General features: G+C 49.0%; 4 protein-coding genes across 4 annotated transcripts; 3 read left to right on the top strand and 1 right to left on the bottom strand.

Annotated features, from left to right (window-relative positions):
- The first annotated feature begins 16,767 nt into the window (after positions 1-16,767).
- Positions 16,768-28,295, top strand: LOC131215264 (uncharacterized). The gene is made up of 10 exons (XM_058209653.1): positions 16,768-17,554; positions 19,867-20,256; positions 20,341-20,777; positions 20,933-21,157; positions 24,005-24,379; positions 24,458-24,611; positions 25,761-26,293; positions 26,362-26,895; positions 26,960-27,178; positions 28,032-28,295. The coding sequence occupies exons 1-10, from the start codon at positions 16,768-16,770 to the stop codon at positions 28,293-28,295; spliced, it is 3,918 nt and encodes a 1,305-aa protein (XP_058065636.1).
- A 63-nt stretch (positions 28,296-28,358) lies between these two features.
- On the top strand, positions 28,359-29,189 carry LOC131215263 (uncharacterized). The gene has a single exon (XM_058209652.1). It carries the CDS (start codon positions 28,359-28,361, stop codon positions 29,187-29,189), a length of 831 nt encoding a protein of 276 aa, XP_058065635.1.
- A 2,101-nt stretch (positions 29,190-31,290) lies between these two features.
- Positions 31,291-32,422, top strand: LOC131215262 (testis-specific serine/threonine-protein kinase 3-like). Its single transcript, XM_058209651.1, has 2 exons — positions 31,291-31,383; positions 31,445-32,422. The coding sequence occupies exons 1-2, from the start codon at positions 31,291-31,293 to the stop codon at positions 32,420-32,422; spliced, it is 1,071 nt and encodes a 356-aa protein (XP_058065634.1).
- A 7,847-nt stretch (positions 32,423-40,269) lies between these two features.
- LOC131216773 (ikaros family zinc finger protein-like) lies at positions 40,270-43,808 on the bottom strand. Its single transcript, XM_058211348.1, has 3 exons — positions 42,171-43,808; positions 40,854-40,997; positions 40,270-40,788 (listed from the first exon to the last, which is right to left on the bottom strand). Exons 1-3 carry the CDS (start codon positions 43,806-43,808, stop codon positions 40,270-40,272), a joined length of 2,301 nt encoding a protein of 766 aa, XP_058067331.1.
- Positions 43,809-68,414: the final 24,606 nt, after the last annotated feature.

The raw sequence follows: 68,414 nt of genomic DNA, 5'->3' as shown, positions 1-68,414 counted from the left end.
GGAGCACTCAGCCGAACGAATGTGCGTGCGCGAGTCGTTTAAACGGAGTCACGGCGGCCTGATCTTCGTGGGTCGTATCTTCGCACATATGTGTGGCATTGGAATGCGTGTTTTATGAGACACCACCGTCTAGTAGCACGCGGATCAGGTTTTCTTCTCCCGAACGAACGAACAGCCGGGCGGTCGCTGGCCGGCTCGCAGACGTGTTAGTCTTCCGGCTGCTGCCAGCTAGAGTGGAGCTTCCTGCGAGCTCGCGTCCGTAACGCACGTGGTACGATGTGTTAGTGTCGGTGGTGCACGCCCCCTCGCGATGGACGTAGTGATGGTCCGCGGCCAGTGTTTAGCGTCCAGTTTGGCGCCTCGACCACCTTCTGAAAAGCCCTGATTGTGAAAACCCTCCCCAGCGTATCTCTGAGCGTATCAACGTACTGCGCCGATTAAGCAAAGACACTTCATCGTCTGGCTGGCGTGATTCGTTTCTGATAAGACGCAAACTGCAGAGATATTGTTGTGATAACGTTTGAGGAATGTAAGGCCGATTGATCGAATTCGGACGCAGTGCGTATTATCGATTGAATTGATTCGAGGAGTTGCAACTTGGTCGGTGACTTCTTCATTAAAGTTAGAAGTTAGAAAAGTTGAACCGTTGTGCCGCTAGCACAAATTCCAGAACCCGTGAACTGAACGAAAGAAACAACTAAAACTTATGCTCACGATAAACACAATTAAATCTGAGGGACGATGCTGGAACGGTTCCTGACTTCTGCCCGTGATTCTTTCGTAACGCCATCCCCCGTACAGCCAGATCGATTGTTGTGAGTGAAGTACATTCTGTGGCAGCTAGAGCTCTGCTTCCAACTTAAGCCTTCCCTGTGGTCGAAGATTTAATACGTAGCGTAACAGACGTTTTTGACAGGTTTGCTTTTGGTCGGTTGGTCGGGGGAGTAAAAAGGGTCAGTCATAAATATATTTTGCGCGGAACAGAGAGGATAAAAGTGATACAGGCCAAGTGATGTGTAATCGGGAACGTGTGAGTGCGCTCTACCGGGCCAAACACGGCCTGTGGGAATGTGTCATCATCGAGTGTTATCACTAGAATCGGTGGAAGGTGTAAAGCGCCTACCTGGGGTTAGGTGTGGTCAGGAGCGACGGCGCCGGAAAGCTTCCGGAAGAATGTGTGATGTCTTGCTGTAGTCGGATCGAAAGCCCATAAGACAGGACAGGTGGTGTGCACTGTCCTGACACCTGACTTCGGTTACATCCAGATTCTTCGCGTATTGATTTGGAAGCGGGTGGTGGTGTGTAATAAAAAGTGTTCATGCCACCGGCACCGGTTTTCCAATCGCTTTCCACCAGCGCCCTGTATCTCAGGTATCAGGTTCGTCGTAGCGCCGAAAAACGGATTGTGAATCTGTTGGCTCACGGTTGGTCTTTTTTGACCCGGTTATAGCCGGTACGAGATTGCAGAATATTGCCCCCGTCCGCTAGAACAAGATCACTATTTTCTCAGCCCTTCTGGCGGGCAGTAAAAGCGATTACCACCCATGCTGTAGGTGCAAACTCCTTTGGGTGTGTAGGTTTTGGGTTTCATGCAGACCGAGAGTCAGCCAAAGGCAGGAGACACGATGATGCCGTTTTTCCAACGGTTCAACGGAGCTTCAGCTTATGATGCTATCGTGGGAATTTGGACAGAGAGCCCTTTGGCTTCGTGGCTACATTTTCGCCTTTTTCTAACGCTCAACAATATAATTTATTTTTACAAAAACTTTATAAGAACTTCATTTCGCGATGAGGACTTTCGACAACATTTGTTTGGAAATTTATGACTTCCTTTCAGACGATAGTTTTAACGTATGCTCAGCAAATATATCATCGTAATGCTGTTCCATAGCCGATGAGTCTGACCTTCAGATAGTGTGGCTTATCTTATCTCAATGACGCACTGCGAAAACACATCCCAGGTGAATCTAGTGGAACAGGATAATGATATGAATGTTTAACGCGGTCATGTGCTAGCATTTTAAATTTAATTTGTAAATTTATTATTGCCGCCTGTTCTCAGTTGCCTAAGGGAACGCACGGTATCATTATCTTCCAGGCCCCCACATCGTCCGGGAACCGATTCCCTAAAACTCTTACCTCGATCTTTCGTACTTTATACTGACCGTCGCTTCGCTATTCATAGGGCCAATTATTTTTTACATGCGACCCTCGCGCGCGGCTCGTTAATCTAATAGGTCCGCAGGGAAATGCTCTCTCTTACGGGGAAGAATTGTATGGCTTTCGAGCGAAACATTACTTCCTTTCTGCGGGCGCGCTCTGTTCGCTTCGTGTCCGTGTGTTTCGATCGATGGTTTCGCTTCATTTCCATCACAAACAACAACCTGCTCTCAGCATACGACACTCAGGCGGGGCAGCTTCACGAATCGAGAATCTTGAGTGAAACCATGAATTTTTAATTAGGGCATCCGGTTCAACCGAAGCCCGCAGTCCGAAGAATGGCGGCTCTCTGAAAAGGTGCCGACACCGCGAGCCCAACCATCACATTATCCCAATCAGGTGGATTTCGGTCGGTCAAGCCAGGAGTGGGCCATGTTGCAGCTTTCTTGTTTTATCTTTTTCGTTTTTATATCTTTTTTCGTTTGTAAATTTATTCTTTACTTGCAATACTCGTTTTCAGCCATCTCCTGCTCTGGCACAGGTTTAGTTAGGGATTTTTTTTTTAAATTTCAATGTTGGTTTCCGATTTAATGAATTTATTTTTATGTTCAATTTGGCAACCTACAATACGTTAGATGTTATGGTTTATTTGGTAGCAGTAGAAACATGATTCAGGAGTGCAACTACCCCACACAATTGAATCCCATATTTATGGCCAAATGTAAATATGTGCACAGTACGTTGCGCGATGCTGGTGTAACTTCAACAACGAGAGTGTACAGTAGGTTCCAACGGAATTAGTCACCACAGAAAACGTTGACGTCCAGCGCGCGAAGTTTTCTTCGCAAGTCTCCGACACTCAACTCTGCTCACGTTTTACTGGTGGGCGGGTGTGAATGTTTTCTTACATTATCGTTGTGCGCCGTTGCGCCATGTGGTGTAGGTGGCTGGCCTGGTGGGTTCATGTTCCTCCCCGGTTGATCTGCAATCAGGTTTTCGCCGACGCCGCTCCAAAGAACGGTGTCTATAATCGTTCAAGGTTAAAAAAGCGGAACGAAATGGATAGTTCCGATTTGGGGCCGTCGACTCGCGCCCGTCAAAATGGCTGGTCAAAAAGCGGTTCCGTTCGAGACGTCGTCAGGGCGGCTTGAGAAGAGTGTTCGGAAGTCAAGCATGTGTTAAAACACATTATTTTTCCATTTGGTGCACCGATACCGAAGATGGAAAACCAATCCGTTCGACACCGATTATGTTGTCCGATGAAACCCGAAGCGTCGTTCTGCTTGGAATTTACGCGCACGCTTTCTTCAGTGGTTCTAACGTACAGAAAGTTGCTTCGACATTTCTCGCGGCAAAATCAGTCGGTCAGTAAATAAAGATAAAAGTACTAACGTACATACAAACATGTACGGCAGAATCCACGCTTTTCGAACCGTAGCCAAATCGAAGAGCAAACTATGCGGCCACCGTGGCGAAACCGGAATGACGGTCTCAGACCTTGGGTATTGGTTTCGGTTTTGCGGTGAAACACTCGAAGCCACAGCGAACACAGATTCGGGCAAATGGCACTCGACTCTTGAGAGAGTAAATATTCTCAATTAAACACAGAAACAAACGCACAACGTACGTTTCGGTGTACTGTGTCTGAAATGGTGGTGCCATAGGCATACTGAAACTTTCCAATTTTCTTCGGTGCTAGCTTTGAGTAGAGAAGCTTCTGTTGACTTAACTTGTCCACCTTTCGTTGGACCGTTCTCTGTAGGTTGCTTACGGTAGTCAATAGTTGGACCTGTCGTACTTGTCCCGAAACTCCCTAAGCTGGCAGGCGGGCATATGAAATCATGCAGAAATTTTATTCAAGCTTGACCAGAACGCTCAAATTTTAAACATGTTTTTGTAGATTATTGGAAGTTGTTAAGAGTATTATTTTATTTACCTTAGAAACCGTATTGCTATCCTGTACTTTGACCGAGGGCAGCAGCAGGTTTTTAATGTATTTTATATGAGAAAAAAATAGCCAACCAACTTCTACTAGCACATGTCAGATCGAACTCTAAGCGATGAAAATGAATTATAATCGGAATCATTTGTTGTCACAAGTGATCTGAATGAATGGTTTCACCAGGTTGTAGAAGCTTGTGATACACCACACGTTTCTGCCCCCACCAGAAAGTTCTGTTTGGAGACCTACGACGCACCTTGCTTGTTAAGTCGAAATAGCCTTTTCTAATTTTTTTAAACCGCTTAAAGCTCTGCGATCTTCTGTAAAAAAAAGAGTCGACAAGCATTTTATGCGATTCTGATGCGATTTTCTTCAGCAAGTAGCAGAATAGCAATGATTTCCGCAAAACATAATCTTCATGCACAAAAGTGGACATGGTCTAACCTCTTCAAAGATAAGTTGAAAACTAAAATTTATTTCTTTCCGACCTGAAATCATCATGTGCCTGCCACAAGCTAATGTTGCCAAAAAAGCATAATTGAAGCATAATAGAAGACCAAATTCACAACTAGAGCCATCTGGTTTAAAGTCTCCTTTCATAGAGTTAGACCTTATAAGGCAAACCGTTATGCTTATCCAAAGCATTAATGCTATTAGCTTGAAGCAACTATTATTAGCATCTGTAACCTGTTGTGAATATTTAAAAGACATTCAAATGGCCCTAGGGATGCTGCAACTCCGCTTCGACAGCACAAGAGAAGCATCAAAAGGAATAGTTATTACCGGCGCATATTATTGTTAGTGTTTAGCAGCCGAGACCGCTCGCCATATCAGAGCCTGCCGGACTGTCTGAAGTGTGCGGTTGGTGATTGTTCCGAATGTAACTGCAAATTGTCGGCGGCCAGACGTGGGCTCCATTCCCGCCGACCGATGGAACACGTGCTTCGAATGTTTTATGTATCGTTTATTATCGCAGCGCGCACAACGGCGCCGCTGATCGGCCAGTGTCGGCGGCCATCGTCGAAGGAATGCAGTGTGTGTGTTGTGAAGTGAGCGAGCTCAATACGTGAGGTCTTAATTATGCGAGACCTACCGAAAACCACCTCGCACGTGGTGGTGAAAAAGTCGTCCGAGATATTCCGCCCGAGTGACCACCGATCACAACAGCCCCGCCTCGATGCTGAAGAAAGGGCGGCCGAAGAGCCTCCGGAAGATGCTGCCGGACCTTCTCGGCCGCCGACGACGCTGTTCGTGTCGTCTGGTGCCATACCGCAAACCCGTGGCCGTGATGGTGGTGTGAAGCTGCCGAAAACATTCAAAGCAGCGACCGCCGGAGTGAGTTCCGGGAAAAATGTCCCGCACTGGCACGACGAGCCCACCGGAGGCCCGCCGGACGAGTCACGTTCGACCAAAAGTCTCGCCGTCTCGACCGTCGGATCACCGTCGCTGCACAGCACCGAGGCCTCGGAGGATGACGAAATTCTCGAGTTCATCTCGCACGAGATCAACGTCAGCGATGAACTGACGGCCAGTTCCGGCTCGTCCTCTTCCTCCGATTCCTCGGAGTCGGAGTCGCTTTCGTCGGTCGAAGAGGCCGGGAGCGCTACGCAACCGTGCACGGTGGTACCCGACGAAGAGGAAGAGCTAGTGGGAGGCGATGCGCGAAGGTTCGCTGCTATCAATCAGGGCAAAATCGTTTTCACCAGAACACCTGTGCCGACGGGTGCAGCTCCGGCGTCGAGGCGGGTGGCAAGGACCAGCCATTCCCTCGACTTGGCGGAGCTTGCCGGGGCGCGGCGGTCACCGGAGGTGGATAGAAGCCGTATACCACGGCTGAGACGGGCGCCCGCCAGTGTAGGTAAGCAAACAACGCGGTGGGCGTGGGACTAGCGGCCCAAGACATGTCTGCAGGGTGGTGAAGCTGCGCAAGAGGCCGCCCTGATTCGAACGACCTGTCGGCTCTGTCGAACAGAACTAAGCAGAGTTACGCAAGGTGCAGGAAATGAGATGAAAATTATTATCAACACAGCGCCAGACGGGAACGACGCAGACTCTTTCTGTCGATCCTGGCCTGCCCTGGCCGGCCGTGCATTATTATGCTCTAGGTCACACCGTCTAGGGCGCGCCATGAGCTGGCGGCGACCATCTGACGCAAGCAACGGCTTGTCATTTCGGTGGGGAGCTTATACTGTGACCGGATCAGCGCAAGTGCTCCACGGGGAAAATAAAGAAACAACGCCGTCTCTATAAACTATTTTCCATCTGGTGCGGGGGCTTAGAAGACGCCTTCGCTCGCCCCGGAGTAGCTGAAACTTTCGGACGCGTTGCAGGTGGTACCATAATTACCGACTCCCAGGAGTGTGGGCTTAGTTGAGCCAATAAGTGGATGTCGTAAATTTGGGTGGCAGCTCCCGGTGGCAGCGCCTAGGGGCTTACAGTAACACGCATTCAAATGAGGTCTTTCCACTGTTGTGTCCGCTGGAGAATACTTGTTCGGCAAAGTTCAATAATTTTTTGGAGCACTCCTTAGGGCAATATTGTGTTATGTTTGCGGCAGAAACCATTACCCAAGCCTAGACCGAGACTTCTGTACGATCAATTACAATGGTAAAAAAGGGAGTTAACTGATTTTCGTTGTCGGCCGTGTGGCAAGTACAAGAGATGTCGAACTTTCTGTGGACGACCAGTTGACCGACAAGGGACGAAAAATTCACGGTTCCGTATTGAGCTACAAATTGCTTCGATCGAATGCTCTATCGCTCTGTTCTTCGGATTTAGCCCCGTTTTAGCCACGTTTTCATGTAAATTTTGAGAATGTTGGAGTAACGTGGGATGCAGTGTTATGAGCTCGAGCGAGACTCCTGGTTGTCCAATAAGTTTCAATCCTCGATAAGAAAAATTCATGTTTTTGGTTTAAAATACACTTTTTTATTCAGTGCGCTCTCCCTGAACACTTGTTCCAACGAGATTGCAATTAATGAATTATATCGCTGAATTGAGAAACTGGAAGGGTTGCAAAATACGATTGCATAGCTGTTATGACGTCATCATAACCAAATCTGGTGACAGGGTGCATTGTACTGAAGAAAAGGAAGTTTTTCTTCTGCAAACCGGGACTTTTTTCACGAATTTTTCCTTCAGCTGGACTAAAAGGTGACAATAATAATCGGAATTTATTGTTTACCAGTTGGGAAAGTAATCCACAAAGAAAATTTCTTTTCGCATCCCAAAAAAGCTGATACTAACTCAATTCAAATTTAATCAGTCCACGATACTGGATTTTTGCCATTGTAAAAACGTGCTGTGACACGTCGCTAATAAATGGCTTGTAAATAAAGAATGAAGTGACTGATTGAAATGTCCATAACAAAAAAGATGTACGCTAGTAGCAGCACCCTCTGTTATTGAAGCTCAAAACTTATTGAACAGCCCTCGTACCAGGCCCATTAGCCCTGGTACTGTTTATTCTAGTAGCTTATTAGCTTCTTAATTTATTTTCGATTTGGTTCTTTCATTTCGATGTCGGTACTATTGCTTGTTTGAGTCTCGGTTATACATGTCACTTGAAACCGTGAGCCTCGGCGCAGCGTAATTTATGCAACGGCCCATCAATTTGTCAATAGCCGCCAATTTGCTGCTGCTTCGCTTTCACCCAACTCCCTATTCCACCGTTAATCATCACGAATCACGGAAAACTTAGTCCTAGCCGGGTGACCGGCTGGTGGTGCGCTGTAATGCTTGTAACGTAGCGCTTACACAGATTTTGCCGGCGAAAGGCGACCCTCTTTTCGTTTCGACCCGGCTCTTTTCGTCCGGACATTCGTTTCGTTTCGTCTAGTTTAGTATTCATTTGTCAACACGCGGAGCGAGGGAGGATTCGAAGTATGCAAATATGAATAGCAACACGACTCACGCTGTGGTTGTGCATGATAATTGGATTGTTTGACTATACTGCTTTTTTGCTTGTTTCGCTGCCAACTTCCCGGTCCTTCAAGTTCCTGCGAACTTCTTGTTTTGGATGTTCGCGGTTAACAACGAAGGAGCCCCTCTGGTCGTCGTTATGTGGCGTTGCTTTAAAGTAAGCAGATGGGTCTCGTAATGTGTGGCGCGGCCCTATTGACACTGTAATAATCCGCTTATTCTCTGCTTAACGAAGAGTTATAGTCACCGCTCGAACACTCCATAAGCACCGGCCGGCTCCCGGTCCGGGACCTTCCCCATAGCCAGCCAGTCCCAGTGCGGCCGGGTTTCGGTATGTTGTCGGAACAAGATTAACCGGGCCAGCATTTATCTTGCACCACGCGTTGCTTACTATTTATCTTAGCCCGACCCTAGGTTTCGTGAGGACGTCAGCCAGGCCAGACCAGATGAAAGCCGAATTAAACCCATGCGCGCGCCTCGCAAAGCGATTAGTCATCAGCTTCAGAAAAATGAGCGCCCTCTTCATGTGGATTGATTCGCTTAGGATCGGGGCCTGTCTGCGGTGGTTCGACCTCCGCTGGTATGTGGAAAAGATTTTTCTCGCAGTACATTTTTCCCCTGGCCAGTTTTCCCTCGCACGCTCTGGCTCGGTAATGGTGGTCGTTAATTTTTCACGGTTCACCGTAACACACACCGCATTAATATTTCCGCCAACGCCTGACGATGCTTCTTAAGTGGTACGTAGAAAGAAAGGGCTTTGTGGCTGCATATGGTTGGGGACTCCCGGAATTTTATCCCCACCGTCCATTAAAAATATGACGGAATTTGCGCGGAACAATAATCTTAATTTTAATACTTTTATTCTCATTTCTGGGCATCGTCCTCATACCATCTTTAACATGCTGGCACACAGTGGCGCTCTGGCGCAGATTCCACCCCAGGCTTTGTGTTCCGCGAAGGAAGAAACATTCGCTCTTCTGAGTGGTTCGTAATCGGTATCGCTGCCGGGCGCCCCTCGAAGAGCACTAGGAAGTCCTTTTTGTCTTCGTTCACCGATTTGCATAGCATTAGCGAGGAAGCGTTGCACGGCAACGATGGCGGAATTCGTTAACTAATGCTAATTCCAATCCTTAGCACACACACAGCAAGGTTACATGCGCTTACTTACAGCTTATTGATGGGGGCCATTTTGGTGTCCCGACGGGCACAGCTGATTAGTGCGATAAAAATTAAATCAACACAAATCATCATCCGCGGGTTGAAGGTACCGCGCCGGTTGTAGATCTCTTGCTGAGCTTGTTTCGAGGATGTACGGCTTGGTCGAAGATTAGCATCAGTTTTTCGGCAAATATAGGGTGTTCCCATCCATCCATCTAGTGTTTGTATTCCGAAGATGGTGCGCAAATTATCGATTATCGCTGTTGAAAGGAAATATTGTCCAATTTTTTCTGTTTCGCCGAAAAATCAATCAGCCATCATTGCACGATAGCGTTACGCCAATGACGGTTACGGCTCGTTCTTCATTGTCGAAGACAAAAAAATGGGCCGATGATGTCGCCAGACCAAAATCCGCGCCAAACAGCCACTTGTTGTGGGTGCATTGGCTTCTCTTGCACGACGTGTAGGTTTTTCACCCTCCAAATACGATCATTCTGTTTATTAACATAACCACCGAGGTGGAAATGAGCTGAAGTAAAATGTGCTTTTAAAATTTCGATCAGTTTGAGTTGAAGACTCAAAATTGTATAAGTTTCTGATATTTCCCAATTATCTGCTAGCGTAAAACGTCCTATTTCATAAATGTAAAAACTTTTGCTAAATCTTTACCATTTCCAGAATGAAGTTTGACGTTTTAAAAGTCAAGTAATCTGAGGTTAAAAATTCCAACACTTGATGGAACACCCTATAAAAACCCGCATTTTAACTTTTCCAGTGACACTTACCCTGGACACAAAAAGACTGCCTGAATCCGGCCGCCGTGCTTCGAGAGTGTGCTATGTTTCGAGAAGCGCTTTCCTACTTTATTAATCCGACAACAACAATGTTGTTGTCGCCTGCGGGTCGCTGTCAGCTGTAGTCCTCCGTTACCATTGCCATTTTGTTGCCCCGGATTTGCTGGGGACTCCGGAACAGCGGCGTTCCGGCACTGCGCTGTGTCGGACATTGCCTGAGGACTAACGACAAACCCGAGAAGAAGTGTGCCATTTGCTTGGTGCAGCTCAGCTGCGAATCGAAGAACCGTCTGCAACTGGACAGCGAATGAAGTTCGCTTTCTCCTGAAGTGCATTCGCTATGCTGTTCACCAGTCGGTCGTGACTCTTTTTTGGGGCCGAAACTTACTAATAATTCAACCGGACACTGCCGGGGACCGGCACAATGCAATTAGTTCGGGAAGTGAGATGGAATGTCCGTTGGTGTCGCCGGTCGCATCCTTTGCTTTGCGAAGATTTTCTCTATTGTTTGCCAGACCTATACGTACTACTGCGGTAAAAAAATCACGGGAACCAGTTGTCTTCTATTATCGTGTTTGGTGCAATATGAGTTCTTTCCAAATTTGTTTTTTTTTTTTTTGGTTTGTGGAGAGACAATTCTTGGTTCAACTTCTTCGTGATATTTCACGTGATCATTTCGCCACAAACTGGAACCATATCACTTCAAAACTCGAACTATTCGTTAAACCTCCGTGAACACCTTTCACGGTCAATAGGAATCGTAAAGAAGAATGTGTTGAAGGCCATTGCTAAAAAGATCTTTTCTGACCGTTTTGAAAATTGGAACAAATGTAGACAGAATGGAGATTATTTTAAAGGCTTATAACGTAGATTTAGAAGAAAAAAGGAAGATTTTTCGATTTGTTAACAAATTCCCGACCTTTTTTGACCACAGTAGTAGGTCATCCTAGGGCTAGGTTTGTAACTTGTGCCCGGCGCAGCGGTTGTGTTTTACCTTCTCGGACGCTGCTACGCTGGGTCGCTACTGGTTTTGGATCCCCAATTTCCAGATCCGGTATTCTTAAAATTATAATTTGATCACTGCTTCAGGTCGGCGGACAATGCTGTGACACATACCCGCAGTAGTACCCCCTGTTTGTTCTCGCCCGTTGAACAGAGGCGAACAGGCTTGTCCAAAGGTTAAGACATGCTGCCATATGGCGGATCAAGCGGATCGGATGATGGCTGCGAAGAGATAAATCAGTCACGAAAGTAAAATGTTCTGTCAAACACACTGACATCGATTGGCTCCGGCGCGCCGCCCGTCCTGACAACGGGAGCCAGGCCGGGGTGGGCCGTCTTGGCATCGATAACACACTCGCCGCCGCAGCATAGACACGTATGTCAGAGTTTTCTCTCTCGTTCGTCCATTTTTTTTTTCTTTCGACTGTTTGACGTCTTAAACTGGGACGCATCCCGAATCCCGCCGTATGCCGTACAGGTTAACGATGTCTGTTGCGCGATTCGAAACGTGGAGCACAGGCGCCCAATAATCCTGTCTTTTTGTAGACATATTTAACGTGAGATAAACTTAATGTAAATGTTTTGATTCGTAACCTACGATCGGGTTCAAAGCAACAATGTTTAAACAGTGCCACATTATCAGGTCAGGACCCAGATAACCTTCTGTTGCCGGCAGAGCCTAAACAGCCGCCCGCCTATTTGTTGCGAACGTTAGGAAATCCTTTCGAACGAGGAACGGGTGCGCTTTCAACAGGATTACCGAACCGCTGTCAGATTGGCGTCTTCGACAGACAAAACCCAGCGCTACTTGCTACGCGTTTGGCTTGCGTCCACAAGGCCGGTGGCCATTTAGTGAGATGTAATGTGTCTCTTACATAAATTGTCCATGCGTCTTTCCACGTGACAGCGGCAAAGTGCTGCCCGTTGATTTGGCCACTTTTGGAGAAGCGTGACGCGGAAAGAACACGGGACGCCGCGATCCGCATTTCTGCCCTGGTGTCCCGGCGACGGATCAACCTCGCTGCTCCTCAGTGTGTCACGGGAATATCGGAATTTTGTTCGTCGAAAACGCGCCGTGCTCGGTCACATGTTTGTGTATAGCTCTCTTCAGCATATTCGTTCCGCGTCGAGGATTTTCGAAACGGCCGGTGGGGCTTAACGCCAGTGACAGGAGTCGGCGGTAATGAATCCTACGGAAAGTTGACACCTTTTCCGCTGATTCGCCGCCAGCGACGGGACGACGGATGGCGGTTGAATAGTCTCTTGAGTGTAAACGGATTATACGATGCTCACGGACCCGGAGTTTATGATGGAAAAAGCGTTCAGACAAGAAAACGTCGAACATGATCGTTTCGGTTCTCGGATTTCGATCACCAAAAAAAAGTGGTTTGTGTTCAAAGCTCATTATTGGAGCAGTTAAGAATGGCTAAAGAATGCTTTAAGTCTTTAAGAATGCTAGACCTAATAACGATTATAAGGGGGGAGTAACTGACATGAACTCAGTCAATTGTTGACAAACGTGCTCCATCAGAGTCCTGTGTCTAGTTCTCCTGTGAGGACCATTTTAATGGCGCCCCATGAGCACGCTTTTATGACTCACTTCGCGCATTTTATGGTACACGGAATGACGCAACCTTTAGGTCCTTCGACAAACGTCCTTTCCGTGGTGGACATTACTCTAAACCTGCGCGCATCCTACCAGCATTCGAAGAAACGGAGACAGAGCACACATCGATTTGCCACTGCTGCTGGTTTCGAAATGATAAAATTTATCTCCACTACTACTGGTCGGTTCTGCTCTGGCTCCGGCTCTCTCTCTGTCTCTTTCCCGCGCTGTGAATCTCTAATGCTACATTCTGTAATGAAGTTGAAAGTTTTATGCTCGTAGCTCATAATTCTATTTTCGTCCGCGTGTCCCGTGGCGGCTGAAACTCTCTGCTTCACCGCGCGGTGCTTGCTGGTCGTGCCACGAACACGACATTTACATTTACGAACGGCTGGTTCGAATTGAATTGAAAACAAAGAGCCCTACTACCTACCCCCACTGCGCCATGCCTGGTGCTAAACGGTGCCCTTCTATGAGGGCCTCCTTCGAGCAGTGAGTGGTGAGGTGGATTTTGTGTCCATTGTTGGGGGCATCGGGCACCAACAACTCCGTCGTGCCGCTTTAAAATAGTGTTTTCGGAGCGCGTTTGTTGTGTGCTCTGCCGATCGAGGCAACATAAGTTCTCGGCTGCTAGTAGATACATCTTTCTGGCCCTTTCGGCATTCGCCATTTTATTCGCGGGCAAACCATCATTTTGCAGTGTTGTGCGGCGGGCGATCTCGTGGGTTCACTCGGAACAATGAGAACGATTAAATGTTTATTAAAATGTGTCATTGTTCCCAATTTTAACAAAAATAATAATAAATAATTGTTTTGTTGTATTATAGAGATTTTGAGCTAAACATTCATCTCTTTTTACATGCTATAATATTTCTATCTTAATTTAATTTTAATTCTAATTTTAACTTAATTTCAATTCTTATTTTGATTTAATTCTCTCTTTCGTATTGCCTGTTGTCTTTCGGGAACCCGGAACGTTGATGCTCTAATCCCCGCGAAGATTTCCACTGGCAAGCAAAACTAAAGTAAAAGAGCACGAACTCAAATCATCTTTTATAATCGATCCATTGATAGAAACTTGTCGTTTTAATTAATCGATGTACCCGCAGTTTCTTCAATTTCTTCTTTAATCTTTTTGAATTGATCTGCTTGCTGGATCATTTTCAATTGATCATTGAAAATGTAATGTATTCTTGTAAATTTAACAGACTACCGCTTGACTTCCTAGAAGTTTGTTTCAATATTTGTGTTTTCACTGAACTTCTGAAATCCTGGTCGTTATTGTATGCTAAAGCCGCCCTAGAGCTATAAACAATAGGGAACCCCTCCCTTTCAATGGCTTTCACTGGCTTCAACAACAAAATATCTTTCACATTCTTTCGCACAAAGATGAGTAATGGGCCGGACGGCCGGGACGGACTGCGAATAGTTGGTTGGTTGCAAAAGCCAATATTTCCTCGCGGAATGTTCCATACGGTGGTGGGGTTCGGGTTTAAACTGAATTCCGCTCGCAGCACACTTTGCCTCGACTTCCCAATAGTTGCGAAGGCAGATTGTTGTTTATGGCAGTCATAGCGTTCCATCGCGTCTAGTGCCGAGCAAGAGCACTATCAACTGAACGGCTCGCGAGATGATTCGTTGTTTATACTGATCTTATCAGCAGCATTAGTTGACATTCTGTACACTAATAACAGGGGGCCTGATGATTAATCTTTCGATTCGATTATCAAAATCGGGCGTATTGAGTCCTCGGCTGCGGCTGGAAATGGGAACGATTCAAAAACCAGATGCCCGGGACGTGTTGTAAAACATACAGCGAACCGCTGTTTATCCCTTCTGACGCAAGCATATTAACCGAAACGCCGATGACGGAGTCGCACGAAATAAAACCAACGGCGCATCCATATGTTTTCGGTTCACAGTTTCCACTTCATCGCCACATCGCCTTCGGTTTTGACCACTCGAGATAACTGTTCTGTTGTGAGGCGCTGCGTGTGATTTAACGCCCGGCGGGCCCCCAACAAGATTAGTGCGCGCGACTCATTCGGCAAGCAACTTCGGTGTCACGTTATGCTGGGACATCGAATCACTTGAGTCGCGCTTTAGTGCTGACGTGCTAAGGGTTTGTCCGAACGAGGCACGTTGTTGATCCTACAAATTGTAGTTTGCCTTTTTCCACCTGATCATTCATCAGTCAAAACGCCAATGATCGTCGGCCCGCGAAATGGTGTCGAAAATTTGGTTCCATTTGCTGCTGAACGCGTCACAGACATAATTTCCTGTTGCGCTTTCCGTTTTCTTTCCTGTTTCCAACGCGTACCATCGACCGTCGGCCCCTTGGGAAAGGAAGGGCGGGAAGCGCAATCGAAAACGCTTCCCATTACGTGCAAAACGCTCGATCGCAGTGAAACGCTTCGAGCGTTCGTTTCGCGATACGCGCGTTTGGTTCACTTAGGCTGTTAGAGACGGTGGTCTTGGATGTCAGAAAACACTGTTGCCCTCTTAGAACGAACGGAGCGATTCTGCTCCTGGAGTTATTTGGTAAAAAAAAATAAAAAAAATGTAAATAACAGCCTTCACCATCAAAACACAACTGGGTAGCGATCAAATCATATATTACTGGGGGCGAAAAATAACGGGAATTTACTTATAAATCAAATACGAATAGCCACAGGTCACTAAGTCTGGCGGTGGTTGCGGAACGATCTAGGAACGCGTTTGTGACGTTTGTTTGTTTGTGACGTTTATGACGAAATGATCACGAATCACGAGTGCAGTGCATTATCGCGATGCAAAAACCAAGAATCGAAAGGAATTGAAGGATGTACCACATCACGCGATAATCAAAGAAAACTTGTTGAAACAAAAAAAACTTGATTTTTGACTTGTTTTGACATGGTTCTATCGCTCTCGGCTCACCTTTAGCACGGTATTTACCCCGATGATCGGTCGTTTTCTGGTCACTTAAGCGTAGAGCCGTGTTTCATCTTCAGTTATGAAGCGTTTTACTTTGTTAGTCGAAAAACATTGTTTTACACATCTCAACTCGGCGCTGATTTTTTACGAAAGTGAGCGTTTTTAACACCAATCAACATTTCACTTTCTTTTGAGAACCAAATGTTCACTTAAAATGGTTTCAGCTGATCCTTTTGATATTTTCCACTGATCCTTTTGATCTTTTACCACTTATAAACTCTTGTTTTTAATAGAGTTTGCTTACCGAAGGCCTTTTGCAACATTTTCAACCTTTTTGGCAGCAGAAATTTCATTTCAAATTTCAAGTTTCTATCGTTATGAAAAATGAAGAATTCACTTTTAACTGTTTACACTAGGATCCGTATCGCAAACATTAATAAACATTTCGACCTATAATTTGACATAGATGTTAAACAAGTTAAAATCAAACTTCCCATTACTTTTTGACCACAGTGTCATATCAAATCTATATCAAAAATGAAGCATCGCCAAACGACCGACCGACTGAGTAGTGAGGTTGTGGTTGTGCTGTTTATGTTTTTGTTTCACTGGTTACTGGCCAGAATCGGTGCGTCTTCTCGAACGATCGCGCAGAACCCCCATCCCAGATCGGCGGGTCCTACGTCATGTCGCAGCTCACGAGCGTCAAATCGGTGGCCAACCGCCAACGTTGCAACGCAGGGTTCTCTCTCTGTCATCGTTGCGCTAATGCGCGACAGACGACCAGTTCGCTCGTGATGCTCGCCGCGGCAAGATCGATTCCGCCGTCGCGATTCGCGCGACCGGCGCCAAAAAGAAGCAGATAATGGTGTGGGACGTGTGTGCTTGTGTGTGCCTTGTGTTTCCCGTCGCGATCATTGTGCGTGAGCTAGAGAGAGAGAAGGGCGCACCGTTCTTATGAGTCACAATTATTTCAAAAAACCTCTATCCCTGACCTAAAGAGGCGATCGACGTATGATTGGCCACCGTGTAATTGGCCGTGGCGCGAGTAAGAATATCGATAAACACGGTGTGCGTTGCACTCTGTATCCGCGCATTATCTTTGAAGTGTGTGTTTGTGTGATCAAGAACTCAAGTTGGCCTAACGTGCCGGGCCCAAGTTTTCCACCGCACGCGTATAAATAAATCGGAATTCAAGTGCGCCAGGGCTCCGGTTGGTACTGAGCGGCCGCAGAGTAGGCCAATCAACTGCAGCCGAGACATAGTTCATGGAACAGCGTGTCGATCACCGGCCGCAGCCGCCCGTCAGACCGTCTGCTGCATCTGCCCGAGACGATCTGGAGACGTCTGGGCCGCCGTCGTCACGGTCACGGTGTCACCATCCGGTCCTGGGCGACGCCGTGATGCGGCTCGAGACGATCCGCGAGCGCAACAGCGCCTACAGTGAGGACGGCAGTGAGTTCATCGACCTACCGCTGCCGCCCGTTCCAGCGGGGGGTCGGCCACCGAAACCGGAGGTACCGCCGCGCCCCAAATTCTTACCGGAAGCGGTGGCGTCGGCGGCGGCCGGCCGGCAGAATGTGCTGTCGGTGGCGGCGAGCGAGTACCTCTGCTCCCGGCTCCGTGACTTCGAGGAGGAAGACGAGGAGGAAGGCGGCGGGGAGGAGGCTGACGGCGTGGAGGAGATCATCCTGGAACCGACCGTTCCCGACGACCTCCGATCGATCGAGAGCAGCGCCTCGAACACGCTGCGCAAGAGCTCCTGGAGTGTGACCTCGTCCACCGGCGGTGACCAGTCGGGCGGGGCGCGACTCTCGGCCAGCGCCAGCGATGGCGACGACAGCGACGTGGACGACGATGGCGAACGTTCGTCCGGATACCGGGACAAGTCGCCCTTCCTGCGCTCGGTGTCACTGTCGCCGGTCGGGCGTCGTTACCGCAGGCAGCAGACGTCTTCCGGACTGCGACGCCGGAAGACACCGTCGAGAACTTCCGCCGTTGGTGGCCCGTCGTCGGCCGCTCCGTGGAGGCGCCACCACGAGCACCACGAAGCAGGTGATTGACGAGAGAGAGAGAGAGAGTCACGGGGGATGATGGGGACACCCCGAGTTGACGTAGGACCCAAGTGCCCGATTCCTCTTTCGCAGATCGTCCCCCCGCAGAACTCGCGCGGATTGTTTGGGGTTGTTTTGGGGGAGCGATTTGCTGAAGTGTTTCGCGGCGGCCCACGTCTGGCGAGAAATTCTATGTCTGGCTGCTGCGGCCCCGGGAGGGGGTTCTAAAAATATGTCTCTCCTCGGTCGCGCCTGGTAGTTTGCGGTGATCTTCGATCTTTCTGCGACTGGCTGGCTGGTAGTTCTGTAAATTAGACGCGCGCGCACACGCGTGCTGGTGTGCGTGCGTCAGGATACGGAAAAGTGTGCGAGATCCCCACGTGATCGTCCGAGAACCGATCGGTGCTTCAACTTTCTGAACCACTTCTGGGCGAGCCACTTGGCATTTGCGCCATGTTTGCGCCCAACTTATGGGGCAGATAATTTGCTATCAACGCGCGCTTGTGGGACGTAGGTCTGGGGGCCATGCTGGTAGTTGGTAGAGGTGTGTCTATTAGGGTACGTTAATCACACAGCCCCCTGGTAGCTGGTAGAGAGGTGCGCGCGTGCAGCGCAAAGGCCGCTCGTGTGCATCCCCGTACCAGATGCGAGATGACCAGGATTACTGGCTCGAGGTGGTGGGGCACTAATTGATAACAATTAACAGTCACCACCCAGCGCAGCGCAATCAAGCACGGATCTCGTGACGGAGATTTGTTGATCGGTTGCCTGATAGGGGCTGGTGGCCCTAGCGAAGACTGGGAAGATGTGCCGGTGCCAACACTTCCACATCTCGATTTCGCTTCGATTTCGGAAATGCACCCCCCCGCGAAACGTTCGAATGAAGATTGACAGTTACAATTGACAGCCAGACTCACCGTAGATTAATCACTATCAGTAGCGTGGCCAGAAAAGGTCAGCTTGCTGGAGGCTCGAGAGCAGCCAACCGAGCGGCTTGTGCCGTGAGTGGTGATTAACGGACAGTGTCGAAAATATGCTCGCCAGAAGTCGGAGGGATTCCGGAGCAACAGAATCGCTTCAACATTTTTATGGATTAATTCCGGTCCATCGAAGGCCCCGGGAACCTGTAGTCGGCTGGGCTCTCGATAAACGTTTGCTGTCTCGGTGAAGCTTGTGAAGCTCGTAGTAATTAAATATTCTGCATCCTGTCAATGCGATAGACCCAATACAGTGCTGGAATGTGTGTTCTGGAATGGTTTTCTTTGGGGAATGTTTCACTTTGTTCAAGCATGGAATTCAATATCTGAGTGTTTACTTGATTGTTCAATAAGTTTCAAGCTTCGATGACAGAGGGCCCTGCTACTACCCTAAATTAATTGACCTATGTTCACTCTTCTTATGAACGTATGTGAAGTTGCATTTCAATCTCTCAAATCATTCTTTTTGTACAAGCCATTTATTAGCGGCGTCTCAGTGTATTTTTTACCATGGAAAAAATCAAGTATTGCGCAGTGATTCAATTTTTATGGAAGGTTTGGAAGATTTAAAACCTAAGGAAATTTATGGTAAAAAGTAAATTAGTTAAACGAAGGGTTGCTGTATCTCGTACACGCATTGAAGACGATCCACGTCCAAGGACGTCCCAAAAGCAGTAGCAACACCTGGGATACTATTGGAAAATCGTCAAGTGACTGAAAGAGATTTAGTAGAAGCCCTAGCCTCTCTTTGGGCAGTGTAAGCAATATTTTGACTGAAGTACTGGGTTTCAGAGCGCTGTGTTTGCTATTGCAATATTTATGTTTCAACGATTTTAATTGACCCAAAAATCATAATCGTTGTGTCAATCTTTAATTTCTGTAACCGTTGACACAGCTGCGCATCTTCTCTTAGCGATATTTTTGCATTGCATCGTTGTGGAAGTCGGATCCCACGAGCTGGGATTCTGTAGCGCAGCACAGGGCTCACAGCGGTTGATTGTTTCCGTATTCCGTGGCTGCAGAAGCGCGTGGTCCTACGAAACGTATGCCAAACCCCTTAATAAACGCTAATTGGGAAAAGTTAGCTTAGGACGTCTGGCTCTGGGCAGTAACATCCGCCAGCAGCGAGACTGCATCGGCGTGCGACGGCGCAATTGCGTCAGCGTTTCCTGTCGTTGCGATTTGCGAGGTTCTGGTTCGGAATCGGAGCCTTCGGTCTCATCTTCGCCCTCCACATCGATCGGCTGGTTACGTGTCAGCCGGTGTGTGGGTATCAGATTTGGTAATTCGAGCATTTAATTTTTCCGATCCACCGCCCACACGGGGATCGTCGCAGATGAGTCAACCTGTTGCGACGATGACTTTACCTGGGTGCGCACCCAAGCTAGACTGGAAGCTCCGAAGGCTTCGGTCGAGTCCGACGTTCGACGGTCGATGTCGCGCACCGCACCCGGTACGCGAACACCTTCGCGCGCCGACCGCGGCGAGGCAGCATCCGTGGCGGCGCGAGCTGACGCGAGCGGGGCCAGCACTCCGGGCCCGAGCGGTAAACCACCGAGACCGTTGCGGGAAACGGGCAGCCTCGATCGGCGGCGGCACCTCGGCTCAAGCCGCCACGAGCGGGACAGCAAGAGCCGCAGCACCCACTCGCTGAAGGAGAAATCCTCGTCGTCCGAGTTCCCCAAGCACGACTCGATGTCGAGCAACCTTAGTCTCAACTCCAAAGGTGAGCTGTGGCGACAGCACCTCCTCCTCCTGTGAGTGTGTTTGCTAATCCGGGACGCTCGGCTCGCATTTCCACCTTCCCAAGATCACCATCACGATTCCGGCAGCTACAATAACTACAACAGCAGTGGTAGCGGCAGCCAACAGCAGCAGCAGCAGCACCATCATCATCACCACCGTCAGCGGCAGAGTCCGAGTCCGGGTATCTGGGAACCGCCGCCACCGCCACCACTGTCCCACTGGGATCCGCACTACTACTGGGGGGCTTATCCGCACCATCCTCATCACCACCAACAGCAGGGCAGCCGGGAAGAGCTACGGTTAATCGACTACCACCGGCGCCAGCAGCAGGAACTCTACCGCTACGGGAGCAGCAGTGCACTGGGCAGCAGTCAGGATCTGTCATCCTGTGCGAGCGGGTGTTGCAGTCGCAGTTTTTATCCTCCTCCGCCACCGCTACCGCCACCGGGCGCTGGATGCTGCTCCTGCGATCATCGATCGCCCTGGAGCAAGGATTGTCAGGTTTGCGATAGCCCCCTATACCTATAAATTAAATACGCCACGCTGTTGACCATGTGAAACACCCCCATTGCTTCGTAGATCGAGTAGTCTATTAAGTGTTGTTCAAGAGTGGTTCAACTAACGATCGATGGTATCCTTTTTCTTCCATTCTCTAGCGCCAGGATACGGACGAGCGTCTGCGGCGGCTGCAGACGGACAAGGAAGCGCTAGCGCTGCAAGTGAAGGTGCTCACCGAGCAGGTGCAGACACTGACGGCGAAGATCGGCGAGCTCGAGCGCACGGTCAAGGAGAAGAACCAGCTGCTCGCGAACGCCGAAGATCTACTGCAGCGAGTAAGCGTATTTGCAAAAACAGTTGGCATCCAGATTGACAAACAAAAAGTACCGCGAAATATTACAATTTTTTCTTACATCCTTTTTGTTTTGTTGTTGTTTTAGACCCACTAGTTGTAATAGTTGTTGCCCTCCACACACATTTTCTCTCGTATCCTGTATACACCTCTATCGTTTCTTTTCCCCGATTTGGATAGCATCATCCTTATCCTTAGAATGCCCTAGGTCCTCTCTAGAGTATACTCTGCCATGTTGTGTGTACTGTTCTTTTGCATAGTGCATAGAGTCTGTTGCACCCACCCGATAGAAACTCATCCGTTCAGTTCCAGTGCTCTGCAAACGAATAGTGCATGTGTAAATTGGAGGGTCATTTCAAGGGCTAGCGAAACTATTTGTTTTTTCTCTCATCAAGACATTCGTTCGGTAGCATGAGCAAGTGATCGCATAATTACATTAACATCCGTCCAAAGGGTCCTTTTCCGTTGGTCCTGTTGCCTCAACAGTTTACGAACAATTTACGAACCATTTACTCACCCTTTTCACATGAGCTCAATTATTTTTGACAAGTCGATCAAAGTTTTAACGAAAGAAGCAGATCACATCAAGACAAAATGATTTCAGTAAGAGGCCCACAACATAAGAAAATCCTGTAGTTGATTGTATCGAATACTTTCGGGGTCGGACAAATTCCTTCGGCAACCGAGCACACGTTTGTGTCTAAACGAGCACGCCTGCACCACCGTGTCACGCACGCACACAGTTAATCGAATGAAATTACAAACTGTTTGTCAGTTGGGTTGCCAATTTGCAGGCATTTTATGTATTATTACGTGTGCTTATGAGTGTGTTTATTTGTGTAATCCACTGGTATTGGTGTCCCCATGTTTTGGTTTCCATTTTTTTGTTTTTTTTAAATATTGGTTTAACCCAACTCTGATAATTCTTTCACTTGTACACAACGCATTTACACACAACACCAACAATAATCAACTACAAGATGGTTAAGTTACTTGTGGTGTAACATTCGCAACAAACATACACCCGGCTGCGCTGTGTATGCTGTGTGCGCGCTTCGAAGAAAACAGATTTGTCACATCGCCTCATGCTGTGGTTCTTTTGGTGTGAAATAAACTACAATCAGGTTGTATTTTTTGTGTTTGGTTTTGGTGTTATCGCGAATTCAATTGACACTGTGGCGATGGTCGGCTTCATTACGGGTTTGGTTGTGGCACATCCTCATATTGAGTGTAAAGTATGCATCGCTGGATGTTGTGTTCGATTGGGGACAATTCCTTAAGTCACTGCCAACAATTGAAATAACAATTGACTGCCCATTGTTGTATGCATCCATTTCATTTACTGTCTGCATCCAATTTCGCCATTTTCTATTCTACTAATTTTCTTTAAAATTCTCTAAAAAAAATTAAAAATTCTTAAAATTAAAATTAAAATTCTTTAAAATTTCTTTAAAATTAAAATAATTTTCTATACTAATGACAATTTTGTTTTAAATTATATTTTTAAACTTTTCGTTAAAGTAAACTATTGAGATAATCAAAAAAGCTTTAAAACATAACAAAGTAAAAGCATTGCAAAGTACTGTGGTTTGGGCTAATTTCACGCTTCAGTACTAGGGCCAGCTGTACTAAAAGTCACCGTAGTCCTGACCTGACTGTAATCCAGTATCGTTTAAACCCAGCCTGTGGGCAACCCGGGATGGTACTGCCTGCTGACAGAGTGATCCAACCGATCCTTACCATGACGGTGCACCAACGGGGTTGGAAATTAATTTCGATTGTTTTTAATTACTAAACCTCCGGCCAGCTGTTTTGATTCTGTTTTGTACCTTTTTGTGCGCGACCGACCTACCGCGGCCGCTGAAAATGGTCAGCCGTTACCGAGGACCATTTTCCTCTTTAGTTAATTGACACGAAAAGGATACGGGGTTCTTATTTCGCCTTTTCACTTTTTGTGTCGTCAAAAGTAAGCATTGTGCTAACTAAGCAAGCTTTGTGCTTTGGAACAAGTTATAAGTTATTTAACATCGAAGTCACAACGAAGTTCTCGGCCGCTCGCAAAAAGGCGTAGTGTATTTAAAATTATAAGCAAACCGCAGTTTTCTCTGGTATTTACGCGGAATGGCTTTTTGAAAGTGTGCCATTTGTGTTGTGTTTACGGTTTCATCAAATAATCCGCTCTTCGCCAGCAAAGCCAAGGTGGAGCACGATTCGCATTAATGGAGTGTTGTTTTCGTATACTTCTGACGGACAGTAGAAACCCCTCGGGGAGGTCCTTCTGTTAAGTCGTTTAGCCGTTTTTTTTTGTGACTGTCCGCCTTATGGCGCAACAGTTGCTTAATGTTGTAACATCCGCTGACCCTTGGCCAAACTCTTGCCCTTTGTGCTGAGAGAAGGTGAAGTGTTTGCTAATCGGAGTTAATCCATTGCCACTTTTGAATATTTGGACTAATGATGTGACCAGCTTGCAGTAAAAAAAAATTGAGAATGGAATAATCCTTCAAAATGATGCGGACGAACGCATTTAACGCCATGCTTCACCATTTCGATGTACATTTAATTTTAAACAACTGACTTATTGCCATCGTAACTTCTTCCTTTATTCAGTAAACTTGCTTTAACATGTTTGTTAATTCATTGCTTGCCATTTGCTGTACGTAGTCAATGTTGTAGTTTGCTACTCCATTCTAACATATCGGATAGTTAGTTTCTGTAATAATCTTTGTTTCGCACTCCTGACTATCCTTAGCAATATCATCGTACCTAGTGGGATCTCCCGGTCATTTTGGTCCTTTCACCTAATGCAAAAACAAAAGAATGTTACACATTTGCCATCTGTGAACTGTACTTCTGATACTGCTTGTTGGAATGCACACAGGAAATGCTGTCGCGATCATCGCTGGAAACGCAGAAACTAGAACTGATGTCGGCCATGAGTGAGCTGAAGCTCCAGCAGGCGGCACTCGAGCGGGAAAACCTGGAACTTCGCACGAATTTCATGACCAGCTCCAGCGGATCGGCGGCCCTGATGAATGGCAGTCTTACGAATGGCGGTGTCACTTCCGCGGTCACGAACGCACTGAATAACAATAGCATTACGTCGGGATTGCTGCGACGGCCTCAGATTATCACCAGCACGCGAATGGTGGGCATGTCGGCCTGTGCGCCCGGTACCGCCCTAACGTCATCCCCGTTGCACCACGGAAGCCACGGAAGCTTGCCTCAGACGGCTATCAGCCCCATCACCCCGAAGGTACGGGTCGTCCGTCGGCCGGCGATTTATTTGCTCTCTTGAAACTTATTTATGCTGGCTCGCTTCTATGTTTTGCAGACACCGTCGGCCACGTACCGACAGCGAGTCGATGTTCACTACAGCAGTCTTCCACGACAAGCCTTCGCCACCACACTGTCGACCGTCAGCACATCGAGCGGATCTTCGACGGCGACGGATAGTAACGCGAACCCGAAACGAAACGTGGCCTTCGGTAAATGTCTACCATCGCTAGAAACTTATCTCACTAGGAACACGAACGACGGCGACGACGACGGGTCTGCTGCAATGGAAGAGCCGGAAGAGAGCCGGAAGAGCCCGGAAGAGCCGATCGGAGTGACCAAAGAACAAAACGCACATCCCGCCACGGGAATGTCATCGTCAATGAACGCTCTCTCGCTGGCCCGAGCACTCCGTGCCACGGAGGAAACGAACCTAACGCACATGAAGCCGGCGTCGGCATCGGCCAAAGAATTATTGCACAATCAAGCGGCCGCTGAACGCTCCGGCGGCGGACCTCGAACGATCGCTGATCTGGCTTACGGTCCGTACAGTGAGGCACACCAGCAGCGTGCCAACACGGAACCGCCGTCACCGACGGCCACAGCCCCACCCGATGTTAAGCTTAAATCCGAACCACCGAAAAGAGCACCAGCTTCGGATCAGCATTTCAAAGCGCCCCTGTTCGTACCGCTACCGGCAACCGCAACACGACCGTGGCACGAACCAATCGATAAACTGCGAGGATTTTCTGTACCAAACCTAGGTTTTCGGATCGTTCACAGTTGGTTGTGCTTGAGTTGGCCCTATTTTGGGTTTCACAAAACGTTTGCTTGATCGTTTGTTGTTTCGCTTCTAACTTCCGTTATTTCAAATTTACTGTTCTTTCGTTTTTCATTTGTTTCTTTTTGTCTTATGCGTAAAAACAAACTAACAAACACTCCATTCGCTGGTTGTTTAGAGGGTCTTCTAGAGAGGGTCTTAGAGACAGACGTTCGTTCGTTCTTGAGAAGCCCTTTCAAACCGCCACAAATGACATTGAGCCGGCACTATTATGATGATTTGGAATTAATTCAAAATAATCCAACTCATGCACCAAAATTCTAATTTCTCACCTCGCTAATTGGTCGTGCTTCGATTCTGTGTGTAGACGCAATTTCAGCGACCGTAACCGATTCTCTGACAGTCCGTGAAGTACTCCGATGCGTAACCAACCATAACCCGTAATGCGCTTTGTCCGTGACCGATGTCGCTGTTACCGATACTCTCTAAACATGTCACCAAACACGCTTGTCTCGTTGTCGTCGGCTCCAATGCTGATCCTTCGCTAACGTTTCTTCCAATTGCGTCATGTATTTTTCAGCTGAAACAGAAAATGCTAACGATGATCGGACAGATGGATCGCTGCCACAACGGAGCTTTACTCCGCAACCGGCTCCTTCGCCCTCGATGAGCAACAAGCTGAAGAACATTTTCGGCAAGATCAAGCGGAGCAACAGCGGAACGCTAGACGATCTGCCAACCGGTGGTGGTGGTGGTGGTGAGTTCAAGCGCGGTGGCGTACGAGCGACTGCCGGTGCCAGGTTAGGCTGGAGCGGTTCGGCTCCGTACCGTAAGCCTGACAAAGCGTTCCGCGACTGGGATCTGGAAGCGGTGTGTCAGTGGTTCGACCACCTAGGGTTGAGCATGTACGAGGAGGAATTGCGGCGCTGGCTCACGCCAAGCGCAGCGGCTGCCACCGAGCTACTGAAAGCGTCACCGGTCGATGTGGAGAAAGAACTAAACCTGCGCCATCCGTTGCATCGCAAGAAAATTGTCCTGGCTCTTGCGGATGTATCCGGAACGGAGAACGACGATGAGCTGTTCACGAGTGCTGGCAAGCTCGACACAGCATGGGTACGTAGAACATTGTCTGCTGCGTCTCTTTCCAATACTTTATTTGCAATTCTCTATGGAAACGACAGATCATACGATGGCTCGATGACGTCGGAATGCCACAGTACAGGGAAGCGTTCACGGCCGCCCGAATGGACGGTCGGATGTTGCACAAACTGACCATGGACGACCTGGTGCACCTGCAGATGACGTCGTGTCTGCACGTTGCCAGCATACGCCGCGGCATACAGCTGATGCGTCATGAAAAGTGGCATCCCGAGTGTCTGGTACGGCGACCACTGCCACCGGATTCGACCGTGAAGGATGATGTGCGGCTCTGGAGTTCTCTGCGGGTGCACGAGTGGCTCCGGGCGGTCGATCTGGCCGAATACTCACCGAACCTACGCGGTTCCGGTGTCCACGGTGCGCTAATGATATTCGAGGTTAAGTTCACGGCTGAACTGTTCGCTGATCTGCTGAGCATACCGTCGAGCAAAACGCTCCTGCGCCGGCACCTGGCCACCCACTTCAAAGACCTACTCGGTCGAGACATCATACAGGTGAAGCGGGAAGCAGAGAACACACTCGGCTTTCAACCGCTGACGATTTCGGCAAAGATCAAGGTACGCATCGCAGCACTGTCTTCGCACCAATGTCCTAACGTTTTTAACCCATTCTGTTTTTTAGACCCCGAAGAAATCACAATTTTCACTGAAACGCAAAAAGAGCACCAAAGGCCTGCTGGGCGGAGAGGAATGGAGTGACTATGTCTGCCCGATGGGTGGCTCAGGTCAGGAACATTTTCCTGCGGGAACTGCCGCCGCTAGTGCCGCCGCTGCTGCTGCTGCTAACGCCTTTACCTCAAACGCTTCTTCCGCTAACACTAACAATGTCACTAGCATTGGCGTAAGTTCCCTTCGTTGACTAACACCGAAGCCGTTTCTCTTTTGCTCGCTTGGGCTGTGTTCTGACCGCCACATCCGGACGATTATCATTACATCATTCTTTCTCTCTTTCTTTTTCCTTTTGTTTTATTTTTCTTTCTGTTTGGACAGACCATTGACACGGATAGGGCTAGCATGATGTAAAAGCATTAGTGGGTAATCGACCGAGGTGTCTGGGCATTTAGGTGCGGGTAGCGCGTTCGATATCCTGGAAGTGTGTACATCCGTTGTAAAGATAGTTAGTAAAACAAACAAAACAAAAAAACTTTATGCTATCAGCACACAGCAATCCGCAACATTTAACGAATATCTGGCAAAGAATAAAACAACAGATCTCCAGATACGAAATTCAACTCAATCGGTGTGGTAGATTGAAAGGGGAGGACACGGTAAACTAAATTCAGCCACGGTCAATAGTTTCCTTAATAAATATTTGTTTTACCCTCGTTTCGGACCATCAAGTAGTGAGTGCTGATTAGTTGTTCTTTGATTTCAAAGTATCGTTTAAACGATTGTTAAAAGTGGCAGACAACATGTTTAACTTTTTCCCTATCATGTAATGCTCTCTTTCTAATAACCATCGAGTACCTTTTCGTAGCACTGTCTTGCAATCATACTCATCCTGCACCGCAAGTGTTTGTGGGGAATCTTTCCCGGAATGCGGAACACATGGTCCCTCAATTGTATATCTGTATGTTTCTTTCCCATTTTATCTATTGCGTGCCGTGGAATGGCTCTTCCTGCCTCGTTTTCTTCGTTCGGGTTATGTGACTGTAATCAATCGGATATTTGCCTCCGGATGTCTCCCCTGGCAGATGACGAAGAGTCCCTCAACGGTACCAACTGCCTATCCCGACAGCACCACCAGCAGCAGCACCAGCACAACTACTTCCGGAGTCGGGTCGGAGCTTGCTTCACATCATCCACCGCCGCTGACTAACGGCTCGGTGCCGCTGACGATGATGATGATGGCCGGCACTAACGGAACGGCAAACGGGAGCGGCGGCAGTGGAAGCGGCACAGGTGGTGGTAGTGATTCGCCCACATCGACACGAAGCTCCACCACCTCGACCTCCTAGCAGAGGCTTATTTCCTGTTCCGTGTCTTCGACCGCGTCCTCTCCCATACCGAGCAGCTTGCTAATGAACAGTGGCCGAGCGATTGGTACCGCTACCGCGAGCGGTGCCAACGGTGGTAATTCAGGCAACCACGGCATCAATGGCTATTTTATTGCCTCCTTCTCGCCCGTTAAGGATGTTTATAAGAGCAGCCAATCGGCCAGTCACTCCAACTACTCGTCCTCCTCGTCGCTCGTGTCCAACGGTTCCAGGCAACAGTCTTCGCAGCACTCGACTGCGACGATGGTCGGTAGCAGCAGTGTTGGTGGCGCCGGCACGCCCGGCTCACAGGCGGCCCGAAACGGAGCCACGGAGTCAACGGTTCCGGTGCAGCGATCCGCTTCCTTCAACTCGTCCTGCACCGTGCCGCTCAGCATCAGCAAAAGTACGCAGGTGAAGAATTCGGCCTCCTTCAGCAACTGCTCGCTGCTATCGAAGGTCGCTAAGAAGGGCTCTGGTCTGACCGCGTCACTGACGGCGCATCCGCTCCTGCGGCTCAGCTCGAACTCGGCGACGAACCTGCTCAAACAGCAAACGACCAACGGCACGTCCAGCTCGGCCAACTCCATCACGAACACCTACTCGAGTAACATCACCGAAGCGTTAGCGAACGCCGGCAGCAACCCGAGAATCCCCGCGGCTGCTTCGGCCACGAAATCCACCATCGGCACCAGCCTTTCCTCTTCCACCGGTCAGCTTCCGTCACCCTCGACGGCATCGGTTTCGTCGACCACCTCAACCGTTACCAGCGGCACAGTCGGAGTCGGTGCTTCTTCACTCAACCAATCGACGAGCACCACCGCACTATCGTTGGCACAGTTTGGCAAGAACAGTATCGTAGACTATTACGTGTAATTCGCTACGCCACGATGACCTCGCGGTGGCGAGGCGTGGTAAGCTAAGCGCAACGAAACCGGAAACGGGAACCTACAATATAGGCGCAGCACAAAGGGCGGGACGTGTAAAAAGCGTCAGTCAAGCGCAGCCCAAACGGAATGATTGTCTTTAATGCATATCTTATCTTTACTCTCTAATTAAGGACTTATATATCTTCTCGTGTGCAACTAGGCCACACACCGAACCCACACCGAAACGAAAGGAATCATAATGAAACACTCAACGGACCAAAAACCGCTTAGAAACACAGTCTGTCAGGAGCAGGACTGCGCGAGAGAGAACAGTGCTCCTTGGCGTTCGACCGAACTTCACCTTTTCTTCGTCGATTCGTTCCATGGGCTTGCTGTGGTTAGTAGAAAGTAACACAGGGTTATTCAGAAGGTTTCTTGCCCGGAAGAATCAGAATAGATCAGCAATTATCGGCGCGATGCAAATGGCATGCAGCGTGGGGACAAACACAATTGAACAGGAAATCATTAGACTTACCGTGGAGGCAGCAGAGCGGAGCGGGGCTACTAGCAGCGGCAACAGCAAACCGGGCTGTGCGTGAGGATGTTTAAAGCCAAAGACAATAATATTTCTTTCGTACGAGGTAAGAAGGACACCACTTTCGAATTCTCTTCCGGTTCCGAATGCATCCTACCGGCGACATTGTGCAACGTTTTTCCGGTTCAGTGAGAGGCTCAGTACCTTTTTCATCTTTCGAGCCTCACGCTTCGAGGACAACGCCGTCACCACCACTACCACCACAACCCACATGCTTTAACTCTGACCACAAACGAAACAATCTATCGACCCATCTGCAACGCCTTGACCGATTGGTGGTACGAAGTGAGGCACTTTTGTCGTGTAGCTCAGCATGGATGGAACTTACCGATTGAGCCCCCTGTCGTGCTACCTTTAAAGCTAGTACTTCTACGAGTTTACCGAAAACAAAGCCCTAGCATAGCATGCATAGAGTTGCAGCATAGAAATGAATTCGTGAAATGAACACTAAAAGTATCATATCTACTAAGCGTTGGGGCGGGTGGCACATTTTTGCCGAAACCATCGCCCCGTAGTCTTGTTATCGCACGCACCGGAGAACGTTGTGCGATATGTGGAATATTGAAGTATGGAAATTTCTATCAGCGTTAATATCATACCCAAACATTGTTATATTGGATACCAAAAGAAAAGTAAATTACCACACAAATCCTTTACCTGCAAACTTGTCGAGAACCTTATGATAAGTAATTTAGTCACGATCGTCGTCTTACGACCGACCGGCAGTATCGAAATTGTTAGATAAATGCAAATTGTTGGCCATCATCTCGGCATCGTGTCACGTAAGGTCATGTTGGTGGTATCGCGCGAACAACGAACATTGGACCACCGAGGTTCGCGCAACTCCATCGCAATCGCGATGTTTGTTCGCAAAACTTTGTAATTCATACTTATTGGATGAAATGATCGAATCGCGACGCGACCTCTTTACACATAGAAGTCAACGAGAAACTTTAGTAGTGAAAACTTGTTCTCTTCTTACATACACACTCGCCATTAAGGTACGCGAAACGAAAGAAAGAAGTGAGAAGGTGAAGGTGGCACAATGATGGGGATCAGTTGCGAAAATGCCGCACACAAATCGAACTTCACAAACTGGGAACAAAGTGGTAGAGATAAAGTACTCACGATCGTCTAATGGGCGGTAGTGCGGAGGTAGTAGTTGCCACTACAATGTTGGAAAAGAAAAGAGACATAAACCACCTAAAAAATCAGTTGAATAGTTAAATCCACAGGATTTAGATGTCCTGGCGCTCGCAACGGGCGTGAATTGTGCTGTACTATGAACATGAACATTACATAAATTATTAATAAAAAACATTGAAAGATAACAGATTTATGTTCTTCCGTAGAGATTACTTGGCCGAAAAAACTACGATGACATGTGTTTCACAGCAGGCCGCGATTTTCATGGCTGTCATGAACTTGGTGTTAGTTTAGTGTTTATTATGACAATATCGTAAAGTGTTCTAAATTCTAGTCGTTGTAAACAGGGGATACGGAATATTGGCCAATGTCTTACGCCAGCGAACAACCGATTCCTTCCCCGATTGAAGCGCTGGGCTATCGTTGGGTGAAGCATTTAAGCGAAGGCTGCTTCTCGAAGGTAACAAACCACTGGTCGGTGTCGTCCAAACGAGACTCATTCTATTGGCCCACTCTCGTAGGTACATTTGGTGGAGCACCACGATGAACAGCAAGCTCGCACCGTTCGGCTGGCCTGTAAGCTGATCGACACGAAGAAATGTAGCGAGAAGTTTCGTAGACGGTTCCTTCCCCGGGAACTGACCGTGCTGCTGCACGTGCGCCATCCGTACATCGTGCGCATCCACGCCATCATCAAGTGTCGCAGCAAGATTTGCATTTTTATGCGCTACGCCGAAATGGGTGATCTGCTGACGTTTCTGATCGATCACGGACCGCTAGGAGAGCCTCGAACACGGATCTGGTGCCGCCAGCTGGCCCTCGCGCTTCAGTACCTCCACACGTCCGGCATCGCCCACCGGGACGTGAAGTGTGAGAATGTGTTGCTGTCCGCGAATTTCAACGTAAAGCTCACCGATTTCGGGTTCGCGCGCTACGTCACCCCGAAAAAGGGAGGTCAACTGGAGCTCAGCACCACGTTTTGTGGTTCATTCGATTACTCGGCACCGGAACTGCTGAAGGGACAAAACCCGTACAATCCGAAAGCGTCCGACGCTTGGGCATTCGGAGTGGTGATCTACATGTTGCTGAACAAAGCGGTTCCATTCAAGGGGAAAACGCGGAAAGTGTACCAAGAGCAAATGGCTCGAGCGTGGAAGTTTCGATCTCGCGTGAGGAACACACTGTCACCGGAAGTGAAGTCGCTGGTCCGGAATTTGCTCGAACCAAACGCACTGGTACGGTGGACCATCGACGAGGTGCTGGTGTGCGATTGGCTGGTACAGGATCCTCGGTTGCGTTCGCTAAATGCAGCGGAATTTGCTGCGCTGGCCGAGGCCAGAGTATTTGCCCGGGAGTCCGCCGATATGGAGCGGGTACGATCGAAGCTACAGCGTCCGGAAACTTCGGAGCGCTCGGTAACGATGATCAAGGATCAGCGTTCCGACAACTTGCGGATCTGCGTGGAATCTTGCATCTCTACGCGAACGTCTGTTTCATAAGTCTTAAGGCCGAGTGCACCGAAAATTGTTAGAACCAAGTAAACATTCTGAAGCCGAATACCGTTCAATATTTAGTTCGAATAAAGGCCAATAGTTTTGTGTTAAATGCACAGTGATTATTCCTTAGACACCTTGCTTTCTAATTTCAATCCCCTAATTCTCGGAAGAACATTCAAGGAACTGATCTCAACGCATTGGCTGTTTTCGTTTGAAAAACCATTATTTATTGTAATTATTGAAAATATTTTTAATATAATATTTATAAGTCAATATAATTGTATTTTTGTGTTTCCTTTCTGCGGCTGAATTTTCAATTCATTCGTTACTCCATAATTTGAACCATCACCATCATTTAATAGTAGTCCTTATCGCTTCTCATTCCGAGGTGTAGCTATGATGTGTGTTTGTGTTTGTGTGTGGTGAAGGATCTTCCATCGGTTACATTCTCTCGCAGTGGGTGGATGTAGGTGTACGTGTGTATGTGGGTATGCTTGTGTGTGTTTCGGCCTCTTCTCGCTCTTCGATGGATGAGGTGACACTTTCGGAAGGTGGGCTGCTGCTGCTGCTGCTGCGGTTTGTTTGTTCTTGCTTCTGTGTGTTTCACAATTGCTTAACACGCGCCAATTGCGATTCCTCTTGACCGCAATTGAAGAGGATTGTGGGATGTGTGGGTAAAATTAAGGTTGCATTGGTTTCTAGTGTTTTGCTTTTGGTTGCTGCGCGATCATTTAAAACTAACGTTTTATTTGTGTTGTTTTCACGCTTTTTGGGCTCTAGTACTTACTTCGGTTTCATTAATATGCTCTTATGCTTTAGTGTTTTAGTGCCTCCTGTCGACCACTGACCACCAATTTAGCTTATTGCTCTCAATCTTAAGTATATAGGTCGCTCTTTTGTCGCGTTTGTTTGCTATTCTTCGCTGCCCTCTCTCCTGACGGCGCTTCTTTGATCCTCGATTTTCGCTTCATGAAACCGTTCGCATCGGGTGCGGAAAGAGAAGGTCTAAGCAAGCTATGAACACAAGATACATTTTCCAAAACAGTGGGTGCCAATTTGGTTACTTTCAAAAACAAAACGAAAAGACGGTGAAAATATATGCCAAACACAGTGTGTGGGTAAGAGATTTTTTCCCGTTTACTGATACTTAGAGGGTAAAAGTTGAACACATCGTTTACACGTCCGCAAGGGCTAAATTAAAACGGCAAACAAATTTTATTAAGAAACACAACACGCCGAGAGACTACAAACTAACCTTTCGGGATGCAAAAGAAAATGTTGATGCAATAGGCACAGGGAAAAGCAACTTGATAAAGAACTCGAACAAACAGATCAATAATCATGACTGGTGGATCTCACTATCATTAACAATTTTCATTAACTTTTACACAAATATTTCACAGATTCGTTGTATCTGGTGGTAGGTAGGAAAAGAGAGAAAAAAATAACAATATACAATAGAAAGCAACCGCCGTTTTTGTTTCAGTTCAACACAACTTCGTTACAGTTACAGAAGCGCTCAGTATAATCCGTCGTTCCTACACTGCCTGCAAGATATCCTAACGGGAACGAAATTAGAACAACTATCGATTGCTATCTCCCATTTGCTCTCTCTCACACATTAATCCTATATGCTTAGAACGAAACAATTTCATACACTAAACGAAAAAATCAGCTTCATACCTAACGCTAAAGAACCACCGGTAAATCACAATATGACGGAATGTATTAATTGCGTACGTTTTTTTTTTCTCGTTTGTTACAATTTCTATTGTTTTTCACGCTCGCCCATTGCGCGCTTCAGCCGCTCATCCCATAATCACTGTCTGGTACAATGTCGCCCTGCCATTGTTGTGTTTTTTTGGTTGTTGTACAATTTGCACATTCAAATCCGCGCAGCTCACTCGAAGAGATTATTTGTATCCCTTTAGCTTTCATGCCGGGCCGGGCTTCCAGGCCGCGTTCCAGGGTTCACCTATTGCGGGATTTCAGACGGTCTTGGATTGGAACTCCGATCACATCATCGCTGGCCACGTTCGCTGCAGTAGTTCCCGGAGTTGAACGAGGTGTTTGTTTTGTTAATTGTCTGCCACTTGCCACCATTAGTAATCTTAAATTGGTTTGATCCTGCTTTGTAATTCTCACTTTTGTTTCGTTTAAATCTTTCAGGTTCCAACATATTCCTGTGTCCGGGAGTTATTGTACTACTTGCCCGTGCCCTTTTCTTTTTGTCTATTGGTTCAGTATATTGATGCTGCCAAACCATTGCCACAATAAAATTTGTATCTCTTCTTCTCGGTCCCTATCGGTCATTGTACTGCTTCGATGGTTAGTTTAGGTCCAGCTTGTGTTCCAGATTCCACAATCCCAGTGATCTCTCTCTCTTTCTATCTCTGTCCAATCTGTTTTCATAAGGCCAGTTCTGAATTTCTAAATGTATTCCCCGTACCGCTTCGATCGCTATCGCTCATTCACTCATTGCTCTAATCTCGCTATGTTGCCGCAGGCCGTGGCCGTGCCGTGGCTTGAACTTACGCACTCTCGCCGCTCTACATAACTTCGGTATATTTTGTATCACACAAGCGTACACTCTCGTCATCTCGTCATTGCACTGTTTTTTTTTTCAAACTAAGCTATAATAATTGTAATATAATTTTCCTGCCGTTTCCCTGTCCGCACGACTCACGACACTCACGCGCAAGCATTCCATTTCTTTACACGTGCCCTCACGCAGTCCCCTTTACGCAACTCCGTTGCTTCATCGGTCTGTGGCAGGCTTGCTGTTAGTTAGTTTGGTTTTTCTCAATTCGAAAATATGTTTTGTCTATCTACGGTCTTTTTTTATTAAATTGTTTGTTATAATAGTTTATAGTTCACATTTGCTTTTTGCTTTCCCCGTTTTGCTTGCTATTAGCGTGTCGCAGTTTGCACTAGATGGCCTGCATGGTCAACTGATAAGTATTCGGTATCCTCGCTGAGGGTCTGACTATTTATGCTTTACTAAAGTTAGTCTGGAAAAAAGTATTGCAGCTTGTTTGATTACGGCAATCAGTTTGTTTTACGGGTTTCTGGTGTGAACTGGTTCGCTTTGTTGGCCTACTGTGAGATTTCTAGGTGATTTTCTATTTTCTTGTTTTGCATACCATATGCAACGGTTTGTTTTCAAACTTCTGGTCGATTTCTGGCTCAGGTTGGCTATTGCACCGTTCTGCTAAAGGTTGTGGTTGAGCGAATCGCCTTACTTTCATTTGATACTTCTAACTTTCTAACTTTGTTTCCGTTCGAAGGCACCGTTCTTGTTTTATCTGTCGTTTTGCTACACATTTGCACTGCACAGTATTGCATTTCTATTTGTGGTTCATGTGGTCAAAATCGTGCTGCTTTGCTGGTAGTGTTACAAGCCTCAGTGGCCAGTTTCGGTTTTCATTAACTATTTTGTTTTCTCGTCCTTCCTTCCTAGAGCAAAACCGGTGCGTTCCATTTTCGCTACTGTCCCGTTAAAATTTGCTGTCCCTAGACTATGTTCCTAGTTTGCTTGTTGCAGAGGTAGAGAGGGCTTTTGTTGGGTACACGTTTTCTGAGCAATTGAAGCATGTTTCAGTTTCTAAAATCGTTTCGCACGAGGTCGCAGTAAATTGGCATTGAGATTTTGTGTCGCTTTTCCCCCGCTACGCCAATCCCATCCAATCAATCCTGGGACGGGTAGCTGTTTCCCAGCCCAGAAACAAATCCTTCGCTTTCGATGAGCTTGTGCAATAGCTTTGAGGTAAACGTTTTGGATAATTTTCGAATTTCGTACGAAAGTCGGGGGCCACCTCCGTGGACACACAGCAGCAGGCGATGGGAACAAGAGCTGTCCGGATGGCCGGTGGTTTGAAGTTTGCCTGTCTGGGGTAGGTTGAGTATTTTATATACATAGCCTCTCTCATGCGAATCCCACAGTCTCCTCCGCGTTACGGTGAGTGTCAGAAAATTACGGTGCAAAATGCGGCCAATACGGTGCGAGTAGTGGGTAGTGCATGAAATTTACTTTACTTTTCCTCTGTCTCTCTCTCTCTCACTCTTCCTCTCTGTTTCCTTCTCAACCAGTTTTTTTTATAGCTTTGTTATGTTAAATATCGAATAATTTCAATTGGTAGCATTAGCTTGCTTGTCAGTACCGTCCGCGGACGTCAGGATCCATCCAGAGTTTTGTTTGTTTACGAAATGTTTCTTTAGTACGAATCTCGAATTGAATGAATGAAAAGACTCAGCGGTCGGTGTTTGCCCATCTCTGAGTACGAAGCGTTAAGGAGAAGATATTAAATGTTACAATGTTTTTGTTTGCTTTGCTTATTTTTTCTTCATTTGTTTGCTCTTATATAATTTTGCGTGTAATCAACTGTCAAATCGAATGTCGGTGAGTTGCTTAGCTCATCGCCGCACGCACGAGTGTTGTATGAGATTAATGCCAATGTTTGCTAGAACTGCGTGCGTTGTCATGGAATCGGTTCTTAAAAATCTCATCACTTCCGTAAAACTCACTCTAGCGTTTAGTTTGCTGCCGCCAATAGCGTAGCCAATAGGATTTACAATAACGAGAAGAGAAGTTTGTGAAATTTAAGCTTCAAGAACGTGGTTTTGTTTCGTGGTTTCTTAATTACTCCCTGCCACCAAGCTGCCCGCTTCTTATTATTTGTTCGAAATATCGCCCAGGCAGTTTGTTGCCCACTTTCTTCCAGCTTCATCGTTCGCTCTTCTTGGCCGCTTGCATAGCATTTTGGTTGCTGGTTCCTGAATTTTGTCCCTGTACTACTCTCTGCACGACTACTAGCCTGACACTGCCTGACTCTATATGGTACTACACATTCTGCGTTTCTTCGTTTTTTTTTGGTTAGTTTTTTTCATCTGTTTTGAAAACATCTACAAAATGGTCTAGAAAATGTAAATGTAACAGTGTTGCTTGCTTCATCTGAATGATTTAGGTACTGAGAGCATAGTAAATTTAACACACCCACCGTCTTCGTCTTCTCCAATAATTACTTTACTAGTTTGTGCTACGTTCACTTATCCTTATGAGTTATCCCGTTCGCTGCGACTAGAGCAGCTTCGGGGGGCCTTCAGGGGGTGATGCTGTACTGGTTCGCACTATTGTAACGGTCTGGTGGTCTGAAAACTGGGGGCCCTCTCCAACTGTTCTGTTCGTCCTTTCTGTTTTGTACCAACTGGCCTTCTCTAACGGCAATGAATGTTTTTAAAAACCTCTTCGAAAGTGTCTGAACGAATGCCCCCCAATTTGAACATTTGAACATTGGTCCTGGAAAATATACTCTTCTCTACTCTCGATAGCAGCAGCACTACATTTTTGCCAGTATTTGAACATTAGATTTGAAACAGGTAATTTTGTGTGGTTGCTTAGTGTTTGAACTGGTTGCTTCTCGCGAATCGCGTCGCGTAATGTTTAGTAGTTTTGATATCCACTCCCGTCTCGGTCTTAAGTACGTTCGGCAGCTAAGTGTTCCTGGAAAATCCCTGCATCCCTGGTTTGCTGGTTTGGTATCGTGTGCCACTGATCTCCGATAGTTTCGCAGAGTTGCCGGTTTTTGTTCCGCACCCCAAGACTGAGTAAATAGTAGTTATAGATTTGCTTGCTTACTAGGCTGAAACACACGCTTACACTTACATCAATTAGTATGTTGTGTTTTCTCACTCACTGTCAAGCGCCCACCGATCCTGTTCTTTTTTGCTCTCGTTTGTCCTTACCTTATATCGATCACTGTCGGGGCGTTGCGTTGGTGAACTCCGTTATATTAGCCTACACACGGTTCCCTTCCCAAATGGTTTCATAACAACAACAAGAGTTTGCGTGTGTCGGTGTGTCTGTATAAATATAGTTACTTGTTTAGTTCGAAATACTCGTCCAGGTTTCTTGTTGCTTAACTTCCTATCCACTATTATGTTGGCGTGCGGCCGCTCTCGCTCTAAGTTACCAAGTTTGCTAGTTTTGAACGGAACTGCCCTCTTCCCTATGTCGGCTTCCGGATAACACAGTAGAGTAGGCCCGCTAGAGCAAACCAAAAATAAAACAAAACAAACTCGAAAGAAAACTATCAAACCACTAAACGATCCTCTAACCTATAACTGAACAAACGGAAAAGCAAAACACACAAAACCACACACAAACACGCACACAACTGAGCCCCACCGAGACCGATTGATGAAAGTTGAAATATATTACAATTCACCCACACATACATACTGGGGCACAAGCACTCACATGCAATCGCCCACGCCATTCTAGTGAATGGCATCCACTTCATCCGGAAATCACTAACACTTTTGTTATCAACTCTGCGCCGCCCCAGCTGTTGCTCGATTGTAAAAGTGACCAGACAGGACCCGATCGGCAACCCTTAACCCGAACGGCTTCGAGACTGCTTGGCAGTGTGATTGTGTTTGTAAATGGTAAGCGAAAAGAAATGGGAAAACGATCGCGTCGGGGGGGGATTTGGTACAGAGAACTGAACAGTGAGCTGCTAAACTTCAAACTAAACTAAACAACAGAATAATATAACAAACCGAAAACAACAAACTGTACAAACGGAGGGGGGTAGGGATCGGTTCCTACTAATCCTATGTGCTCTAGCGCTCTATTTGGGGTCAGCAATCGGGTCAAACAAAACAAAACGGAAAAGCCGCGCCCGCGCCGCTGATGCAGCACTCAGCAGCAGCGTTACAGAAAACAACAACTCCGGTAATGGGTCTGTCTAACTTCCTAAGTGGTGGTACTAAAGGTAGGGTTCGTTCTTCTTCTCCTCCCTGCTCGTCTCTCCGTGTGGCTCTCGGTGCCCTTGGGATGCTTCCGTACGCAAAACGGCGATCGTCGTGTGGCGTTAGCTCTGGCCCCCCTCGGCCTCGCCGAGTGCCTGTCTGTCGGTCCACGCACTGGACGGATTGATACTGAGCATACCACACTTCAGTATCGGTGGTCACTGGCTAAGATGGGGTCCGGCCACCGATCGGACCGTACCACTGCAGTTGGCACACTGGTGTTGCGGAACTTCCTCCCAACTAGAACCCCTCGCGAATTGCGGGGTATCGGGTCCGGCTGGTGTTGTATCCGGTCGCTCCGGGAAGTCGCAAAACCAACTGCAGTGTCGTACGCATCGCCAAGCACGAGCCTCTGTCGACCTGGGGGGGGTCCTGCCCAACTAGCACATCCCTTCCGTCTTTGCTGTACATTAACCTGTGCTTTGGCGCTCCATTCCGAGGGGATACAGATACAGGGCACCGAGCAGTCAGATCTGCGCCAAGAACCTCTACCAAGTGTGTGGAGAGCTCACATCCTGCTGCCGCGGATCCGCTTCCCGTCGTTAGCTCCCATCTGAGGCCCGTTGGCTGAGCAACACTTGGTTTGCACACTTGCACAATGTGTCTCTGTGTCTGTGTTAAGTCTACTGGACGGACTGTGTAAATCTGTGCGGAGTACGGCCACCGGCAACACTCCACTCCGGAGGGCGACCGCTCCGCGCTTGATTCGTTCTAACTGTCTATTGCTTTGAATGCGCTGAAACCTTGAGTGTGAAGCAATGCGCGCGCGTGGCCTAGCCCTCCATAGCCTCGGGGACGCCCTGATGGGTGCCAACCTGACGGGAAGCTGCGCCGTGCCCCACGCCACACGGTAGAGGATGCGCGAGGATCCGATGCGCTGGTTACCGCTGTATCGGTGTGTGTCGGCAGGCTAGTGTCGGCCCCTGCCGTAGCCGGCGGGTCCCCCCCCTGGGCCCGGGTCTGGTTGGTTGGTTGGTTGGTTAGCGATCAGAAAAAGAGAAACGTCACCAGTGAAGTGTTTCTCTTTCCCTCGCCTAACATCATTGATGGCTTTTGCTGAGCAGATGCGAGTTGAACTCGTACACGTTGTTCATCTGCTCGCCGCAGATGTTGCACTTCCACGGGTTGCTCTCGCTGTGGCAGCCCTTGTGCAGGAAGTAGAGCGTCTGGTCCGGGAACTCGATGCCACAGAACAGGCACTGCAGGTGGCGCTTCGATTTCGCCGTCAGCGACAGCAGCAGGTCGGTCTCCTGGCCGGTGGAGGTGATGGTACCGTTTGAGGTAGTTGCGACGCCGATGGCGGCCGCACTGCTACTGCTGCTGCTGGTGCTACTGGTGGAGCTGCTGCTGGAGCTGCTCGAGCTGTTGCTGCTACCGTTGGGGCCCTCCTGCGCCCCGCCAGGGCCGGCCGCGAGCGCATTGGAGCTGTTCGGGCCGGGACTGCTGGCCGGGACCGGCGAACTGCTCGCCAGCATCCCGTTCCGCGTGGCTCGGGTCGTCGCTCGGGCCGAAATTCGGCGCTTCAGGTCCTCGCGTAGCAGTGACTTCAGGGGTGATACCTGCAACGGGGAGCGTACAGTGAAACGGCCAACCACCAGTGCCCAGTGCCACCCCCGCCGCTTACCTTGATCAGCGACGTCAAGCTGGAAGAGGGCGCAACGCAACTGTCAACGTGGCTGGAGTGGCTAATATTGTTGGACGCCATCGCTTCGGCGCTACTGTTGCTTCGGGGTTTGGTGTCGTTGTACTCATCGTTTGTGGTTGGTTCCTGCCAGGGAGTGGTTATTGGTACGGAAGGAAGGTATGTTAGTGCGATGGAACGCCACGTCAAACGCAGGGCATCTCCGCCGGGACTATGGACAAAGGGGTCCAGTCCCTCTCCAGACATAAGTTCAGCAGATGATCAGACCATGCTAAGTTCTACGCCGGAGGAGCGAGTTCTAGATAGACTGGCTTGATGGGATTGGACTTATTCTAGTTCCTAATTCTAGTAAGTCAATCTTGTAGAAGGCCAACTTTGTGGACTTAAAAACAGGACAATGGGAAATAATTAAGGCGTTTCATGATCATGCTTAGATCCACCCTAAAAGAACGAGTTCTGGTGAGTCCATTGGACCATATTCTAGTTCTTGGTTCTATGGAATTCATCGGATCTTGTAGCAGACCGACTTTGGGGCCTTATTCTGTTTGGGATTTTGGGGTGAAAGAATGAATTCTAATGATTCCATTCTAGTTCTTAGTTCTATTGAGTCCATTGGACCTTCTAGAACCCGTACTTTGGTGGCGCCAGACCTGAACTATGGGAAAAGACAACGCAGCTTCCATGCTAAGATCCACGCCAGAAGAGCGAGTTCTAGTGAGTCCTTTGGACCTTATTTTAGTTCCCAGTTCTAGTAAGTCCATCGGGCCTAGTAGAAGGCCGACTTTGGAGCCTTATTCTGTTTGGGGATTTTGGGGCGAAAGAATTAAGGAAGTGTTCTAGTGAGACCATTGGACCTTATTCTAGTTCAGATCGGCCATCGGAACTTGTAGAAGACTAACTTTGGGGACGTCAGAGTTGAACTATGGGAAAAGACCATGCCGTTTCCATGCTAAGATCCTCGCCGAAAGAATGAGTTCAGGTGAGACCTTATTCTAGTGTTTAGTTCTGGCAAGTCCGTCGGACCTAGTAGAAGCCTGACTTTGGGGCCTTACTTTGTTTGGGGACTTTGAGACAAAAGAATTAATGATTCTATTGGACCTATTTCAACTTCCTGGTTCTAGTAAGTCCATCGGGCCTTGTAGAAGATCGGCTTCGGACCTCGTTCTAGTTCTTAGTTCTGGTCTTATTAGAAATAATAGTTATTTATAATAGTTAGAAGTAATAGTTCTAGAACCCCGACTTGGGGGCCGTCAGGAGCTGGGGAGGAATCGGATTAGAGGCACCCGGCGTCCGACTCACCTGTTTGATAGGTATTAAGCTTATCGATGGTGTAATAGGGTTATCAAAAATAAGGTGCCTTGAGCTTTGTACTAGTGTCGGAAGCATCGTGGTGTTGGTGGTGGACGCCGAGGACGACGTCGAGTGGGAGCTGGAGGGCGCGTTGGAGTCGGCCGAGTGCGGCGACCCGGAGGGCGACGCGGCCCCGTTCGGGGGCCGCACGATGGCCTGAATGTCCAGCGCGGACGAGATCGTGGCGGAGGAGGTCGAGGTGGTCGGCGTGCTGCGGTCGTTGTGGCCGTGGCCCGGGCTCGGCCCGTTCGTCAGCAGCAGCGGCGTGCCGTTGTGGGACCGGCCGCCCCCTCCGCCGCCCCCGCCCCCGTGCGTGGAGAGGTCGTGGTGCGCGTCCCGGCTGCAGTTGAGCGGCAGGCTGTTGTCGTCCTCGTCGTCCGCATTGTCGGCCATCGAGATCTCGACGTGCGGCGTGAGGAAGTGCATCGGCGGGGTCCCGTTGTCGATGGAGCGCTGCATCGAGTCGGCCGCCGAGGATGCGTCCGCTCCGACGTAGGCCGACGCGCTGACCGCGTGGTTCATGGCGGCCAGGGCCGCCGGCAGCAGGTTCGCCGGGTTGTGCTGGTCGAGCGCCAGCAGCAGCGACGAGGGGGTGCCCGGGCCCGGGTTGTCCAGGTCGATGCCGTGCCGGTTGAAGAAGTGCACCCGCAGGGACTTCATGGTGCCGGCGCGGTACGAGCAGAGCGGGCACGTCTTCACCAGGTCGTGCTGGCCGACGTGCTCGTTCTGGAAGTGGGCCCGCATCGCGATCTGCCGCTGGAAGCCCCGGTTGCAGATCGGGCAGTGGTACGGCAGGGTCTTGGTGTGGGTCGTGAAGTGCTCCGCCAGGTGGTCCTTGCGGAAGAAGCGCTTCTGGCAGACGCGACACTCGTACGGCTTCACGCCCGTGTGCCGCATCTTGTGCCGCCGCATGTTCGCCCCGTTCGAGAACTTCATGTTGCAGACGTCACACTCGAACAGCTTCCGGTTGCCGTTGTTGCCGCCGCCGCCGCCGTTGTTGTTGACGTGCAGCGGATTGTTGTTGTTGATCGCGCTCGTGTTGTTGTTGTTGTGGTGGTGGTGACCGTGCTGGCTGAGGTTGTGTTTGAGGTTCTCCAGCAGCTGGGCGGCCGCGTTGCTGGTCGTCGTCGAAGCCGTCGTCGTCGTCGTCGATTCCGAGTTGTCCGAGAGGTTGTCCTCGCCGCCACTAATGTTGCCTCCTCCGCCGCCGGGGCCACGCAGCGTGCTCGAGAGGCAGTTGGCGAGGGCGCTGCTGTCCATGCTCGAGTCCACGGACGAGGCGACCCGCTGCTCGCCCAGATCGCCGCCGCAGTCCGGTTCGTCTTTCGTCGTCACTGAGCCGACCGCGGCCGCTGCCGCCGCAGCGGCTGCGGCGGCAGCCGCCGCCTTCATGATGATGCTGGCCGGCGGTTCCATCATCGAGGCCAGGGCAGCGACCGCTGCCTCCGCCTCCGCCGTCGCGCTTGTCGTGGTCGAGGCGGACGCCGCCGTTGCCGCCGCGCCCGTGCGCTTCACCAAACCGTGCGCCGTGCGCCTTCTTAGTCCATGGGAAGAGGAACCGGCCGAATCCGGCTCACCGGTGGACATAGCCGGTGCGGTCGCGATGACGGGACTCGGCGCCCGGGTTCGTCCACGGACACGCCGACGCCGCTTGCTCACGCTGCGTTTCGTTTTGTGGCGTTTGCGGGGCTTCCGGTGCGCGAGACCAACCACGGGCGCACCGAACGCATGCGGCCGTCCACCGCTCACTCCCCGTCCACCGTCGTGTCGAGCTGGAGCGACTGCGGAAACGGGTCACGGGTCCCTTCCAATTAGCCGGCGGCCGTGCTGCAAATGAGTGAAACGATGTTAGTGAAGTCAGGAGGGATTTAAATTAAGTCGGCCAACGCCAAAACGAAACTGATCGAGAACCTCGAGAATATTTGTTGCGTAAACTGCAAACCTTCGAAACTGATTCGAATTCAAATCGAGAAATTTCCGTTGAGTCGGAGAGTCCAATGAACGGAGAAGCTTGCAGCGTGGAGCTTCGCTCCGAAAGTGGAAAGCTCCGAAAGCTCCCCACAAAATGAACCCCACTTCATCGCGCCCGCCAATTCATCTTTTATCACCGCCAGATTGTGCCGGTCAGCACCGCTTGGATGTTTTACTTTCGTCCCATTAGCAATGCAATGTCCACCAGCTACGTCAATGCAAAGTGCGGTTCGGTCGGCTTTTCTGCTCGGCGTTTTCCCGGCATTTCCCCGCCCGGACACAGCGGGATGAACGGCATCGTGTGGCGAGGGGTGGGGACGTCTCAGATGAGTACACGAGGGGCCACGTACTCTCAGCCCTGAAGCGCCCCGCGTATACACGCGCGCGCGCGGCCACAATTAGGTCAGAGAAATCGTTTCACTCTCCGTCGGGCGCGCTCTCTCTCCGGCAACGAATTAATATATGGAAAATAACGCATCCGTCGGAAGACTCCTCGCGCCTAACGCAGAGAAGCTGCACGGGTTTAGAGGGAGTTAGAGGTAATCTGACATGACTAATGCAATGTTGTGAATTAAGATGCGGTAATGAAAATGGCACCAAAGAAGGGTTAGCCGGTCCCGGAACTAAGATCAAAGATAAATCGATGAAGCGATACCAAAAGCATGATTGAATCCGACTAGTCTCACTCACTCAGAGGGCAACCCTTGCCGGACGTTCGTAATCAACACTTAAAAACCCGAAGCCGCTGTCAAATCAGTATCGACGAGAAGGATCGTTTGATGAACTCAGAACAAATACAAAGTTTAAAGATAGAAACAGAAGACCAGCGATAGCATGCTGAAAAGTGAGACACATACGGTCAAGGCGCCGAGAAGCGAAATGGTATCTCGAAGGGGTCCTGAAATGCGGGTGAACAGGTTGATATCAACGTCCTTGTGGCCTCGAGGACTATGTAAATACCTATCTCCGACGTGCAACTTCTTGCCTCATCTATCCATTCCAGCTTTGCTTACGATGGAACTGGTGGATCTCGATTGCGCGATCGATCGGTTTCAGTTGACAACACTAAAATAATTAGAGCGAATGATTGCACAGATTAATGATAGGCCCGATCAGAGGATCTTCAGGCGTCGAAATGGTTCGCCTTGAGAACGCTACGCTGGCTCCATCACTTCCTGCCCCCCGCGATCGACGATCGATGCGCGGCTGGATCGCACACAACAACAACAATATTGCGCTGAAGTTTGTTTACCAACACCGGGCCAGCGGTTGCGAAGTGTCAAAATGACGGAAAACAGCGTGGTGCAGCAACCGCATGGTCGGCCATTGGGACACACTTTTCGATATGGTTTCAGTGAGGTCTTATGCCCTTGCCAAACACTTCGGGGGTGGGTGAAATATAGAAAACCTCCTGCACTAAACCTGCCCGAAAAACACAAGCCCGCTGCAAGGGCGCAGCTGGCCACACCCTTTGCCAGAGAGACAGCGCCTCGGAGCCTCGTGGATCTTTGCCATTTCACAACGTTTCTGCCGCTTTCGTCTGCCCACAATAATCCCCGGCCGTTTTCTTCTCCACAGCACTCCCCTGGGGCTCGAGGCCGATGGAGATATTTCGAGTGAGTGCGTCCGCGCGGTCGAAGGCCACGGCAAGCTCCGCTCTGCAGCATACCGGAGACTATTGCGCACTAGGAGAATTCGTTTGGACTGCTCGTGGTGGCGGCGTGGTGATCACGATGCCGACCGTCACTAAACTACTATCCTGTTTACTGTTTACGATCGGCGACCACGCGGCGACGACTAACGCAGCGTCGCACCAAAAAAAAAAGGCCATCGAAAAACAATGTTGCGAATTTCGCGTTGGCGGTTCGGCGGTGGTAGTGAACTGGCAGAACTGGCAGCGATCGACGGGGGGGGGGGGTTTGGCTGATGGACGATTGATGGCCCATACTCGATAGCTCGCCCGCCGGAAGGATGCATTCGACCGTTATATGGCCGGCCCGCCGACTACTACTGGCTTTAGATTTGTAGCGCGAGGTGAGCTGCTTCTAATTCATGAATCATCTTAAGCAAAATATTCTCCAAAGGCCTCCCAGCCTCAAGGCAAGGCATCGCTCCAAGGACAATCGATCATCATTCTGGTTGGAGCTCCAAAAGAGCACGAACATATAGGATAAGGCAAATGTGCTTGGCAATAGGTTGGACTTTTAAACCGAAACACACAAATCTACTCTCTCTTTACAGAGACTCTGTTGATAGCTGGAACCTTAATGATTCAGAAGCCAATTTCACATTTATTAATACAGAAGAAAATCAGCCTTCGTCCGAAACGAAAGCTACAGCTTGGTGGAACTGAGGAGAGATCAGCAGATCTCGTGCGCTTATGCTTCCTGTTAGGTTTTCCTTTCGATGAAAGGATCGTTCCTCTCGGAGACCTACAGTCGGGTCATTCCGATATAGTTCACGGCTGCTCGCTATGGTCCGCTGGTGAAGCGAAAGTGCGTTGCGAAGACCGGCTTTGCGGTCTGATTTGTACGCGTCGCCGTCGACGGAGATATGGTCACTCTTTAATTTTTTTCTTCCTCGTTTTCTCGTGCTGCCTCCGAAATTTATGGGGTTTTGATTGACTACGCCCGGCCCGATGCGTGCCGGAGGATGTTCGGCCGACCTGGCGGCCGCCTAGATGAGCAACCGTTCCGGGGCTTGGCCGGGCACTTGTGAAACCCCTTCTTTCTTTCGCCCGCGACGCCTATCGGCGCATAATTTCCATGGCTGACACTGAACCTCGCGCGCGCGCGCGCGCTAATGTCATTCAGCCATTCGGCTGAACGGTATATACACATCTCAACCAGCTCTTAAATCACCCGAGCACCGCGTTTCAACCGCGTTTCATCATTCAGATTTACGGCCGCAGCTCCGAAAATGTGAACCCCCCGAAAGCTGCGGTTTATCGCATCGAAATGTGCCCTTTTCGTTCCCGTGAGACCCTTCCATTGGGGCCATCCTGGCAGCGATGGGACCGGACCGGACCCGTTCAGTGTTTCAGTGACGTATGCCTTGGGTGACTAAACTTGGGACTCGTTTTCTTGCTGAGCGAATCCTTACTAATTATGCTGCCACGTCGCTGCGTCGATCGGGACTTTCTCGTGTACAATTTAGCATAGGTTAAACAATTTAAAATAGAGATGGAAACAATTAATTCTTCGAGAATAGACCTCAACATCAACTCGATACTTTTTATATTTGACTAAAATCCTCGAAGTTTCTCGAAGAGGCAATTTTAGTGTTAGGAATAGGACCAGCTGAGGCTTGGTTAGCTGAGTTGATTAGAGAAAGAAGTCAAACAGAAACAGAAAATTCCAGTAATTTGGCCAATCGGCATAATCACTACACAATACTAGGATGTTCAATAAGTTCGTAGCAACGACATGAAAATACATTTTTACGGTTTACACTTTATTATTCATTGCGGTCTTCCTGAACATCAATACACTTGTTTCAAAGAGATTCCAATTTACAAATTTCATCCGTAAAGTGATAATCTGGAAGGGCTTCAAAATATGCTTCGGTAACTATTATGACGTCATCATTTGAATGAAAACACTTTCCGAGCATGATTTTTTTGGGTAATCCACAAACCCACCGTTTTGGCCGATTTCTGGACACGAATTCGTTTCGGAGTCGAATAACCAGATTCATAATACTCTTTACTCTCTGGTTTTGATTCAGGATCATGGTGATAGACCCAAGTCTCATCCAGAGTGATGATTTAATGCACAAAATCCACTTTATTCTATCGAAAAAGCTCGAAAATGGTATTCATGATTCAAGCATGGTTCGCCCTACTATTTAGTTATTACGGCTTCCGACTACGACGTCACCGCTCAGACTCCCATTTCTGGTTGGACATGAAACTATTGCCCCAAAAGCGTACTCAGCGCGTTCGAGTGCCACAGAATCCTATTTATAGTACTCCGTCTTCTCTTTTTTTGGCGATTTCTATCACTCTCCACACTATTAAGCGCATTTACATAATAGCCTGATAGCAGCTCTGGCTCCTTTCTCCTGTGTAACCTTTTTCCAACGCACGCTCCCCCCCCGTCCAGCGGCCTCGAACCTGCGCCACCCCGTTCGCTTATTAACCGAATCGAGTCCACTCATAAACGGGTCAACAAATGCGGACTAGGTCAACATCGCTGCCGCTGAAACATATGCGATATGGACCTCGCGGCGCAAAGGGACCGCATAAAGCGCGGCCGCGCGGCGTCGACGGCTCCCGCACACATACGGTCGGCCGACGGCTGCCGCAACATAACCAAACCAAAACAAAACCAGACCAGCAAAAACGGACCGACCCGGACCATGGCAGGAGCCGGAGCCCGAAGGGGGCGGACGGACGGACGGAAGGAAAATCGCATCGAAATGTGGCAGTAGCACAGGTGTGTGCTCCGCCGGGCTAAGTTCCGCTTTCACCGGCAGCCCACTCGAGAGCCCATTGCGCCCGTTCTCCTATTGATTTCTATTGATTGATGGCACGGTGCGGCGCGTGATGGTGAAAGATCAAACCAGGCCGGATAGTTCCGGGACGCGGGGGCCGGGAGCGAAATGTGTGCGGGTGGATCGGAAAATCGAATGGGCGTGAGGGAAGCGACCGGAGACGGAAGTCGTAGCCTCAGCCTAATGGAGGATATTAGGTCCCCGGGGAGTGTTGGGAGTCGAATGAAGCCATCACCCGAAATCGCTGCAATCGCGAGGTTGAGAGGACATTTTGCAAAAATAATGGATCTTCTTACAATAAGGATAATATAAAATAAATGCACGTGAAGCTCTGTGCTAAATTGTCGTGGCTTCATTTGAGAGACTTTTTCTATTTCTAATGGAGAATCCATGACAATTTAGGTTCTATTTTGGAGTTTCTTGTCCCCGCTCCGTTTTCGTATGTTTTCTTCACTGTTTGTCCTTAAATTTTCTTTGTTTTAGTTTGGTTTTCGTTTTGCTTTTCATATTTTAATCTTTTATACAGTTTGTTTGCATTGTTGTTGTCCATTGTGGTGTTTGTTTCAGTTTATTTAGAGTTCTTCTTGTTTCGTTTTAGGTTCATATTTTCAGTTAACACCACGAACGTGCGTAAAAATAAAGTACTGATCAGGATTGAATCGGAAACAAACTCATTCTAATTCGGCACCATTAGCGGTTGTTCCCCGCCGATTACGCAACCGGTCCCCGCGCAAGAGACAATCGGTGACGAGCCGCGCAAAAGAAGGCGAAAGGCGTGTATTGACCCACCGAAAGCGACCACACCGTTTCGTGGCGCTCTTACTTCAAGCAACCGAAGCTACGCATCTCTCTAAGCTCGCGTCCCCGATTCCTGGTGGCCGCCGCCCCGCCCCGCGGTGCAGTGCATTGCGTGGCCGCATTGACCGCGCGCGCATAAGTGTTGTCCCGTGCCGCGTGCCCTTGCCGCGTCCGCGTCCGAGATTGCACTCAGCGACTCAGCGGTGCACTCGGTGTGTTTGCTTGCTGCCTGCATTACGCCTGCACGACGCACGGCGACGGTGGCGGGGGTCGTGTCCCAATTCGGGCTGCGGTGCAACAACCTGTCGCTTGGCGCGGCCTTCCCCTCCCTTCGGAGCCACCCTTCCAAAGCGCCACCTAATGAGATACGGCCTTGCGTGTGCGATGCTGGCGAACGGGGGAAGCTCTATTTGGACGGCCAGCGGCACTGTGGCCAGCCCGTTCCCACCCCACCGCGGCAAAACGGCCACCCGACTGGGTTAGGTTCTGTCCGCGTGTGTGTGCAGGCGGTGGGGGGAGGCAGGATCTTAGGAAACCTGTCCAGTATGGCAGTGAGCCGTTTAGAAGACACCACTTAAAGCGACGGTCAGCCTCGGCGGACTCGTAAGTGGTAAATTGTTTCATTTGCTTCTTAAAGCACTTAGAATTTCGTTCGAATTTTGGTGTGGTGTCTGAAGCCGTACAGCTTCAAGTTTGCATTTCAAACAGAAGATTCGCTGTTCGATAAACATCAAAAGGGGCATCAAGATCTTCCTAATGAGGGAGGGACACAGCGAAATTTAGCCACAGCAAATTGGCTCTAACCCCCTTCCATGTTTGTTGCATATGCATTAGTAAATACAACCTGTAATCGAGATCTCGTCAGCTGGGTAATGCCAATAAAGCATGTTCTATTGATATTGGCAAAGGGTCTGCAAATGAAATCAGAAACACGTGCTTGTAAAAATTCTGTCAAATGTGTTGTAAATCCGATTACGTCCCATTATGACGGTCCTAATTCGTGGCTATTCTGTAAGTTGCATTGCTGAGCCCTTTAAGATGTGTAGGATTGAATTAACTAGTCGTTTCATGCAAGATGTCTCAAAAAAGATTGAAATTTCTTTTTTTATGTAAGAAATCAGCAGGATGTAGGTCACACGAAGTATAAAGCGATAAATCGTATCGATTAGAAGTAAAATACTTAGGACACGCCGAAGCAGACTTCCGTAAGCTTCCTGGCATTGAGTCTTAGGCAGGATTTTATCGTGTCAAAGTAAGCATTCATTTTAAGAACAAAATAGCGATGGAAGGTTATGAAAAATATGTGATTACTAGGGTGTTCAATAAGTTCGAAACCTCGATAACAGAGAATGCTGCTACCAGGCTAATTTGTTTTGGTCATATTGGTACACTCTTCATAGGAACGTATGTGAAGTTTCATTTAAATCGGTAGATTAATGTTTTACCAAACCATTTAGTACCGACATGTCACATTATTAAAACTCTTTCATCTTTAATTAGGGGGTTAGAGGGAGTGTTTCTGAGTTTAAACGATGGTCGAATTGCGTAATTCATCCCATAAAAATGTGTTTTTCTTATCGAGTCTACGAACTATTTGAACACCCTAGTAGACTGGCTCGGAAGGAAGAGTGAACAAAGAAACAACTAATTCAAACTTACGTTCAACAATCAACTTAGAATTGATAAGCTTGCGTGAGTGAGTACATAAACATGAAAACAACATTAACTATGGAAGTAAAAAACTGCAAAGCTCGAGAATGGGGTTGTAAAAAAGTTTAAAAAAAGTTGTGCAAGTTGCAGGAATGTTGTAAATTTATCCCAAATTTTTTTTAGTGACACCCACAAGTTAGGAGTTGTTAATCGTCATCTAGGTGTTCTCTTAAACTTTATGTTGTTGGTAACCACAGGGCTGAAAGGGATGAATCGGTACTAGCTAGCAGATCGTTATTCGAGGTTGAGCGAAATCAGAATCTTGAAAGAACTTGTCCACATCGGACCATCACAGTTTTCCGTCTTCTCGTGTATAGAAAAGTTTACGGGTTTTTTTTTATATTTAGTTTCGGATAAATTTACTCAGAGTGTTGGTCTTCCATTTGATAGATATTTAAGTCTATGGCTTGTCTAGGCCCAATCTAGGTCAATACCTACCGGTAAACATTGATCGATAACTAAAACGGGCTTGCGTCTTGTACTTATCGGACGAGCGTATCTTCAACGAAATTCTTTGCAGGAAACCCTGCCATCTACACTAGCGCCTCTCATTCGGAAAGAACATAGTCCAAACGGATTGCGCCTGTGTATTTGTGTCCCTCCGAATGAAGTCACATGGAGTGGGACTAAGATTCAGTTGCGACACTGCCATCAACGGGTTTGCGCACTCGGACGTGTTGCAGTCAGACCTCGGTGGTTCCCGCCACAGAGGTCCATCGATTCAGTACGCACCACTTGACACGCTGCACGGTGGGGTGGTAATCTGGGACACTGTGCCCTGGGTAGTCGACTGCACTGGACAGCAGCAGGTTGGTTGGGGACCTTCTGCCGTGTCGGTGTCGTCCTTGCCAGGCAGCGTTTTCCCTTTTGCTAGCGGCGGCGGCGGGTTTCACTCCCAATCGCCGTCACAACGATCAGCTGGCTGGCTGGCTGGCTGGCGGGGAAAGCCCCGCCGTGTCCGCTGTTGCGTTGCGCGAGGCTTTGTGGGCCACAGTGTGTGTCTCTAATCATTAACAAACACTAGCGAGCGAGGGAGCGTCTCATGCGCACAACCTGTCCTCGTTCGGTCGATGGCTTCATAATTAATTCTTCTCCGATTCTCCTCCCGCAGGTCTTACCACCACGGAGGCATCGCTGCCCCGATCTCGACTGACGATCATCATCATCATCATCGGTCGGTGGTGGTGGTGGCTTTCGACACCGTGAGTCACAGCCCACGGCGGCGGCGGCGGTGGCTCTCCTGCGGGGCCGTCGCGACGTAGTGGACGTAGCTGACCGACCGTGCACTTCTCTAATCGTCTCCAACCAATCCGCCGAGGCGCGCTCCGGTCGGTTCGGGGTTCGGAGCGCCGCGGTGTGTTTCACAATTCACGCCTCGTATTTAGTGCAAGCCTTTTTACCTCAGCCCGAGAGCGCGAGAGCGAGAGAGAAAAGACGAGGTGGGTTGCGAAGTCGGGACCGACCGACTCGAATGGAGCGCGCTGATGAAAGACGTGGAGCAGTTGAAAAATGCGCATAAACAGTGGTAGAAATCACAAACACTAGGCGGGCGCGCACGCCGTCGAGTGAAAAATGGGAACTCCAGGCAGCGATGGTGGGCCCGGTAGACAAGCTGGCTGGCTGGCTGGCGGGGCAAGGTTTTTCAGAGCCTTGAAATGGGAGAGAGGCAATGCGGGAGACCCGACCGACGAAATGTGAGAAAACGGAGCGCCGGTGGCACGCACACGCACCGGTGCTCCTATTGCTTAAAGATGGCGGCTGCGCGCCCCATTGCCACAGCGCGTTGCCATTAAGCCACCGGGGGGGTCCGCTCTATTTTAGGATTGTGTCGAAAGCTGCGGCCCAGGCAAGGGCTTTCGGAGCTCTGTGGGCCCCACGGACCTAGGACCTGCCGCCGGTGAAAAGCGTCAAGTCCAGTCAAGTGTAACAACTGCGCTGACCAGACACATTGGGACACCGAGCGCCACCATAATCCGTCAGGCGTCCGTCAGAGATCGAGACGACGACGATGTTGACAAGTCCAAACGGGCCGGTTTGGCAAGGCAAGGGGAGGTTGCGAAAGAACGCGGGTCGGCGTAGAACACTGTCGCTAGTTACGCCACAGAAACAGGTTGGTTGGCGATACGGTGGGGCCAACTTCGGACGGTCATTCCGATTCTTCATCAAAGGGGATCCTAGAGCGGTGGCTAGATTTGGTTCTGTTGCCGTATATGCACCCTCGGCCTTGGGGTGATTCCAAATTGACTTCTGTAGCCGTCAGGATGATCGTCCACCAACAGGTACTAAAGTGTTCCAAGATCGTCAAGTCCGGGATACACCTTTTGGATGGGGTCAAGGAATAGCATACGATCAAATCCGATCAGGAGTCGAAACCTGGTCTCAAAGATGCTCAACTGGCCGCTGCCAACACTGACCCTGTCCACCGTTACGCCACCGGACCGGGTGGTTCGGTCGCGTATCTGGTTGACCCAGTTCCTGTGGCCCCCTTGTGCCCCGTGTGTGCCCCGTGTTTGGCCCCCAGGCCAGGCCGGGCCCAGAGTTGCGAAGGCGTTTCTCAGACCGATTATGTCAGACGACGAAAATGCCTTCTGCCCGAGCCGGCGCTTGACAGGAGCCCGGCCAGCCAGCCAGCCAGTCAGCCTAGGTATTCTCAAAGTCAAGCCACGGGCCATGGGAAACGTTGCAACTGCGGCGATAATTAATTCCGCTCATGAAACTCATGTTGCTTTAATGTTGCGATAATGTGACCACCGGGTTGGGTTCGTCGCTGCCTGTAGAACGGAGTCCTATCACCGGGTTGGGATGGAACTTAGCAAGACAAGGACTCGCAGCGGGGTGTCATTGGCGGCCATTGTGCAAACGGAGATCTACGCTTGGCCGGGTATCAATCCGTTCGGTAATTTAGGCGTGCGTTTGCAACAGCCCATCTGTCGGATCTCTGCAACGATGATTTCACCGACCGACTGACGGTGTCAGTTTTGAAGCCGAGGGCGATCGGATTTTCGATTGCTTCTGTTGGATGGCCATCCAAGTCCCGATGGCAAAGGTGAGATAGTGCCAAAGGTGTGTCGGCCAGCGTGCAATGGCCGACCGTGACAGTTGGAGAAGGTGATGGCTTCATTCATTCCCTGGACCAATCGGACCAAGCATCCAGTGTTTGGTGGGAACCTCCTTTGGTGAAGTAAAAACGATGGATTATGGTGCATTTTGATGGACATTATGTTGGTCGTTATTATTTATCGACGTTTTGACATTTCAATCAACAGGGAAATCTCCGGCCAGTCTCCAGTCCATACGGCAACAAACACGTGGTTCCTATCAGCGACAGCAGCGATGTAAAAAACGGGGCCAAGCATTTTGATTGTCAAATTTATCGCACATTAATCTATTAAATCAACGGATACACAACGCATGAACCGCAGCGAAACAGTTTCCAGTTCTTCACCGCCAGCGACCACGGTCTGTAACTACTTTCGATTTCAAACAGCGTTTTGCGTGCGCCCTCTCTCTCTCTCTCTCGCACGCGCGTGGGGCTCGCGTTCCACTTGAGATTACATTTTTGAGGAGCCAGCGGCCTCGAGCGTCCTGCACCTGTTTTCTACTGCTCCCCGCGCGCGCTCCCCGCGTGGTGCAATTTGTTGCGACAGGCGCTAGACACACGCGCGAAGCACGCCACCATCATTAGAGCCGTCGTCGCGCAAATGGCGTCGCGAAAACCCGTTCCAAATGAAAGTGAAACCGAGGCGGCCGCTCGGTCATGTACCCGATGGCAGTGGCCGCCGCCCAGTGGGCTGCAGTCGCTACACGCCGCACGGGCGTGTAGTGGTAAGAATGGAACCGCTCCAGGTTCTCCTCTGCCGCCGCCGCGTGGCGTTGCGTTAGAGCTTCACGTGTTCACTTTCGTTTCGGGGCTGTGCGTAGAACAGCGCGCAGCGTAAATGAAAGTAAGTGAGGAAAGTGAAGCTGTTGGATTGCTTTCTGAGCGGACGGATGATGGATTCGGTGTTGCTCATCCGTGCAGCATCCTGCCAGGACTTTACTTTTCGTGTTGAAGCTAGTTAAACTGACTAAACCGATGACCCATATCGATTATTCCCATATTCCGGCGGTCAATAAATTGTTAAGCTGAATTTTGAAAATTCTTTTAATTACATTAGTTGCTTAAATAATTTTAAAATTTTCAACAACCATTTGTACGAATTGTTGTTGTAAAATAATGTAATTTTCTTGATTGGTAATTATTTCGATTTTTCTTCCCAAAAGCCAAAGAGAACTTCCAGAACACTATAAGCGATTCGAACCACAAGTCCTGCATTTTTCGCATCTATGCTCTCAACTAAGGAATTAAATACTAGTGAAAGTTCTGTGAAAGTAATATATTCTTTGTTGATTATTGCAATCAACTATTCACATCAAATATTCCCCTTTATCAATAGGGCGACCTATTAGTCGTTAATAACCGTTCAATTTAGAGCGTAAAACTATTTTTTAAAAATTTCACGTTAATCGTAAAATACTTATTTATCTCGAAGCAACCGTAAATTTTGCCATTTGTGTCTCATACTTAGTTTACATTAAACATTCAATGAACAGGTGAACATACATCTATCGATTAATCTCGTGAACATACATCTATCGAACATTCAATCTATCGATTAAATGTCTATCGATTAACTAGTTACATTTAATCGATAGATTTAGGGAACACAATTAATAAATACGGCACAGTCCGTACTTGAGCGTTAAAAAACCTGGAAAGCTTTCTCCAAAAGCTGTATTGATGGATCATCATTGAAGGAGTGTTTTGGGCATCTCTACCCTCGTCTTAAGCATCGTTGATTGTCGCACTCGATTATTTATATTAAATATTCGATACGTCAATAGGGCGACCTATTGATTGATTATCGAAAAGAACTTCAGCCCGTCCGTCGAACTTCTATCTACATTTTTTCGGTTTCTATGCGAAAGTCACCAGTTCGAAACGAGACAGCCCTTCGACTTGAATGCAAAAGTTAGCTGATAGGACGGATACAGGATTTGAAAGAATTATAAAGCAACTCATATAAATAATGATGGTTATATAGATGCATTAATTGTTACATGACGGAAAGTGATCAAATAAAATACAAAAAAGTCAGCATGCTCACTTATCAACCTACCTAGCAATAACTGTTAGGAAATTTGTTAAAACAAGTATCCAAACTTCGCTGTTAGTTTATTGTTATTGCGTTTTCAGATGAAACAACAGTCCATTTAAATATCTTGAGTTTCTTAATTGTTTTTAACACACTGATTAACTTCCGTACTTCAATTGTCGCCTGTTTCCTTCGATAACCGTATATAACGCAACGCCCAATCCCAGTGACACCGATTCTGCTACAAAAGTTCCGGCGCCTCCACCACAGCCAACACTCTCAGCCCAGTTTTCCCAACCCCACGCCGAAAAAGCCGACGCGGCCAGGAAATCGATACGGAAAGGTCGCCCGGGCGCGGAACGGCAACGCGCGTTGCGTTCGTCCTGAAGGAAGCGAAAACCCAGCGAGGTCGTTGAACCTCGGCTGCGTGCGTGAAAGTGCGTACAGGCCGACACCGGTCGGTGCCTCCGTCTCACTCTAGCCCCACTGGTGAAGAGGAGCAGCAGCCCAACAGCAATTTACTTGGCGCGTCGCGTCCTGCCACAACCCCACGGCACATGGGCTCGTCAGGTCTCGGCGGGAGGCTCCTTATGTACAAGGGTGGCCGAACGGGAGTCTCCCGGAAAAGCGCCTAGCGCGAGGACATTGACCTTACGCTCCCCAAAACAAGCCGACGGCGATACGCACCGACGCAACACGCAATACGGGGACGGCGGCGTGCGTCTGGGTGTGTTTGCATGGTCCAGAAATTTTATCGGGACAACGAACCCGAGTAACCCCGCGCGAGAGCGGTGAGTGGTGGCGTTTTCCACACGCGCGTCATCTAGAACGTGAGGGGAAGTTGAGTGACGGTCGCGAATCGGGAGGAGAACTTCATGACGCCCGGCAGTGAATACGTTTGCCAGCGTGGACCGGAAGGGGCTACCGAGAGTGCCGGGAAGTCGGCTGATAAGGGCCGACAATCCAACGAAGGATATGGTGGAATCCATCGGATCTCCGTGGCGTGGCAACATGTGCCCGATTCGGTCTGGGGTGTGAGTTAGGTTAGGGTTCAATAAACTATTCCGTTGGTGTGGAAAGAAGATTTTTTCCGGATTTGCTGCTGCGCAATATGAAAGATGACCTCTCGTTAACTCTGCTTCCTTCGCATACTGGGATCCACTTTGGGGATTTTATGGTAATGTCTTTAATCACACGTGCCCTCTGTATCCCAAATAAGTGGGGTGTTAACGTAAACAACATTGAGAACTGGTGCGCTGATTGACTAACCAACTTTGGGCAACGCAAACTTGCTTCTTCATTCAGCATCCACCATCTGTACTCTTCCTTAGCTGGGAACATACTCGGAACTTTGGCCAAGAAAAACAACACCTACTGGACATGGCCAAGGGAGCACGATTGCCGATGCGATGTCACTAGGCTCTTTGCAGTTCATAACGTCCACAAACTCCATTTTTGTACTTCATGTTTAATAAGAAATTTTTTCTCTGAAACGCAGCAACGAATAATTTGATAAAATAACAGGAGAACATACTATACTAGTGGTGGAGTTTCTTTTGGATGTGTTTTTGTAGCCTCGATGTCAGTCACAAACGGAGATAGTCTGTACTTGAAGAGTGTTCCCTTCCGATGCGCCTAAAGGTATGCAATTCGATGCTACCTTCTAGCTCTACGTTCACCTGTTACTAGAGCTCGATTCCGACAGAGTTAGTTATCCTCTCGCTTTCGTTCGTTCCTTCCTGTTCGCATGTGGTTCCCCGGCCAAGGGGTCAGGATCTCGGGGCCAAGAGAAAGTCCGTCAGCGATTTTAATTAGCCCATCGTACGGCCTTAGTATCCTCGTTCCCGGGGCCCATCTCCGACCCATCGGACGGGACTCGGTATCGGGTGGAGCAATCGTGGACGTCGACTAGCGTCATCGCGCCTCACACAGGCACTTCGCTACTGCGTTGGCCTAGTTCCGGACCCAGGGCGAGAGGGAAATACTGGTTTCCCCGCTTCGCTCATAAGCGTTTGGCCTTCGCCATCGCCGGCGAGAAGCGACCCAAATTGACCCATAAATCCCGTGTGCCACAGCGTGGTTCCACCACGCGCCCCGATCCCCGTCCACGGTCCCCCCGGGTCGGTCGTGAGCTCACTGGCACTGGTGGCGAAAATGGCCACCGCGTTGCCCAAGCCGTCGCCGTCGCCGTGTTGCCCATAGCGGGAGGCTTCCCAGGAGGCCCCCGAGAAATCCGTGTCGACTTCAGCTTTCGGGGGACGGGTACGGTCGCAACCGGCAGCCATTTCGGTGGCGAGGTCCGGGGGCTCAGAAACAAAACCGAAAAAAAATACGGAAAACGAGCCCCCCACAATATTCCCATAGTGTCCATCCGCTCTCGGGGTGGCTGGCGGTGGCAGCGGCCGAGAGTGTGGCACAATCGGAGCGCTAGATTCAGCCAGAGCCAACCCCGAAACGGCGGCGGCGGCGGCGGCCCCGAGCCAGGCCGGCGTGATGGACGATGCTCCCATAACATAATTTCTGCTTCTTTATACGGTAACGCAACACGGCGACGGCGGCGGCCAGAACCGCGGAGAGGCGAACGCGCTCCACAAAGCCGAGGCAGCATACGTTCGGGCCTTATTAGGCGCTCGGTGTGGATCACCAGCGATCACCCCGGACTGGACTGGGCCCCGGAGCAGCGCACGGTGGCCATCGCGGCGCGGCCTCTCGCGCTCCCAACCCAAGTTTCGTCGTGCCAATTTCGAAAGGCCTGGCGGCCACAGAGGGCCGCTGGGAAAGGGGGCCGCTCAGCTGATGTCTGGCTGATCGCCGATGTGCACGGTCGTGCAAAATGTCGTGAACCGCTCGCGAGCGCTCAGCTGGGACTACGAAACCGAAACCGTTCGGTGATGGTGAAGGAAAATGTATGCAGATTATGCCGGGCGATGGTGGTGATCACTCGGCAAGCTCGAATGCCTATCGCAATCCGGTCCGGGAACGTCGGGACAGGATGCGCAGCATTCACGGGGCACGGTGATGGTCTTTAGCAACATCCAACACGGTACACGGCCTATAGAATTCCACGAATATCGAATAAGATCAAGCAGCGATATGTAATGATTTCTTTTGTAATCGGAGTAATATGAGTAATCTGAGTAATTTGTAATATTTGAATTTCTTTTTGATCAACTGACTGCTAAATAGTCCCGAAACTGTAACAGCTAGTGAAATTTTCCAGGATCAGTTAATTCAGTTCAGTTAAAATCACAGGAATAATCAAAGTAATCAATCATCGATCCATTTCTTAAGCGGATGGGCTCTTGCGGATGGGAAATGGGATACATACGACAATACTGTGTGAAAACGATCGTGATCTTGAACGTGGCGAAGCAGCTCAACTGGAAGGTTCTGCTGAGTATATGGTGAGACTTGAAAGGAATCGTTTATTATGAGTTTCTTCCTCGTGGCCAAACACTAAATTCAGATTTCTACTGTCAACAACTGCACCGTTCGAAGATAGTGATTAACCAGAAACGGATTGACCAGAAGAGATGTTGTGTTGCATCAGAGATTGAGAAATTAAGAAATTGAGATCAAAAGAAGATTGTGAATATAGATTGCTAAATAGAGCCAATAGGGACTCAGATTTCTATGCCTCTTATAGAACTCTGGGTCCTTATTGGCGAAAAGCTCTAGCATTTTGAAGTTACTTTTAACTAAAGGAAAAGAAAAATCCAACAAAACGGTGCATATTGACGCAAATCAAACCATCGGAAACATCTTAAATAATGTTTTGAAATTCACACAAAAATATTGGATTTCTTTTTCACCAATCAACCTCGAGCGAATAAATATCGTCGTTCTGAGCTGAAAATCGATGAAGATCTACACTTAGAGCTAATTTTTTTATACCCAAAGCAAGTACCACAGTTATGGTTATTAATGTGGTCTGGCTCGGGTTTTAGGCAAATTCAGCCTAATTTCCATTTTTAGCTTCGTGCACTGATCTGCTGAGGAATTGGCTACGGCCAGTGATCACTCGAACTGTGATTCGTGCGGAATTTGGCTTCCATGTGTAAAACTTAAGAGCTTTGTGGATTGGTTACGATCCTGTGTCTGAAAGTCCATTACAGTTGAACGTCCTGTGCAGCTGGAGAACCGACCTGAACCGGCTACCAAATCACTGCTAATCGGAACTATTAATGCCTGTGGCGACCTGAGATGTCGCTCATAGATTAATAAACGATAGCATACCAACCTTCCGCGAGTACAGACGTTCATTCCAACAGTGATTCCTGTATCCCCAAATGCCTATACCCGGTTCCTGATTACGTAACCATGCTTTGGAGTGATGCCACAGTGTGCCCACTGTTCGGTTGCCCCAAAGGTCCGGGAGCCTTTGCCCTGTCGCTCGAAACCCCAAAAAACAGTCCCACCCGAGTCCGGTAATGAAGTAGAATGCATTCTACGCCACACGGTGCAGGACGTTGCGTAACACCGACCCCGACAAACCCGTTCCAAAAGTTTACGACCCACCTACGTGCCCTTTAGCAGCTTCCTGCAGTAGGGCGGGAGGCCAGGCCGAACACATCGCGTTTCGATCGCGGCCCGTATTATTAATGGAAACGCGCGTTTGACAGCTCCCGGACCTGAACGAAGTGGGAACCGGGGAAATGGGTCCCAACAGGCAGCCCCTCCCGTCCGGAGCTCCACATGAGAACCCAATGTCAGCGTACGATCACCTCCGTCCGCCGCTGGCCACTCGGTGCCACCTTTTTGCATATTTCTCTCTCGGGCGAGATCAATAGATCGCGGAGGGGCAGCCCTCGCTGCTTCTCCACCAGCTTCGTGACACACTTTCCAGCCGTGAGCATGAACGACTCGAAGAAGGAAAAAAAAAACACAGACCCGACCCGGCAGGCCAGCCAGAAAAAAGGAAAAAAACCGGGGCCCCCGGGAAGGTGGTTGCCATTAGAAACCTGCTGTAGCCCACAAACCCAAAGCCCTCCTTACTTTGCCCAATCGGCGGCGGCGGCGGTCTCTGTCTCGCGCACTTCTTCGCAAGTCGATTAAATTGTCCCAGTTAGACACGGAGATGGCTCGGGCTCGGGGAGAGAGAGAGAGGTATCCAGGGGACCAGGTCTCGGGCTGAACACGTTTCACGGTGCGCTTTTTAGCCGTACCTCGTCCACCAGATCGCTGGGGTGGGCTCCACGGAGGTGGTCTTGGAGGTGGTCGCCTGTCATTGGTTACATAATGCATGATCATCGCCAGACGAACCCGCCGCCGTCGCCGCCGCCAGTGGAATGTTTTTCGAGGTTGGCAGAGCGCGGCAGAGTGATTGGGATGCAACAACGACTCTGGCTCTGGCCACCATTACCACTAAGAGGCTGAGTGGGAAGATGAAAGAAACAAGAGTTGCTTCACGCGGCCCGACCACCGAGGGTTTCATTTTCGAAAGAATCAAACGAAAGGGAAATTAAATCGCGGGGCCTGTGAGAGAGAGAGAAAGATCGAGAATGCGCTACCCTTTACGTTTTGGGAATGCCCCCTGAAGACCCTGAGGAATCGTCGTGGACCATCCCCAACAACGCGAACCGCTTACTGGATGCACTTCTCCAACGGTTTCGGAGTCGCCACACTATCAGTAGCCAGCCAGTCAGCCACCCAGTTTGCCATCGGCATCCGATTCTTCCGATTTCGAAAGCCTGTACGGCGAGTTCCACTAGGCGCTACCGTGCCTTGTACCGGAGCGCATGGTGTGGTGATGTTTCTCAACATATTTTCGATTGCCCAGCCGTTGCGCTCCAACGCGCCCTCATTGCGCGCCTTCGTGCACACGTTGGTAATAGTGGCAGGCAACACATTACACAACGATCCTAACACGCGGCGCGCGGCTCACGGCTCCACACACGATCCACAGCGTGCTCTGGCCATCCCTGATTTGTGGCCCCCAGGAGCCTTGCACTGCGCTGCGGTATGTGTGTGTTCGACGCATTTCACAACCCAACCGGCCCACAACTGCCAGGCGAGGCTGTTCAATAAGTTTTGCGGTTCGATTAGAAAAATGCAATTTTATGGTTTTTGAATAGAGTTTCTAGAAGGGCTCGGGAATCGGGACCAAACAATCTAGAAGGACTGCCAAAATACGCTCCCCCAGCTGTTATGACCTTATCATTTGATGAAACACGCTTTCCTGATGTCCATGATGTTTTCAGGGTCTGGAAACAGATGGAAGTCGCTAGGAGGCAAATCTGGTGAATACGGCGGATGCTGCAAAAATTTGGACTTTAATTCATGGATTAATGCCATTGTCACAATGCACTTGTGACACGCGGCGGTCCTTCAGCTGATCTAAAAGGTTACAATGATGTTCAGAATTTATTATGTTATACGTTTGCATATAATCCAGAAACAACTTTTTTTTCGCATCCCAATTATCTGATGCTAACGCCGTTTTGGGCGATTTCTGGACACGAACTCGTTTTGGAGCCAAAGAACCAGGTTCATACCAATCTTTAGTCTCTTGTTTTGATTCAGGATCCATAGTGATAAATCGACCCGCAAAATCCACTTTATCGTGTCGAAAACGACTAGGGCCTCTACTAAGCATTTTTTAGTCACTCGACAGTTTTCCAATACGATATCCTGAATTTTTCCTACGATTTCAGGTTTTGCTACTGTTTTTAGACGTCTTTGACGTGGATCGTCTTCAAGGTTGGTATGACCAAGTTCGAATTCAGCAACCTATAATTTTTCTAATTCAATGTGAAGAGTCCTTATATACTTGCAATAGTTGTTCAAAAAATTTTGTTTGCTTTTAAACCTTCAACAAAAATTAAAATTTAATCAGAATCATCAATCACTTGCGTACCAACATAGCAAAAATAAAAAAGATTAGCAGCATCGCCCTCTGTTATTGAAGCGCAAAGCTTATTGAACAAACCCTGTACTCGCCTTCCATCCTTGGCCGAACGGTTCGTGAGTCTACCGCATTGGACAGGTAGCTAGGTTTCGACCAATCAATAAGGATACTTCGTGTTCGTGTTCGTACTACTTACCGCTCAAAAGTAGCGAGTGGATCGCAAACGCTGACCAATTGAGAGAAACCGTTTTTTGGAGGGGGGCTAGAGTCCTAATTGGCGAGCCCTCTAATGGAACGCATTAGGGCCTCGCCACTAGCGTGGGTACCGTACTTAGATGACTTCTGAGGAACTGTTGGAAACAGGTTTAATGCTGATTAAAAGCAGATCCCGATGCCTTATTTCTAATGTGCCTAATTTTTCTTCGTTTTGGGACATTGAATGGTAAGGGCCCATGTTTTGTGTAGTTAAATATTTTAGTACTTCTTCCTCGAATGGAGGAGTCGCTTAAAACCATCTCCAATTTCGCTACACCCACTCGAGTTATCCCTTTCGCTTCCCAGCAATCTCGGCCGACGCGTAATTGAAGCACTAGCTCCTTTCTATATATTGTAATGGATCTTGCTTTTTTTTTGTCTAACCATAACTGGTTAGAACAATTTCGTCCAGTTACGAATGTCAACATGGGGCCAGCATCGACAGCACACAAAAAATGCCCTGCTAGGAGAGTCCGATGGCACCTCGCACAATTACTCTAATTAATCGGGCACCGGATGCCCGGGGGCGCGTATGAATATTTGATGATGCCTAAGGGGCTGGTTCCAGTAGCCAGGCGGTCGGCGACCTGGACAGTTTGAGGTTCGGTACGGAACCTTTTAAATTAGCACACAATTATTTGGTTCGCTTTGGGCCATCTGTCACTGGGCTCTCGTTCCGGCTCCCGCCCGGCTATGATTGCTGTCGCCAGAGGTTGCCAGGTCCAGGTTTTTAATTAATTTGCCTGCCCTCTCGGTATCTCGGCAAAAAGAACAACAAAATAACCGCCCGGTGAGCTTTGCCAGCAAACACCGGACTATCCCTAGCGAGATGGAAAGCCGGCCGGCCGGCCAGCCCGCCGTAAATATTTAATGTGCCGCGCGCCAACCCTTTTCCAATATTTGGAAGATTCCGTTCGACATTTGAAGATGGCCACCGCCACACGGGGCCACAATCGAAACTCCCGTCCAGGATGTGGGAACAGGAACCTCAGTAGTGCACCGCCTCCGAAAGGACCCGCAATAGAGATCGACGATGGGGCCGATCGGGTTTCTGCTATTTCTAGCGGCACCGGCGACGGCCGAGATGGCGACCTCAATTTCTGCTTCAATTAATGATCAAACAAAGGCTGCATCGGGTCGTCGTCGACTCGGTGTCCGGCCTGCCGTGGTCGCATTTTTCACATTCTGCCACCCATCGGGAGAGGCCATTCATCGGCGATCCCGCCCGCCCAGCGTAGAAGTTGATCGACTTGTCGGTGGGTATCGATCGGTCGTAGCCCAGGCAGTGCATCCTTTTCGTCCTTTCTCGCGCCCATTATTGGGCGCGATTTCGGGGCGTTGCGTAGAGTTCGCGGTTCGCGCAAACACCGGCGTGACCGATATGCGCGCGCGGTTCGCACATTCCTGCGGCACAGATAAGCGACAGAAGAACTATATATTGTGGTCGTGGCGCGAAAACAGACTCAGCGAAAAACAACACACAAACACATGTGGGGACAGAAATAGAAAATAAGGTCAATCTCTCTGCCGCTTGTCATCTTTCTCGCCGCGTTGTGGTTTTTGTTTTGTTTTCTGTCTCTCGCGTGGGCCCTTGCCCGACCGTTGCGGGTTTTAGACACCGTACGCAACAAACCCCCGCTATAGAGAGCCCACATACACAGGAGACTGCCGCCACCACCACCCCTCGGCCAGAGCCAAGCCTCGGTCACTGTTAAACCCATTGCGCGCCTGGTGGGGAATCTAATTCTTGCGCGATCGCAGCTTACGCACCACCACGCCCGCCAGCGCGAAGCGAACGAGAAAGAGGCGAAACCGTAGTAAATCACATTTCACTCACTCTAACTCACTCACGCGCCTCGCCAGCAGCGGCGGGGATTGCGTGAGTAGCTCTCGTGCATATCGGGCGCGTTCGCGCTTGCGGACCGCGTCGATTACGCGCGCGCCGCGCGCGCTTGGCGCGATCGTTGAATGAATCAAGCGAAAGTGAGTTAAACCGCGGACCGCGCGGACCGCGACTTGCGTGGCGTGCACTCGCACGAGTATTTTGAACCGGTTTTGGGTGAACCGAAGAATAAGAACAGTGCGGCCGGTGAGTGCGGCCGTCGAGAGCCGCGCGATCCGCACACGTGGTCCGCGGCACTGAAACTGTGAACGAGAGTGAAATTACAGACCGGTGCTCAACCTGTAACGCGGACTGCTTTCTGTGTTCGCGCGCAGTCTTCTGGCAGGTGGTTCCGTCCGTGGGAAAGCTGGCAGCAAGGCATTGCTTCTGCTTTCGAAGCCTCCCCGTTGCAAAGTCGATAATGAGATTGTGTTAAAGATGGCTCTAGTTATCAGTTTGGTCTACAAAGTTATGCTTTTTTGGCAACATTGACACCTTGTTTTAACATAAAGAAAAAGATTTCGGGTCGAAAAAATAAATTTGATTTTCAACTTATCTTTGAAGAGGACCATGTCGACTTTTTTGCCTGAAACTGGCGTTTTGAGGAGATCATTGTTTTTCTGCTTCCTGTTGAAGAAAACTGCTACAGAATCGCATCAAATGTTTGTCGAAGCTTTCTCTTCGAAGATCGTAGTGCTTTGAGGGGTTCAAAAAATTTAAATATGGCGATTTAGACTTAACGCACAAAGAGAGCCAGAGGACTCCAAAAAGTTAAAGGACGCTAAACTAAAAGAGCTTTTGGATGAAAATGACACGCAAACGCAACAACAACTCGCGGATCAGCTAAATATGTCCCAATAAGTCATATCGCTACGTTTGAAGGCTCGGATTGAGACTGGTGATTATCGGATTGAGACTAGTGATGAGAAATGGATTCATTTTGAGAATACTGAAAAGGGAAAATTATGCGAGGAGGTGACGGAGCAAGTTTTGGCATGTATCTAACTGGAAGCGAGAAGGGAAGCCGATTGGGTACGTCATCGGGAAGGCCGATCCTCTGAAACGCCATATAATCGAGAAATGAGAAAATGAAGCATGGCGACGCAGGCTGGGAACAGCTAGTGTTATTCTAAAACTTTCTTAGGTTCAATAAATAGTTCCGAATTCGAGAGGGTTGATTGAATCCATGTTTTTGATCCGTTATGACAAATTACAGAGTGAGGAACATGACCATAGTAACGGGTTCGGTTTTCGAAGCGTTCGCATTTATGGGCTCTATCGATTGCTGGAAGCCAAACAAATGGTACTCTTGGTTAAGCCTGATCGAAGTTCTACGGGCTGAGCTGACCCAGCTTCGATCGTTTCCTATAAAGTCCCAGTGACAAGAGCTCCTCTAGCTTCGACTCGCTCGCTCGGACTTTACTGTCCAGGGATCGTGGTCAGTTTTGCTCCATTCATTCAATAACCGGTCTGAAGCTCGAAAATGGAATAATTAAATTTAATAAGTCGTTCGCAGTCGTGTTTATGAAATTGGTTCCAATAAAGTCAGCGATGTTCGACAGTGAGTACGACAAATACGACATTTTATAGCCCTCGCCTTGAAGGTACAGGACATTGTTTTATGACTGAACGTTAAACACATCTTCATTGCCGTACTACTGGAAACGCTGTTGAAGCCTCTGGCTGTGCATTGTGTCAACAACACATGCGATTGACAATTGTACAGACAGCATACGAAGGGGTCTTTTCATTTAATATCAAACAATGGCATTAAGTTTCAGCTCAAAGGTTGGAAACTAAACGAATGTTCCTTAGAATTCAGGCACTAGGGACCATTCAGACCAATCCAGCTCCCGAAATTTAACGTACTCCAATAGACTTGTTGCAGATGATATTTAAAATCGATAACGAAACTTTTATCAGAACGACTTTTGTGTCGCATGATTATGGCTCAACATCCAGCCATTTCACATTTGATCACCTCTAAAATCTGGCCAACCACTGCGATCGGTGTTCCCAAATAAAAAAAAAACATATATTTCCGGCTGACCCACTACTACGGGTGAGGTAAAATTTAAAAAAAGCGAATGGCATAAAACCAAATTAGGCAACCGTGGGCCTTGTAGCGATCGGACGGGAACGTGATCGCGATCCCAAACTCAACACCATCGAATCCGCGTTGATCAGTGTGCGAAAAGGAGCGGACAATTAAAACTCGAATTAATAAAATTCAAGCTCACTAACTCACAGCGGCCACAGAAAGGCGGCCAGCCACCGCGCAATCAGGGCTTCCTGTTCCAGTTTATCTGTTCCTGCCAGGTGCCAGTGGGCTGCCCTAATCAGCACTGCTCTGGTCAATCTGTTATTCGCAAAGCATATACCACGGGGGGGGGCTGATCTGGGCTGTGCCATGGACGGGTTTGCCATCTTCCGACCGGGTCTGGGCCAACTGTCAACACGCTGATGCCAGCGTGAAAGAAGATCCCACCGGCGATGGTTGTCACGCCCTAAATAACCCCAGCCCGCTGCTTGCGCTTAGCTGCGCATCCGCCCGCCTGGCCACTGGAGCGGCTCTCCCTGGGCCGGATTCCCTTTTCTGTGTTGGGTCCCCTCCCCCCAACAACATACATGTGCACCGCACCCTGGCGATCGGTGGTGGTGGCTTTCTCCCGGAGGTTCCCGTTGGGGAGAACCGACCGAACGAAAGGAAAGAAGAAACAGAAACCCACGGCAACATGAAGCCCCCGAGGGAGACCCCATAATAACACTTTCTCTTTGCTTTGCCCCGGAATGGTATCGGGGTGGAAGCGGCCTGGAAGCGGCCACTTGCCGCCGGCAGATGACGCACGGGCACGCTCGCTCGCGTCCGGGAACTTCACTTTTCAACTCTATCATAACCGGACCGGCCTTTGCCGCGAAATTCACCGTTCCATTCAGTCGCTTCATCGAGTTCCATTGACTGATCTGCCTGACTTCGGTCAAAGTACAGGCTTCTTAAGATTAATTCTCATCACCGGCCAGCAACACAACCAGCCGGCTGACACTTGCTGGGTACTAGCATTAAAAATAGAAACTCCCAGCACGCGGTCGGTGCACGCGCA

This window comes from Anopheles bellator, chromosome 1 (genome assembly GCF_943735745.2).
Source record: "Anopheles bellator chromosome 1, idAnoBellAS_SP24_06.2, whole genome shotgun sequence".
Classification (NCBI taxonomy): Eukaryota; Metazoa; Arthropoda; class Insecta; order Diptera; family Culicidae; genus Anopheles; species Anopheles bellator.
The sequence above is the reverse complement of the archived record's forward strand: the minus strand, read 5'-3'. Positions and strand labels throughout refer to the sequence as shown.

Excerpts from the sequence above, each read along its gene's own strand:
- LOC131215264 (XM_058209653.1), top strand. The coding sequence starts at position 16,768 with ATGGAACAGCGTGTCGATCACCGGCCGCAGCCGCCCGTCAGACCGTCT. Across the intron at positions 17,555-19,866 it reads CCACGAGCACCACGAAGCAG|ATGAGTCAACCTGTTGCGAC; the intron begins GTGATTGACGAG and ends GGATCGTCGCAG. Across the intron at positions 24,612-25,760 it reads GAAACGAAACGTGGCCTTCG|CTGAAACAGAAAATGCTAAC; the intron begins GTAAATGTCTAC and ends TGTATTTTTCAG.
- LOC131215263 (XM_058209652.1), top strand. The coding sequence starts at position 28,359 with ATGAACAGTGGCCGAGCGATTGGTACCGCTACCGCGAGCGGTGCCAAC.
- LOC131215262 (XM_058209651.1), top strand. The coding sequence starts at position 31,291 with ATGTCTTACGCCAGCGAACAACCGATTCCTTCCCCGATTGAAGCGCTG. Across the intron at positions 31,384-31,444 it reads GCGAAGGCTGCTTCTCGAAG|GTACATTTGGTGGAGCACCA; the intron begins GTAACAAACCAC and ends CCACTCTCGTAG.
- LOC131216773 (XM_058211348.1), bottom strand. The coding sequence starts at position 43,808 with ATGTCCACCGGTGAGCCGGATTCGGCCGGTTCCTCTTCCCATGGACTA. Across the intron at positions 40,998-42,170 it reads GCTTAATACCTATCAAACAG|GAACCAACCACAAACGATGA; the intron begins GTGAGTCGGACG and ends ACTCCCTGGCAG. Across the intron at positions 40,789-40,853 it reads GCTTGACGTCGCTGATCAAG|GTATCACCCCTGAAGTCACT; the intron begins GTAAGCGGCGGG and ends TCCCCGTTGCAG.